The 62,996-nt window shown below is 42.9% G+C and overlaps 2 protein-coding genes across 2 annotated transcripts; one reads left to right on the forward strand and one right to left on the reverse strand.

Moving 5' to 3' along the window:
* The first annotated feature begins 21,661 nt into the window (after positions 1-21,661).
* ZNF831 (zinc finger protein 831) lies at positions 21,662-42,512 on the forward strand. Its single transcript, XM_063142262.1, has 6 exons — positions 21,662-25,879; positions 28,679-28,700; positions 30,429-30,577; positions 33,525-33,691; positions 41,118-41,203; positions 41,696-42,512. The coding sequence occupies exons 1-6, from the start codon at positions 21,666-21,668 to the stop codon at positions 42,485-42,487; spliced, it is 5,430 nt and encodes a 1,809-aa protein (XP_062998332.1). The 5' UTR covers positions 21,662-21,665; the 3' UTR covers positions 42,488-42,512.
* Positions 42,513-45,476: 2,964 nt separating this feature from the next.
* On the reverse strand, positions 45,477-51,381 carry LOC134394891 (large ribosomal subunit protein uL15-like). The gene is made up of 4 exons (XM_063120710.1): positions 51,282-51,381; positions 50,158-50,233; positions 47,751-47,925; positions 45,477-45,647 (listed from the first exon to the last, which is right to left on the reverse strand). Exons 2-4 carry the CDS (start codon positions 50,187-50,189, stop codon positions 45,519-45,521), a joined length of 336 nt encoding a protein of 111 aa, XP_062976780.1. The 5' UTR covers positions 50,190-50,233; positions 51,282-51,381; the 3' UTR covers positions 45,477-45,518.
* Positions 51,382-62,996: the final 11,615 nt, after the last annotated feature.

The raw sequence follows: 62,996 nt of genomic DNA on the forward strand, positions 1-62,996 counted from the left end.
AAGCTGTCTCCACCCACATTTGGCTCTGACTCTGCACCCACCAGCTCGCCTCTGCCCACAAGAGACTACTCTCAAGGGAAAAGAGGCTCTTGTCAGAATCAAGTTTCCCCAATCCCTGCAATGTGTGCTGGAATTAACTGTGAAGAGCTGTTGCCTCCATGCTTCCTAGTAAATTTCCCAGAAGCATCTGGATGACCAGTGTTGGAAACAGCATACTAAACTGGACGAACCTTAGTCTGATCCAATAACACAATCCACATCATCAGAGGCATAGGGCTTTATTGTCAAGCTAGATAGTAAACAACTGACAGAATTTCAGGGCTTAACTATGCACTGACTGGGTTTGGAGGACACATCACCACTTGTCATGGGTTATTTAACCAATGATGAACTGCAGTGCCTGTGGCTGCCATTTTGCATATGCACCCCCCTGCTTGAAGGTTGTTGTGTTATGCGAACCTGGCAAGCATGGGCTATGCAAGGGTTACCCGTTCCTTGCATAACCCTAAAACATACCATGGGTTATGGGAGGGTTGCATATTAAAAATGGTAGCCACACACATACTACATGTGCTGCAGCCTAACTGTGGGTTAAATAACCCATGATGGGTTGCTCTGTCATGCAAACAGCCTGATTACATTAAGTAAATAGCATGTAGCTGTTCCTCACCTTTTTCATCTTAAAGTAAGCACATGGGGCCTAATCTGGATTGGGATCACTGCCAAGCCACTTTCCCCTCAATCCCCCTCGTGCAGGGGCTAAAAAATGGAAAAGAGCCTCTTTTGGCAGTCCCTGTGAGGGTTGGAGACCCTGTGAATTTAACCCATAGTTAATAAGCCATGTTTTTAAGGCAGACCACCTGGAATAGTTGCTTGATTTAGCCAAACTTACTATCAGAATCCCTAATCTAGAGTTTTTCAGTTTCTGGCACACCCAATGTTCATTCATACACCCAACATACAGCAAGACTTACATTACCCAACTTTGCAATCCCTATATACCATTAGGGCCACACTGTAGCTCTGGGCAACCAGACCTGGACCATGTTTTCCCCAAGCCTGGGATTTGCAGGCTGGAATGCTGCAAGAAGGTGGTCCTGGTCTGTTGACAGGGCAATTTTGAGGCTTCATACTGTCTGTCATAAATCACCAGCATTAAACTCGATAAGCAGAAGAGAAAACATCAACTAACAGTCCATGGTCAAAAGCCAAAAGATCTGTCAGAAGCCAGGTTGAACAATACTGGATTCAGGGAAGTGTCAAAGAGTAGTCAAGGTCTAGTCCAAGGTCAGGATAAGTCCAAGCAAGATCAAGGCACTGGTAAGCCAGCAATGCAGACAAGGGACCAAGAACAATAGTTACTTCCACCATCACTTCTGAGTTCTGGCAAGGCTTTTATGGGGATTGTGGGGATTGGGAATTGTTGTCAGCTGCATGGGACTTCAGCTAGCCTCTGCCTGTTCAGGCTCAGCTGTTCCTCCTTTCTCTTTAATCCCTCAAACTGAAGAACCACACTGCCTTCCAGTCTCAGGGCACTGTATATCTCCATTCCATTGAGTGTCTGAACTGGGTTTTGGAGCTTGAATACCCACAGCCCTTGTAGCTCAGCAGGCTATGGCCGAGCAATAGGCTGTGAGGCTCCTGGGTTGCATTCCTGACACACAGGCCCATGGCGACGTAAGGCTCTACAGAGAGCACTCCTATTTATATAAAGCAGTGGCTGTCCAAAGCCTTCAAATATTTCCTGGCTTCAACTAAGTGAGATTTCATCATATGCCATATTACAGATTAAGCCATTTGTGAGCATTTAAAGAATTATTGATTGTAAAGCAAGGCGGAATGAAGGGCTTTTCTGATGCATATGTGTGTACTTTTTGAGAGAAGCACTGAACATGCCTTCTGTACATGAGGCATTGCCAAAAGATGAGGAATCTATCAGCTGACTTTAAGCTGCTTATATCAGTTTTTAATAACAAGCCTCCTAAACATTTTGGATTGAATCCAGATTTAAGCTGGATCAACTCTGTTGACAGAAGTGGATTTCAGCCCCTTGAAAATGCTACACAAAGAGTCAGCAGACCCTGCTGAATGGGATGAGCTGTGGTGTGGAAACTGGGCAAAGGGACCTCCCTCTCACAGAAAGCAGGTATAGCAAGTTGTGGCCACCGCCCACTGTGGCTTGAATATTGAAAATGGCCGCCAGCACTTGTCACAACTCACTGTGGCTTAAATAAGTCACAGTGAGCTGCAGCAATTGTGGAAACTGAATGTTTGCTGGTTTCACAGCTGAGTGAAAATCCACATTTGGGAATTTTAGGTGGGGTTATGATAGATAGATACATTATTGCACAGTAGCCAACCAGGCTTTTTCAATTTCATTAGACTAAAAACACAGAGAGCTGTTTTAACTATTTATCATTTGATTGATTCGGCACCATTTCTGTCTTTTGAGAGGGAGAAATAGCAATGAGAAAGCAATGAGAGTGGGCTTGGAGAAGTGTAAGTATGTTCGAGCAACTCAGCACAAGCCCGGTCATTTGAGTAACTCTGCACGCTCTCCTCTTTCATCAGCAAGACCGCCCTTCAACGCAGACATTCCCAAGAAGGGAGGTTCTGCAACATAGCATGAGGGTGGCAATACACAGGGACTGAAGGCAGTTCTATTCTGCATGGAGAAAAAACGGCACACTTACCCCACCCTAGAAAAACATGGAAAATGGAGAAGAGGCAAGATGACTGCAGGACAGGGACAATGTCGTGTGGGGGTCACACGGGGCAAAACAGTAAACAAGGCAGGACGAAAATGCGATAAAACGCTGGTGTGATGGAGCTCAGAGTAAGAGAGATCCAATTGTGGTTGCATCATAGGTTTGTTTAAAGGCATTCTGATATTGGCAGTTTTATTTTTTAAATTCCTTTCGTAATGATTCCCAGCAACTGAACACTGAGTTGACATTTTTATTGAACTATCCATCACAATCGTAATACCTCTTTCCTGGTTAGTAACCGACAGCTCAGACCACATCAGTGTATATATGAAGTTGGGGTTTTTTGCCCCAGTGTGCATCAGTTTACACTTGCTTGGAAGTAATACCATCGAACCACATTTCCCATTTTAATACCCATTTCCCCACTTTGGAGAGGTCTTTTCGGAGCTTTTTTACTGGCTCTTCTCCCCCCCCCCCCAATAATTTGGTGTCCTGGCTACCTCACCCCTAACTCCAGATGATTTATAAACAAATTAAAAAGAACTGGTCCAATACAAATCCTTGGGAAACCCCACTGTTTGCATTACTTCATTGTAAGCACTAATCATTTACTCCTACTCTTTGCTTTCTTTTCCTTTAACCAGCTACCAATCAATAAGAGAACCTTTCTTCTTAATCTATGAATGCTAAGTTTGCTGAGAAGTCTTTGTGGCAAATTGTGGGTCCCCCAAGGATCTGTACCTCCAGTATGCCTATGTAAAGTGACAGGACTCCATGCATCAGGAACCCTGCTTTTTCAGAGATCTCAATTCCAGGGAGCCCAGCCTACCCACCTACAGATGTTATATGAGGGCTTTGCATTGTGCAGCCATTAGGGCGGAGCCTACTGCCATCTGCATATACAACATTATGCATGGTGTTGAGAAAGTGGATGGGGAGACATTTTTCTCCTTCTCTCATGATAGAATCATAGAATAGCAGAGTTGGAAGGGGCCTACAAGGCCATCGAGTCCAACCCCCTGCTCAATGCAGGAATCCACCCTAAAGCATCCCTGACAGATGCTTGTCCAGCTACCTCTTGAATGCCTCTAGTGTGGGAGAGCCCACAACCTCCCTAGGTAACTGATTCCATTGTCGTACTGCTCTAACAGTCAGGAAGTTTTTCCTGATGTCCATCTGGAATCTGGCTTTCTTTAACTTGAGCCCATTATTCCATGTCCTGCACTCTGGGAGGATCGAGAAGAGATCCTGGCCCTCCTCTGTGTGACAACCTTTTAAATATTTGAAGAGTGCTATCATGTCTCCCCTCAATCTTCTCTTCTCCAGGCTAAACATGCCCAGTTCTTTCAGTCTCTCTTCATAGGGCTTTATTTCCAGACCCCTGATCATCCTGGTTGCCCACCTCTGAACACGCTCCAGCTTGTCTGCATCCTTCTTGAATTGTGGAGCCCAGAACTGGACGCAATACTCTAGATGAGGCCTAACCAGGGCTGAATAGAGAGGAACCAGTACCTCACGTGATTTGGAAGCTATACTTCTATTAATGCAGCCCAAATAACATTGGCCTTTCTTGCAGCCATATCGCACTGCTGGCTCATATTCAGCTTGCGATCTACAACCATTCCAAGATCCTTCTCGTTTGTAGTATTGCTGAGCCAAGTATCCCCCATCTTGTAACTGTGCCTTTGGTTTCTATTTCCTAAATGTAGAACTTTGCATTTATCCCTATTAAATTCCATTCTGTTGTTTTCAGCCTAGCACTCCAGCCTATCAAGATCACTTTGAAGTTTGTTTCTGTCTTCCAGGGTATTAGCTATCCTCCCCAATTTTGTATCATCTGCAAATTTGATCAGCGTTCCCTGCACCTCCTTGTCCAAATCATTAATAAAAATGTTGAAGAGCACTGGGCCCAGGACTGAGCCCTGCGGTACCCCACCCGATACTAAAATCTGTGTCATCCCATGAAGCTGAGAGAGATCCAGGACAGATAAAAGGGCATTTCTTCACACAGTGCATAATGAAACTATGGAATTTATTTCCACAAGATGTAGTGATGGCTTTAAAAGAGGATTGGACACATTCATGGGAGATAAGGCTTCCAATGGCTACGAGTCCTGATGGCTACATGCTACCTCCAGTATCAGAGACAGCATGCCTATGTACACCAGTTGCTAGGGAACGCAAGCAGGAGGATGCTGTTGCATTGATGTCATGCGCCTGAGCTCCCACAGGCAGCTGGTTGGCCACTGTGTAAACAGAATGCTGAACCAGATGGACCCTTGGTCTGATCCAGCATAGCTCTTACGTTCTTATGACTCTGCACTGGCCATTTAGTTTTTGTGAACCGCCCCGGGAGCTTCGGCTATTGGGCGGTATAAAAATGCAATTAATAATAATAATAATAATAATAATAATAATAAGAAGAAGAAGAAGAAGAAGAAGAAGAAGTGGTGAACAGAGAGAGATTTCCTCTTTGGGGAGGGACTTTGTTAAAAGCCCCTTGAAACACCTCCACACGCTTGCTAGCCCTGCTTTGCTGGTAGACCCCTTCAAACCTGGAGCTAGCAGTGGCCCTCACAATAATCCTGTGAGAACAGTTAGGCTGAGACATAGGCCTAAAGGAGCTTCATGGCTGAGTGAAATTTGAATATGGGTCTCCCCAGTCCTAGTCCTACAGGTAAAAACATACATAATGCAAGTCATGTTTGAAAAGAAGCGTTTTGTTTTCACTTTAAGTAAAATAATACACTTCTGTTATCCCTGTGCTATGGAGCCCAGATAATTGGGTGCGGTCCTTGCAAAAGCTGTTGTTTGTACCTCCAACCTAATAGAGAATACTCTCACCCTGAAACAGTATTCTGCCTTATTATGGTATAAAGGCAAATGCAAGATTGTTCTGATGTTTCCAGACAAATTAGTCTTGGTATGGAACAAAGCTGTAGATGTTGTCGCTTAAATTTGGGATGGCGGAACAAACCATGCCATGGCCGCAAGATCAGATGAAAGTGCTCTGTTGTTTAGTGGTACCATTTGTTGGGAATAAATAAACAAATAATAAATACCCTGGTGGTGGAGGGAAGGAGAAACCACAAGGAAGAACGGACCAGTGAGTGATGCTCAGTTCTCAGCAGGGAACCTTTCTGTTTCTAGGCTGTGCATCTCCCCGCTCCTCACCCCAATGCTGTAATTAAGAGTGCATGGCATGTAAATGCAACGTTCTCTGAACGGTTCCTTCCAGCAGCCTTCCCTAAACTGAGGTCTTCCAGATGGTTGTACTACAATTCGCATCATCCCCAGACAACACACACAATGGAGGCACTGGCTGGGGATGATGGAAGTTGTGGTCCAGCATGTCTGGAGGGCATCAAGTTGGGAAAAGCTGCCTTGCAGAGGTTCAGTTGGATGGATAAAAGAATGATGTACCAAGAAAGACAAAGGCATGGTAGAAATAGAGCAGTGTCGTGTTGAGCACCAAATTGTTAATTCGTTGGACGTCCTTCCTAAATGCAGTGGTCCAGTTCACATGATCACAGCGATGAAAATAAGCCATGATGGCTTATTCCCCTGTTGTTTGTGCCTGCCATATTTTTCTAATTACCCTTGCTAGTTGCAGCTGGCCATGTTGTCCATGCCTTGTTTTTAGGGTGGGTGGCCAGCAAGCCTCAAATAATCCAACATGTCATGGATTATTTGAGGGTTGCTACTCTCTCAGACAAGGAATGACACCCAAGTTTGGACGACACAGCAAACTTCACCTGCAAGTGTAATTAGGGAAATCCAACTGGCATGCGTAGTGCAGTTAACAAACCATCATGGTGTGTTAAACACACTGAAGTCGCGTGAACCAGGTTGGTGGTTTTATCTCAGCTTCATACCAGTTGATGCCTTCCAGCGTAGCCATCTGTCAGAGTAATGGTTTTTAGACTGGTTTGAGTGCCCTCAATATATTCAAACACACTTTTTATCTCCTGGGGCAATTTTTTTAAAAATGGGCGCTCCACATTTGCAGTTCATTTTGAATGAGGGAAAAGCTTCCTCAGGAGGCTACTGATTGGATTATACTCGTGACATCACCAACACATCCCCCATCTCAACCCCAGGCCACTTTTAAACTGTTTTAGAACACTCGTATTTTTAATGAGGTGACGGATGAAAGTATAGATGAATAATTACAAGTATGCTATTTTAAAAGATAAAAAGGCAGACAGGAGAGAAGGGAAGAAATTTTTAGGTTTTATTTCAAGTTGGTATGCCTGTCTGTCACGTAAATTGTGAAATTAGGTTCCTGCTATAAGAGAAAAATCAATTTAAATTTGCCTCTATTTTCTTTAAGTAAAGTGCCTAATCTGTTGGCTTTATGAGAGCATAATGGTGCTGAGACAATCACAGATGTATAGGCATGCAGCTGCTAGTGGTGGGGCTGCCTGATGAATGATTTCTCATGAAATGGTGAGACCAGGAGTAGGCAACTTGCCAGCTACTGCAACCCTGTGTGGCTCTGTGCACCTCTGGCATGCTCTGCCTCACCTTTTTCTGCCCAAGTGGGGAAGGGGATGTCCTTCCCCACCCAAGTGGGGAGAGAGGAGCATATGGGGAAAAGCATTCATTTATCTTTCCCTCTTTTCACAGTGCTGATGTAGATTCCCCCATGCTGCTAGGAATCTTAGAAAAAAGCTTACTAGCATGGGGAAAGGGAAGGGTTAAACACGTGTGTGTGTGTGTGTGTGTGTGTGTGTGTGTTTGAGTGCAGAGAAGTGTGTGTGTGACCCTTTTCAGATGACATGCTAGGCTACTGTAGTTAAGCACTTCGAACTTGGCTTAGCGTGTCATGTGAACCATTCCTAACCCTGGTAGTTACATAACCATGGTTTAAACATGCTCACTAACCATTTGCTGCAAAGGGGTTAGCGGTTTAACTGTGGCTTAGTGTGTTGTCTGAGCAGGCCCAATGTGGGTAAATGCGCAGAAAGGGACTCCATTCCTGCTCACTAATGGCCCCAGGCCCACAACTCTGACCGATCAGACAGGGGTTATGCAGCCTTCAGGGTAAAAAGGTTGCCCAGTCCTTGTGACGGGGAGGGGGGTGCTGTTGGATGGGGAGACCAAATATCTGCTCAACCACAGATACAGTGTGATACTGGATTAGTTAGTGACCCACTTCATTGTGTTATTGTGAGATTAAAAGGCAGCACTGTGTACATCATCATGAGCTCTTTGAAGTAATAAAGAAATAAATGTAACGAAGAAAGAGGGGAATTTGCAGATACAGGCAAAAACAAAGTTGTAATAATTTGGACTTAAGGAACTAGTTAATTCTACATAACTCAAATGTTTTGGAATAAGAGAAGCGGTTTTTAGAACAAGGAACATTTGACAAACCTAACTGGGCAAGTTTGAAGAGCAATGTTTCCCCCCACCCCACACGCTTTATAATGCATTTGTGAATTTCCCCTTATAGAAATGAAGAAAGTTAACCACAGAGGCCTGGTCTTTCATCTGGAAGTTGGTAACAACAAAAGTTATTACTAATCTGTTTCCTTTCTCCATGCAATTATCTAGCCCTTGTAAAAAGACATTCATAGATACTTTGGGATTAATTTTCTCATATTTGGGGACCACTGTTTTGAAATAGTTTGCCTGAACATAGAAAAAAATGACAACCATGAAATCTGAAGAGACAGATATGTTTTATGGAGTTGACTTTTCTGCTTCTTTTGAAAGCTTGCATTCTGCAAACAATGCATGTTCTTGGCTGCTACTGGAAGCATGACTCCCCTGAATCTGGCCCTGATTTAATGTATGAAGAAGCCGCAGATCTCCCACAACTTAACATGCTGTCCCAGGTGTGCCTCGTTTTGGTCTGAACTAAAATGCTGATTTATATTATAAGGTAAATTTTATGCCCCACATTTTGACTACGAGGTGTAAAACATATTACTTTTTCAGACATTTCCGTAACGTGTGTCTTGATTACACATCTATTAAATTTTAGTTGAGAGGCTTGGAAGTAGCATAAACATTAGGGTGCATTTCGTCCTTCCATTTCTAGAGAGAGATACAACATGGATCCCTTTCAGACGTTCCCAAAGCGATCAGGCTATTAGAACTATGTATGTACCAAATTCTAGCCTTTTGAGTGGTCTGAAAGTACTCTAACCATTTTATTTATTTATTTATTGCATTTTTATACCGCCCAATAGCCGAAGCTCTCTGGGCAGTTTACGTTTGAGATGTACACTTCTTGTCCATTGTTTTGAGAAAGAGATGTACAACTATTCTAACCGTGTATGAAATCTAAGTTTCTAAGCTAGAGTGAGAGTAGCACAATGATTTTATGATACACTATTGAGTCCCTTTTTTGGGGAGAGAAATGTACAAATGTCCCATTGTGTGATTTTTTCTGGTAATTAACGATCCACTCAGTTATATAGGCAACATTTTTCAAGGTTCTGGCTCATTGGGAAGTAATCTTAACAATACCTCCATGGAGGCTGAAGTGTCATTTTATATCCATTAAAAAAATCATCTGCTCCAGAATCGAGTTCCCTGCTTCCTGAAATGCTAAGATCACAATTTGGGCCAGCTTCATACACAACTAAACAACACCTGCCCAAGACAAGAACTTAATCTGAGTCTGGAGCAGCAAAATTAATACCAGAAACAAAATAAAAACTGGCATGACATTTTTTTCAATCTAGCTGGGCTCCCAAACTGACTGCAAGAACATCAGACCCCTCCCCAAGGTATTTTATGCACAAGTTTAGGGTCGTCCTGCACATCAGCTTCGATTGGTTCCTTCCAAAAAGGAATTAGGGCCAAGGAACAAATGAAAGAATGAGCTGCCTCCCAGCATGAGAAAGCCAGATAGGGCATGAGAAAGTCATCCTGTCTGGATTGTTCCAGCGGCCATCTTCCCATTATACAATCTGTAAGACTCTGAGTAGCTTGGCCGGGAAGTTTTTGTTAGGAATTTCCCAAGCAGAGAGTGTGGCCAATTGGGTAAATAATTCCTGGCCTGTAGGCTCTCCAGTGACTTGGGCTTGATGAGCAAGTTGAAAGTCCATGGTGTTTGGAAGCAAAAATTGTGTGTTAAGAATAATTTTTGTGAGTGAACCTGGGACCTTGTGCATGTAAAGCATGGGCATTATCACACTGAGCTGTGGCACAGCCCTTCTAGTGGATGTGTGTGTGAGAGAGTGAGTGAGTGGACTTTTTGCTTTGGTCCTATCCACTTTTTCATTGGCTGTGGCCTTTGCTGTCGTTTTGGCCTCCAGAAGATTAGCTGCAAGGGAATGCAGCTCTTGGGCCAAAATAGTTTTCCTACCCTTGCTCTGTGTGCCTCTATTCCAGTTCACTGTCTGCTGGGCTGCTTTAAAGCACTGTAAAAGAATGCGAAACCATGTGCATAGAATCATAGAATCATAGAATAGCAGAGCTGGAAGGGGCCTACAAGGCCATCGAGTCCAACCCCCTGCTCAATGCAGGAATCCTCCCTAAAGCATCCCTGACAGATGGTTGTCCAGCTGCCTCTTGATGGCCTCTAGTGTGGGAGAGCCCACCACCTCCCTAGGTAGCTGGTTCCATTGTCGTACTGCTCTAACAGTCAGGAAGTTTTTCCTGATGTCCAGCCGGAATCTGGCTTCCTTTAACTTGAGCCCATTATTCCGTGTCCTGCACTCTGGGAGGATCGAGAAGAGATCCTGGCCCTCCTCTGCGTGACAACCTTTTAAGTATTTGAAGAGTGCTATCATGTCTCGCCTCAATCTTCTCTTCTCCAGGCTAAACATGCCCAGTTCTTTCAGTCTCTCTTCATAGGGCTTTGTTTCCAGACCCCTTATCATCCTGGTTGCCCTCCTCCATGCTGACATTCCCCTGAGGGCAGCATCTGAAAGATTTGTGGGCGGAAGGGAAGGATACAACATCACACAAACACACACCCGGTGCTGCCATCTGCTGGCGTAGCGCTTAATTTTATTATTGTAATTGATACGTTGATTGTTTTCATTTGTGCTCACTGTAGGATCAGAGGAAGCTGCCTTTTACTGAGCAAGATCATTCGCCTGGCCCAGTATTGCTGACACAGACTGGCAGTGGCTCTCCAAGGTTTCAGGCAGTTTTTCCCCTCCAAGCCCTAGCTAGAGGAGCCAGGGATTGAACTTGGGACCTACTGCATACAAAACATGTGCTGTCCCTGGGAGCTGTGGAGAGCCATTATGATTGAAAGGCGACCTATAACTACAATTAAATTGAATTACTTTCCCATTTCGGTTTGAAAACAATAATCCCTAATATTTTGAAAACCTGTATCTTGGAAGCAAAATGAATTAAGTTACCTTTATTTTCTTTGCCATGCAATATTGGTCCATATTATCTTGGTTTTAGAGCTGGGAGCCTAAGGATGAGAGAGTGAGGTTCTTATTCAAGGCTCCACGGTGAGTATGTGGCAGAGCTAAGATCTTGAACTCAAACTCAAAGCCACACCTCTTTCTTCTGGACGATACTGGCTCCAGTTGCGTTCCAACTTCCATAGTACTTATGGGAAAGAGTACAGATTCAAAAATTATAAACACAGTTCTATTTCTTTATATATAAACATAATGCATCCAGGTTGCAAAATTTGGGTTCCAAATTTCCAAAAGAGTTTTTCTTTTTCGTTTTTGGCATAGCATAGGAGACGAGACTCACAAACGACACCATTACTAGAAAATATTTGCCCACTTTGTTTGGGCATAAAGAATAGCTTGCAATAAGGCATTGCTGTAGAAATGGAGTTCACTGTGAAATATTTTTGCACTGTGTGTACCATTTGCTTACAAGATGAATCCTTTAGAAAGTCCCCCATCCATCCATCCATCCATCCATCCATCCATCCATCCATCCATCCAAATTGGAGGGTTTCTGTCTGCCAAAGGAGTTGTAACTAGAAGCAATCTGTGAACCAGAAGTGTTTGTATGAGTCATTTCTGCCATGTAGTTTTCTTCTGGTGGTTTATTTTTAAATTGTGTGTCATTCAAACGGTTGTTAGGCATATTGCATTGTGTTGAAGAAATGCAAGAAGATTGCATTTGTTCACTCCTTTGATCAAGCTTCTTACATAAACGCCCTCTTCTCTCTTCCAGCTCATTCACCCTCTTTCTCACAGTATTTCTTCCTCCAGTGCCTGAGGCACCTGGGTCTGCAACAGTCAGAACGATGGAGCTTGTGTTGTACGTTACTTGGGCATGATCTAGTCCAAAGTTAACACTGCTTAAAATTTATGTTCTCTGTCCTGTGAGTGCAGAGTGGCCTGTAGCCAACACTTTTGTCCCCGACAGGCTCTCTGTCTGGCAGGACCTCAACACACCAAAGGAGGAAAATCCACACTCTGGCTTGCATGGGCACAGGGGTCTAGTCTTACCAGATTCAAAAGACAGAATCATAGAATCATAGAATAGCAGAGTTGGAAGGGGCCTATAAGGCCATCGAGTCCAATCCCCCGCTCGATGCAGGAATCCACCTAAAAGCATACCTGACAGATAATTGATAAATGTGTTTTATTTATTTATTTGCAATATTTATCCTGGCTCATAGATCTTACATTCCAGGTTCCTATGGTGTGTTGATCTTTAGAACATCGGATTCGTCGTTCACCACCAGCACCGTCGGCCGCTAGCCGTCCTTTCGGCTTTGAGCTAGCTGCGTCATCACATCTGGGGCTAGTTGAACTTATCCTCTGTTCCTCCCCAGTAGCATTTTGACCATCTTCCGACCTGGGGGTCCCATCTTCTGGTGGTATACCGACATATCTCTGATTGTACTGATCCATTTAGTTTTCATGGCAAGAATACTGGGGTGGTTGCCATTACTTTCCCCAGGGATCGTATTTAGTCTGACCTCTCTACCATGACCTTCCCATCTTCGGTGTCCCTTCATGGTTTAGCTCATGGCATCCTTGAGGTGAAGGCAAAAGGAAGAGGGGCCGACCAAGGGCAAGATGGATGGATGATATTCTGGAGGTGACAGACTTGACCTTGGGGGAGCTGGGGGTGGCGACAGCTGACAGAAAGCTCTGGCGTGGGCTGGTCCATGAAGTCACGAAGAGTCGGGAACGACTGAACGAAGAAACAACAACAATATTTATCCACCTCTCCATATCTAAAATAGATTCAGGAGCAGCGAAAGATTAAAATATTAAGGCAGTAAATTAAAACTGTTCAATCCAAAACAGAATGCAAATAAAAATGGTAGCTGGTCAGTTGAGGAATGCTTCCTGGAAAAGAGTTGTTTTCAGGAGGTGCCAGAAGCAGCACAGTGCTGGCACCTACCTCGCCTCCAGAGAAGAGGCTACCACACTAAGAGCTCTTCTTTATGGCCTCAGTGTGACTGGGTAGATTGAACGTAAGAACATAAGAAGGGCCCTGCTGGATCAGACCAAAGGTCCATCTAGTCCAGCACTCTGTTCACACAGTGGCCAACCAGCCATCGGCCAGGGATGAAGAAGTAGGACATGGTGCAACAGCACCCTCTCACCCATGTTCTCCAGCAACTGGTGTACACAGGCTTACTGCCTCAGATACTGGAGATAGCACACAACCGTCAGGGCTAGTAGCCATTGATAGCCTTCGCCTCTAGGAATTGATCCAACCTCCTTTTAAAGCCATCCTGATTGGTGGCCATCACTACATCTTGTGGTAGTGAGTTCCATAGAAGGTGCTCTCTCAGGTATCCTTGTCCCAAGTTCTTTAAGGCTTCGTACACTGGTACCAAAACCTTAAACCTGGGCTGGTAGCCAATAGGCAGCCAGTGCAGTTCCCTTAGCAGAGGAGTTACATGCTGAAAAGGGGCAGCTCCTGGTTACAGCTGAGCTTCAGCCTTCTGCACTAGCTCCAGCTTCCGGAGCAGCCTTAAGGGCAGCCCCACACACAGAGCACATGGCAGTAATCCAGTCTTGAGGTTACTAACACCTGTACCACTGTGGCCAAGCTATCCCAGTCCAGAAGAGGCCATAGTTTTAATGACTGTCTATTACTGTTTTAATGTTTGTTATATTTTGTAAGCTGCTTTGAGCAACTCTTTTTTGGAGGGAAAAAGTGGGGAATAAATTCTAGTATTCAATAAACAGACAAAGGATTACGCTTCTGCACCTTCAAAAAGCTGTGTTGGGGAGATTTCAGCAGCTGTACCCTTTCTCAACCATTTTGGTGTGTTTGTATGATTGTTTACACACCTGATGCTCCTTTTGATAGTGATTCCTGCACAGCTGATTTTGTGATAAAACATGGAACCAGAGGGCATAAATCCTTTAAGATTTAGGAACTACTGGTATAACTGGATGATTTGCTGTAGATTGGCAGGCAAGGGTTTCTGACTTGCAATTGTTTAACAACACCACATTTGGTTGCTGAAATTAAGAAAATCGGGAATAACTGGGAGTATATATTTGTGTGAATGGCTGTGAGCTCAGTTCAGTTCTGATGCTAAAAACAAATTCCTAGGGCTCCATCACACCATCATTTTATCGCAGTTTCCTCCTGCTTTGTTTACCATTTTGCCCACACAACGTCATCCTTGACCTGCAGTCATCTCGCCTCTTTCCCTCCATTTTCTGTGTTTTCTGGGGTGGGGAAAATGCGGTATTTTTTCTCCACGCAGGATAAAACTGCCCTTCTGTCCCTGTGTATTACCGTCCTTGTGCTATGCCGCAGAACGTCCCTTTTCCTGGGTGTGTGTGCATTGAACGGCAGTCTTGCTGATGGAAGAGGAGGGCAGGGGCAGCTCTCCTCCAGCATGCCGAGTCAATCGAACAGACTTTGGCTGCTCCAACCCCACTCTCATTGCTCTGTCATCCACTCATTTCAACTTCTCTCTTTGTTTGCCTGCTGTATGAGGTGCCCAACCGATGAAACGCTAAATCGCTAAGCTTTAGACAACAAAACCAGAGTGTGGTGGGGCTGGGTGGGGGGAGAAGGTGCCCACATCTATCAGAATGTCCAACCACAAGAACCAGCGAACTGGAAGGGGAAGGAAAAGAGGCGGGTTGGCGATATCAGGAAGCGCGAGCCGGTGTTGGTGAAAAAGTAAACAAGGTGAAATAGTGCAACAATGCAATGTGAAAGTAACCAGCGCTTGATGCACTAATGAAATGGAGGTGGAAATCGTGGATGCATACCAGGAAAAAAGGTGTGACGGAGCTCCTAGTCTCAGGATGTGCTCAGAGGCAGGTTGTTCTTTCATTGTACGTCTGCTGCCCCTGGCTCTGTTCAATGGATCTTGTGTTCTAGTAAAAATAAATCTGACAAGCCTGAAGTCTTCCCACCCCTGTCTTAAGGTTCACATTAAAATATAAAGAAAAAGAACGGGTAAGAGATCAGGGTGGCCTCCTCTAATATTTGTTTTTATCGAAACCAAAACTTTGTTTTAGCAACATTGGAAGCAGGTTTTATCTTTGCGGTTTAGCTGCGCCATTTGTTTCTTCTTCCCAGGGATTATTCATCGCTTTTGAAGTCTAGTAGAATTAGAACTCTATGTACAACTGGATTCTGTTAACTGGTTTTGTACTGGCTTTGGTTAAGAACATAGGAAGAACCCTCCTCGATTAAACCAAACGTCCATGTAATCTAGTATCCTGTGTCCTACAGTGGGAAAACATGCTTCAGGGAAGCCCACAAGCAGAGTTGGAAGACAATGTTGTCCCCCAACAACTGCCATTCATGATCAGGGCACACTGCCTCTGCACATGGATTTCCATTTAGCCATCATCATTATTTCATATCATTTATCAGCTGCACATGCCTGAGCTGCCCATGCAGCTGAATGTGATGGTAGAACGGGCTGTACCACTTCAAACTACAAGTGGGCATCATATTTTTGAATATTCCTTTATGTAAAGGAACCCCATACAAGCAGAAGATGAATATAACAAGAAGGAACCTGTCACCCTGATGAATTAACTTGATTTACTTGCAGGGGATTTTATTTATTTATTTATTTATTTATTTATTTATTTATTTATTTATTTTCAAGGAGGAACATTCAAAAACAGCCTGCCCCGTCTGTATCTGGAAATGGTACAGTTCACTCTACTGCCTCCTTCTGCTGCATGGGTAGACTAAGTTGCAGTCTGCGTGAAAAGGACAACGTGGCCAGTTTCAGATGATCACCGGGGCAAAGAAGCCACAATGACTTCTTATCTCCTGCCCTGCTTGTGCCATTTCCTTAATTACCCTCATTGTGGCCCGAATTGCCGTGTTGTCCAAATCTGGCTTGTAGGAGTTATGGTTTTTTTTGGAAGCTACCTTTCTGGGTTCGGACAACATGGCAACCTGCACCCCAGCAAAGGTAACTAGGGATATGGTGCACATGAGAGTGGCATATGGGGAGGGGAAAAGAAGCCACAGTGGCTACTTTTCCTCCACTGATCTGCTGAACTTGGCCACTGTCTGTAGAAAATCTTCAGAACATACAGAGAAACAGCATCAGACTGAAATATGTAAAACAGCGGATGCCACAAAGCATGATTGCATCAGTTTGCTTCGGAAAACACTGCACTGCTAGCATGAGCTTGAAGTATGTCTGCTTCACACCACCCCTGACATGATAGGCCTTGCTAGACCTATCAGATAATCCGTGTGGGAGGAGGGGCCAGGCCGCGGTAGAAGTAGCACGGCCTGTAGGCCCCGTCCACACGTAAGACGCGACGGGGCCGAGGGAAGCCCTGTCGCGTCCTACATTTTTTTTCCTTAAAGGGCCATGTGCGCAGGAGTGCACCAACGGAACAGTAAGTATTTTTTTTAAAAAAATAAAGGGTTCCCCGCTCCCTCTGCCCCTGATTTCCCCCTCACAATGCCTGATGCCCCCCCTGCCCGCTCACTCTCCCATCCTCCCCCCGCTCCCCATGCCCGTTCCCCGTCCCTGCTCACCATGCCCATTCCCCGTCCCCGTTCGCCATGCCCGTCCCCCGTCCGCCATGCCTGTCCCTGTTCTTCTTCCACCCGTCCGCCATGCCTGTCCCCGTTCTTCCCCGTCTGCCATGCCCTGTCCCCGTCCGCCATGCCCTGTCCCTGTCCGCCATGCCTGTCCCCGTTCTTCTTCCCCGTCTGCCATGCCCTGTCCCCGTCCGCCATGCCCTGTCCCCGTCCGCCATGCCCTGTCCGCCATGCCTGTCCCCGTTCTTCTCCCCCCCGTCTGCCATGCCCTGTCCCCGCTCGCCATGCCTGTCCCCGTACGCCATGCCTGTCCCCGTTCTTCTTCCCCCCCTCTCTCCTGCCGGGTTTGCTCTTTCCCCCAGCCCCCATCTCCCCCCCCGTGATTCCCCCCCCCGGCCTGATGGGCACAGAGCTCCTATGGAATGCTGTGCCCAGTGCCTGGCTTCTCCCAGCTACTCGTGAGTAAGTGAGCAGCTGGGAAAAGCCACGGACCCTGCTAGACCTTCCGCAGCCCCGGCCTCAGCCTGGGGCTGCGGAAAAGCCGGGCCATAAGCGGATCTGCTTATCCCGGGTCAAGGGAGGACTTAGCCTGGCCTGACCCCAGGATCCCCTGTGCGTCATCTGGATGCACAGCAGGGAGACCGGCCCTCACACCGCGCTAACTCCTCGTCTAGCAACAGCCACCGTGTTTGCTAAAAAACTTGTCCTGTGTTAAGCTATGACTCCATGAATGCTGGTCTTTTGGGAGAGCAGCAGGGAGGAAGCCTCAATAAAAGCTTTTACTTTTCCTGTCCATTACATTACAGACTGCTGAGTCTGTTAATAGGAACATAATGTGCCACAGCTCACACAGTTACTCTCTGTGTGCTTTCATGTCTTCTGTTGAAATGCATGGAACGGCTGGGATGACAAGCCTTGTCAGAAACATCTGCCTGCCGCAACACATGAGGGCTCCTATCCTGAAACTATCACTCATGAACAATATTACTCATCAGTAAATGATTTTAGGATTGTAGCCATGGCATATTTTTAAACTGCTCATCCACATGCTGTTCATCTTCTTGTTTGCAACTGGTGTCTGTTTATTTGGTGGTGATGGGGAGGGGGGGTCTTTAATGATTCTAAGGTAATAAATGTACCATTTCAAAATGCTTCAAGTGCTTCAGTTCCTTTCAGTAAATTTCTGTGCAATAGCTGGTGATAATCATCCATGTTAACTGTGTGTGTTTGTGGCCTGAGGGACGTAAGAGGAGCCCTGCTGGATCAGACCAAGGGTCAATCTAGTCCAGCACTCTGTTCACACAGTGGCCAATCAGCTGTTGACCATGGAACCACAAGCAGGACATGGTGGAACAGCATCCTCCCACCCATGTTCCCCAACAACTGGTGTATTCAGGCTTAATGCCTCTGCTATTGGAGATTGCATTTAGCCATCAGGATTAGTAGCCATTGATAGCCTTCTCCTCCATGAATTAATCCACCCCCTTTTTAAAGCCATCTGAACTGGTGGCTATCACCAATTCGGATGATCCAGCATGGGTCATCCCTCTCCCATAATACTATAACCTGGTGTCATCCCATGAAGCTGATTGGGGGGAGATTCAGGACAGATAAAAATAAGGACTCCTTCACACAGTGCATAGTTATACTGAAATTCATTACCACAAGATGGCGGCTTGGCTCCAGAAGGTGGTGCTTGGGGAACATTGCTCAGCCCCATGGATTCTCCAGTATGGGTTCTGCAGGGGTCAGTTCTGTCCCCCATGCTGTCCAACATCTACATGAAACAGTTGAGTGCGGTCATCTGGAGTTTTGGAGTGCATTGTCATCAATATGCTGATGACATGCAGTTCTGCTTCTCATCTTTGTCAGGTGAGGCTGTGGATGTGCTGAAACGCTGCCTGGCTGTGACAATGGACTGGATGAGGGCTAATAAATTGAAATTCAATCTAGACAGGACTGAGATGCTGTTGGTGGTTCTAGATGGGGGTACACTCTAGGTGAAGGGGCAAGTTTGTAGCTTGGGGGTTCTCCTTGAACCATCTCTGTCACTTGAGACTCAGGTGGCCTTGGTGGCACAGAGTGTTTTCTACCAACTTTGGTTGGTGGCCCAGCTATGCCTCTATCTGGACAGGGATAATCTGGCTTTAGTTGTCTATGCTCTGATAATTTCCAAGTTAGATCACTGCAATGCATGCTATGTGGGGCTACCACTGAAGATGGTTCAGAAGCTGCAGCTTGTGCAAGACTTTTACCTAAAGCCTTGGGGCGTTTTAATCGCATTTGCAATGGTGTTTTCACATAGCCCCCCTCTTTAAATATATTTACACTCATTTTATATACAGTTATTGCATGTGTTTTGGGTATTTCCACATTATTTTAGTGATCAATAAATGTTCTTATTCATAACAGGAGATACATATCTCCACTCAATCTTATGCTTCTGTTGCAGAGATAATGCATTGTGTTGTCACTTGAACAATACTGTTAGGGTCATTTTGTTTTTGTTGTTCAGAATTGCTTATTGGTTCTTTATTTTACAAAAGGGAATATGTGTTATTACTTCTTCTAAAACGCTGGGCAGGATGAGGGCAGAGTAAAAACCGTCGAGCTCTGTTGGTCTTAATGGGAGAGTTGGGCACATAGTTAAATTTGTCCTATTACAGTCCATTCAAAGAACTTAAACTCCAATCCAATAACCCCTTGGAGTAAGTCCCATTGAATTAAATGGAATGCACTTCTGAGTTGACTTGTATAGGATTACATTGTTAGAAATTGCCTGGATTGTGCCTGTTATTATATTGCATGCCACTTTTATAGTTGTGTTAGTCTTTCTTATGAGAAGACCCATTGCAATAAAGGAGACTTAAGTTAGGCTAACTGGATACAACTTCTCGTTCTTACTGCTCACAATGAAACATCTGCACCTTTTAAATATCCAGCTTAATTGTGACTTGCCTCTTTCATTTTGAGTTGACCCCGAATGGTGCATTGAGTCTTAGTCCATGAAAACTTGATCCTCTCTACTTTGTTTGTATCCATGCTTAACTGATTATTAGTGAAATCTTACCCTTGAATGACTGTTGGCTCAAGTTTCCTAATAATTGTGGCCTGTCTCCATCCAGATGAAGTTAAAGTACTGGGTGCTGATTAAACAGCAATTAATCCCTCAGTTTGGTTCGCCTCCCATTGGCTTTGGGAATTCGGCTTCCTTTTTAGGACTGTTTACATCAGTGTTTCTCTCCCAAAGCTGTGATAGCTATGGGCCAAATCCAATATGTTATTATACAATAGGATATAAAGTTCCAGTCCCTCTTTTGACTTCAGTGTAGAATGCCACATGCACTTAAGAGTGTGTTGGGAACTCTGGATTGCAAAGTTACAACCAAGACAACCATGTGCCATACAGAGTTTATAGACAATATTTATATAAATTTCCAGATGACCCAATTGCAAAGGCTTCTAGCAGATAACAGTGAATTAAAACGTGTGTAAAATAGCCCATGCTAACAACTTACATAAATGAGAAAAATAATTACTTAGGGAGGGTAATATTCCTCAATTTTCATGACAAAAAAGTCAAGATGAGATGGCTACAAAGTTGCCCTTGAATTTTTGATGTGTAAAACTATCCACATACAGCATGATGATAGTAACTAGGGTGACCATATGAAAAGGAGGACAGGGCTCCTGTATCTTTAACAGTTGTATTGAAAAGGAAAGGTCAGCGGGTGTCATTTGTATATATGGAGAACCTGGTGAAATTTCCTCTTCATCACAACAGTTAAAGCTGCAGGAGCTGTACTAGAGTGACCAGATTTAAAAGAGGGAAAGGCACCTGCAGCTTTAACTGGTGTGATGAAGAGGAAATTTCACCAGGTTCTCCACATATGCAAATGGCACCTGCTGAACTTCCCTTTTCAATACAACTGTTAAAGATACAGGAGCCCTATCCTCCTTTTCATATGGTCACCCTAAGTAACCTCATATTGAATGGTGTCTAAATTCACATTGCAATATCACCTCTAGATGCCTATGTTTTGGACTGATGTGTGTGATGTGGAAGAGAAAGTCAGGTTCCCAAGGTCCTGTTTATCAGTGAAAAGGCTATTCTGAAGGACATATAGCTAGCTTTACATTATTTATTATTTATTTCTGAAATTCCCTGCCCATTTTTCTTCCACTAGGGGGACCCCAGTATGGCTAACAGCATAGAGATGTAAACAACAAATACAATATCTTATAGTATAGTTCAAGATATTGTGTAGACATTTGTAGTCCAGGTTAGCTATTACAATGTTTTACTTACGACCATACCAGCATGATAGTAATAATATATAATAATAATCATAGAATAGTAGAGTTGGAAGGGGCCTATAAGGCCATTGAGTCCAAAAATAATATATTAATTTCTTATCCATCTCTCCCTTTGGATTGAGGTGGGGAACAACATTAGTACAATAATACAGTATAAATCAGATACGTAAAATTAATTAAAGAACATATAAAACCAATACAACATCAAAATAACAATCAACAGATCTTAAAAATTCTTGGTTTAACATTCATCTGGGTAGGCCTGCCGGAATAGATTTAATCTTTATGGCTGTCTTAAACTTGGAGAGAGTGTTAAGTTGACGAATCTCCTCCGGCAGGTTATTCCACAGTCTGGGAGTGACAGAAGAAAAAGTCCTCTGGGTAACAGTTGTCAGCCTAGTTTTGGCTGACTGGAGTAAGTTCTCCCCATGGGGACCTGAGTGTGCTGGGCGGATTGTAAGGGAGAAGGCGATCCCGCAGGTAACCTGGATCCAAACCATGTAGGGCTTTAAAGGTAATGACCAACATGACTTGTCTGCTTTTAGTACCCTCTAAAAAAATATTTTAGAAACTGACAACATAATTGGATTAGTTATTTTCTAATGCTTATATAATTTGCAATTATGTAAAAAAAAAAAAGGTAGGGAAGAAAGGGTGTTGATTTCAAATATAATTGCTTCTCTTTTATTTCTCCCACAGATAATTGCATATGAATGGTTGGAGAACATAAAAGGCATGGAGGCACAGAGACTTCCTTGTCCCCTGGTCTCACTTGATGATCAACCACTTCAGCTGTCTTGCCTTCAGGCTGTACCAGCGGCATCACATCTCTCAGTAAACCCGGTGGTTCTCCAGCCAGAACAAGCACCCTCTCAGACTATATACCTGAAAACTTTTACCCTGCCACTTTATCAATCCAATGTGTCAGAATGCCGTCAGCCAAATCACAAGCTACCCACAGGCCAAACCAATATCAGCTTGGATAGCACTCGTATACCTTTAATCGTAAACCCTCATTTACATTCAGAGCGAACGGATCAACTTCAGGCAATCATTCAGAAGCAGCCTGGGACAATAAACATAGTTAGTGGCTTACCAGTTTTGCCACAAAATTCTTCTCTATATACACCACTTGGAAGCCCAGGGAAATCCAAAAGTGCTGGGAAGTACCTCTGTAAACACTGTGGGCGTGATTGCTTGAAGCCAAGTGTTCTTGAGAAACACATGCGTTCACATACAGGTGAGAGGCCTTTCCCGTGTACAACATGTGGCACTGCATTTAAAACCCAAAGCAATCTGTATAAACACAGGAGAACCCAAACTCATGTCAACAATGCCAGGCTGCCCTCAGAGCCTGACAGTAGTAGCCCATTAGAAGAAAATGAGAAGGTGACTGAGAGTGTTGAATCCCCCCAGAGAACAAAAGCCAATGATGGAAGCTGTGACCACCCAAGGACAATGATTAAACAAGCTAATTCAGAGTCTACTTCTGTAGTAACCAATGAGAAGCATCCTCTTGACGCTTCACTGCCAGCAATGAATGCTTCACTCCTTATATCTGAAAGCCAGTGGGTGACAACAGACAACTCCTATCATGGAGGAGCAAATCAGAGTTTACTAGAGACAGAGACCACAAAGGATTCAGCAAATCTGCTCCAGAGAAGGAAGATCCAGGAGCAAATTTCCCCAACAGTAAGTAAGCACAGTCAGCTACAGAGGCAGCAAGCCACGTATTCGGAGAAGCTATGGGACAGCAGATCTCCAGATTACAAGCTGAAGAAGTGTGAGAGCACAGACTCAGGTTATCTGTCACGCTCTGATAGCGTGGAGCAGCAGATGCTGTCTCCCGGCCCCCTGCATAGTCTTTGTGAACACAGCACAGAATCAGAAAGTGATACAGGCATTAGCAATCTCAGGTGCTCTGCAGGAAATAGTTCAAAAGTAGATTCAGCTGGGAAAGCAACAGGAGCCTTAACTTTAGAGAAAAAGAAGTTGGAAGAACATATCTCAAAACTGATCTCTCATAATAAAGCTGTGGTGGACGACACACAATTGGACAATGTAAGACCCAGGAAAACAATCCTGTCTAAGCAGGGCAGCATTGATTTGCCAATGCCTTATACATATAAAGATTCGTTCCATTTTGACATACGGCCTCCTGACCTAAACAGGAAAAAGAATCTTTCGCTGTTCTCAGCCAAGTCCATCTTCACACCCATGGAAAAACCCAAACCACTGTTTTTTCACTCAGTTCCCACTCAGTTCTCAACAACAATAGACTGTATTCCTGTAACCAGAAGTAACTCTCTGCCGTTTATTGAGGGTACAAAGAGGATACAGGACCGAGTGGATAGCTCAAAATATCCTTCTTTCAGTAGAATCTCGCCGAATACAAGTTTTTCTGGTTTGTTGCATAGCAACAACTTTGCTGCAAGTATGACAGATATCCCGAACAGTCATCCCCGAGCACTTGTCAGACAGGTGGCGGTAGATGACTTGCCGTTGAGTCACGTGACTGAATCTTCACCTTCTTTGGAAGAGATGAAAGGCACCAAAAAGCTTGGAACTGGAGGGGAAGGAGCAAACACAAAATATAAGAAACCCAACCAAAGAAAATTAAAAATGTTTTCTCAGGAAAAATGGCAGGTCTATGGGGATGAGACGTTTAAGAAAATCTACCAGAAAATGAAAAGTAATCAAACGGCCAAGAAACAAAAGGGAAATAAGGGAACAGACATTTCAGACTTTCATTCGGATACCAAGGAAACAGCTAGTCATGAGGGACTTAGCCTGCCAAGAGATGGCAAAAGCCCAACAATTAGAAATCTGGTTTCATCGCCAGTAGCCATTTCAGCCAAACAAAATACTAAAGAGCCAGAAAGCTGTTCCATTGGTAGTCCTATATTGCAGCGTGCTTCTTCACAAGAGAATTCAAGTAGCTATGCAGAATCAATGGAAACGTCATTTTCAGTCGGTGGCCGTGAACACAGCGGAGCGACTGAAACATTTCTTGTACATGGATGCAGAGAGTTGTGCGTTTCAAAGCAAGACCCGACTGGCAGCGACCAGGTCCTGTCTTTCAGTACTGATTCTGAATTGAGATTAAAACTTCAGCAGGCTACAGACCAGGATAGTGCCACAGTAAACATCACTAGCCACAGTGATAATGGCTCAGAAGAGACATGTGTACAAGGGGAGTTTATTAAGTGTTTACCACTAAATGAGGTTGTTTCAAGCAACAAAGGAGAAGATACCAGTGGGAAGGAAAGTTTCCAACTTGCACTGGTGGCTTTACCGCCACACCATTGCAACAGCAGTGAGCCCGTGCAGACACCCCAAAAGTTACCCTCCGAAAGAAAAAAGCTAAAAGTGGATAAAGTGAAGAGCAAAGAAAATGCAACCTTAAAAACCAGTCTTGGTCCCAGTAGCTCAGCAGAGAGAATTGTGAAATTGCTAGACTGTTACACAGTTATTGATAAGGATGCTCCGGAATCAATAGATCACTCAGTTAAAGGTGAAAACCAGACAGCAGTGGTAGGAGCAAATGCATCAAGTACCAGCATGGAATATGAAGAAGCAGTCCAGCCTACTGTAATGACCTCTAATAATAAGAATTATGTTGCTGGTCTTACTGATACAGCAAGTGGATCAGCAGTTTCTTTTTCTGAGCACAGGACTGAGGGAACAAAGGAATACACTTGTAATTCATTTGTTTTACAAAGGCTGACCCAAAAACCATGCCCCACAATAATGGAGAAAGAAATGTCATCAAAGAGTGGAGACATGGCAACAGTACCTACCCCCACTCATCTAGCATTTGATCAAGTAACTCCTCATCTAAAGAAAAATGACTTTCTCCCAAAATATATCCTGAAATATTCACAAGAAGGGAATAGTACAATCATGCCATTGATTCTTGCCGGAGAGCCAGAGAATAAGCCCTGTGTATCACTGCCAGGCACTTTGACCGACTCACCTTGTTCTGCCAGTAACACTAGGTCCGTTGCAAGTCCTTCAGACACATGTTTGTGTCCTTTGCAACTGGAATGGAGTCATCCAACCAGAGCAGAAGAGCTAAAATGGGATGCGCGTACAACCTGGAAATCTCTGGTCGCTTGTCCACCAGCTATCCTAGAAACAACCAGCATTACAACCAGCTGTCATCTTCAAAGTGCCAGGCAACATGAGAAGATGAAAAGTATGTGGAAAGGAGCACCTAATAGAGACAGTTTAGGAGATCAAAAGTCAGCACAGGAAGGGCATGGACACACGATTGTTTGTACATCACACACTCCAGGGAAGAAACTATGTTTTACAACTATGTATACAGGCGGGTTTTTCATATCTTCAGACATGACTGGGCGGAGTTCGGCCCTACAGTTAATACACTCAGGGAACAGCTCAGTAATATCAGTTTCTTCATTGGTTGAAAGGACTGTTTTATGCAGAAATACTGAGGAGGAACTCAAGGAATGGCAGTCAGATGTTAATTCTTTTCCAGGATTTCAGGGCCTGCCCACCTGTTCGGTGGGTAATTCCAAAAGTATTTGCCATTCCTCCGACAAGCTTTATTGCCATGTCCTCTGCACTCAAGAAAAGGAAGTGCACATTCTGCCCCAATTAAGTGTAGTTTCTCATGTAGGAAACTCAAAAGTCCCAAAGATGCATATATCCTTCCCAACACTAAACGTTGAGCCTCAGTTGACTTGGTGTTGCTTAAACAGAAACCTCCCTCTTCCAGTTGAGCAGAAGGAGATAAAAGATTCTGCTTATTCTGCCTTGCATACTGCTAAGCATGAAAACGTCGTTTCCAAATGTACCCTGTCCTTTTGCAAAATGAAAAACACCAGGAAGGCTTCTAGCAAAGGCTTGACAACTAGAACTCCCGAAATACCAACCTCTTCTTTTCCACAGAGGCAGCAGATAGAGAAGGTAATGTCTTTACTCCTGTCCAATCTAAATAGAGGGTTGTGCCTTCTTACTCAGAATGAAATGTGAGAATGGGGGGGTTAAAGAGTGTGTTGATATTTCATCTTGTCAGTAGTAATAGTAGCAGCTTTTGATGAGAGTCATACTCTGCGTATTCCATGGCCCTGTGGCTATTTGTGATAATAAGATTATTGTTTGATAGAAAGTTGAACCGTCAAAGATCACCCATCCCTATTAGTCCAAGAGCCAGGAAGGTTTTATTTACCCCACCGAGTGCAAAAGCTTAATGAATATTTTTTGTTTATATGACATAAGTGTCTCAGAAAAGTGAGTCTTACAAAATTCCAGTGGTGGTGGGGCTGCGTGATGACATCATCAACATGGTTGCCATGCGTAGTTGCCACATTTGAATATGCATAACTTCTCACCCGTTTATGTTACAGAGATGATTTTTTTTTCTGAAATGTTTCAAATTTAATGACAAATATTTTTTGTAATTACACATTTTTGTTAACTCCATTAGTTTTGGAGATAATTTCATTTGAACGTATAAAATCATTGTTCACATTGGTTATGTGTGACGTTTAACCATGATTTACTCAAAAACTATACGACTTTTGAAAGAATACTCAATAACAAAAAAGTTGAATTTTTTAAGAGGATTAAGAAAATGTATAATAACATGGGGTTTACCCCAACACTTACAGAATTATGAGTGATATCTCGTTATACACCCACTTTCTCAGGATTGTATGATTTTACAGTTTACCGTACAGGGCTTTCATTTCAAAAGCATCCACCCTAAATATCTCTCGATCTGATGCACAGATCATTTTGAACATGTTCAACCATGATTTTTACAGTTGAACATGTTCAAATGTTTTTTTACAAAATTTCAAACAGGATGAGTATGATGAAATATTTAAAAAGACAATTTATTAGGTTGAATTGTTTTTAACCAATGTTTTTTAAAATCTTCAGCAAAAATTTACAATGTACAAAATAAAAACTATGTTCTGTGAGAAGGGTTAACAAATAAATTTCATCAGATGTCCTCTTCACTTTCATTGGAACGGCTATCATCACTGTCAAAATCACTTTCCTCGTCTTCTTTTTCATTGTCCTCTTCTGTGGCCGTTCCAAGATTTTCAGGGAGTGTTGGACCATCCTACCGTTTTATGTGGTACCTGCCATTTTCCAAGTACCAGACGTGTTTACCAGGATCAAGGACATTGTCAGGTTTTCTACAATCTGTTCATTTCCACAGCCATGAAACTGAAACTGAGGTCTTCCAGATGTTGTTGGACTACAACTCCCATGATTCCTGATCATTGAGCATGCTGGCTGGGGCTAATGGGAGTTTAAATCCAATAATATTCCTGCATTGAGCAGGGGGTTGGACTCGATGGCCCTATAGGCCCCTTCCAATTCTACTGATCTATGATTCTATTATTCTATATCTGGAGCATAGATTTTCCAGTCCTGTTTTATTCCTTCGACCTCAATGTGGCATATATAGGATTCCCAGTTCGTCTCCCATCCAGGCACTTAACAGGCCAAGACCTTCAGTAAGGATTCTGCAGACCACTTAATTCTTGGCATAACATTATTCTTTTTATATTCCTGTATTTGGTTAAATTGAGGGCAAGTTTACACAAACATGTTCGTTGCTTGTTGAATATTACATCAAGAAATGACTTGCATGTGTGAAATAGCTACCACAGACTGAGCTTTCGTATCACCTGACTTTGCCTCGGACACGCTATTTCTCAATGGAGGAGTGGGGTTCACGTAATAGCAAGGTGAACGGGCAGTCTGGACCTCACTCATCTACATGCAGTTAGCTTATTATTTACTGTTATGTTCTATCAAGCGTGGGAAAAAATGGGATTTCAGCCCCAAGGAAGGATTGTACTCCCATTTCTGTATGATTTTAATTATATTTCTTTATTCACAGATTGAAGCAGGTTTTTTTAATATATATATATATATATTCAGGTTTCCCCTTGTTGGAGGATGCTCAGGGTTTTTAAGTTTCTTGTAAACCATTTATGTACATACCTTGATACAGGCATCATGCTTGGGTTGATTTTCCAGGAAGCAAGAAAAGTATCTGTATACAAACCAAACCTAAATGCTTTAGTTGGGGTGGATGGGTGTGTGTGGGAGGGATGGGATTACACTTCCTGGCTTCCTGACCTCAACTGAACCTGAACATGTGCAGCGAGCCTATACATACACAGCTCCGTGCACAGGTTCAGCTAACTTCTTAGAGAGTAGGGTCCACAAGTGCGATCTCGCTCCTCCCCTCTCCATGTTCTTCGGGTCAGGGCTTATGTCAGCCATAAACACGGTACTATATTTTGGGATTGAGCTGACAGCCTTTATTCATATCTATTTGCATGAGAACTGGAAGCTTTTCTATCAGGCAGTGGTATAGGATTAGTTTTCTGAAACCACCTGATTCCCAGGACCAGGAGGATTCTGGGCCGTAGTAGCGGAGTCTGGGCTTGAGTTGCCTGCAGCTCCCTCCTCTAGCAGCTGTGATGATGCAGGGAGTAGAGACCCAGTGCCACCCTTAGGGAGAGGCATGCTCTCTTTTCACATTTAGAGCATATCTGGGGGAAGAGTGAGAGATGTCATGCAAAGCTTTCCCACTTCCTCTGTGCTCACTTGTTTAGATTATATGCAAAGTTGTTAATAGAACCACTTCCCCACAAGTACGGTTTAACACAGAGTTCCGCGTTCCCTTACCGTTGGCTCTGAAACCGCATCTCTTCCTCTTCTGTAATGAGCTTCAGTTACACAGAGGGAGAGAGCAGGAAGAGAACCGACCATTTGGCCTGTACAACTTCAGTGCAGTTTAATGGGACAGCGCCCTCTAGTGGGCGGTTTATAGCAGAACTTCTCCTGCACATGGCGGCATATATCAGAAGAGTCCGCTTTTCTGAGCCATTTTTTAAATTGGTAAAACCAGGAAATGGAGCGGGAGGTGCACAGGAAGATTGCTGTGTCATCAAAATGACCCGTGAAGAACTGTGAGCGGCCACTCATCTGAAGAAGCGCATAGGCTGACAAAAAAGCACACGCAGCCTAGATAGAAAATAAGTGGTTGGTCATGTACTCAGTACTAATGCTTTTATGTTGGACTGTCCTGGTGTTGCCCTTCAAGCAGGGGATTAAAGGCTCACTACTCCGGCGCGTTAGTAGCCAATCAAACACACGAGGCTGGAGAATACACTTAATCCATTTACTTCCGATAGTGCAGTATGGGGGCGCTCTCTGGTTCCACAAAATGGAGGCACCCAGAACAAGGGAATCTCACAGTATATATAGGCCCTGACTACAAGAAGGTGTTAGTCTCTTTCTAACCCTTCTATTGGTCAGTTCTGGATTAGCAAGTTAAGATACATTCAGTTTTCAAGTTAAGGTGCACAATCTCAATGAGTCGTAGGTTACATTCGATGTTCCATTGGTTGAAAGTTTTCCCCTTTTGTTTGCTAGGACATGATGTCCACCATTAAGGAATGCAAATCTGGCATGTAGCAACCTGTAGCCACCCTTTGGCAGAGTAGCCATCTTTTAACCCTTTTTATTTATTTATTTATTTTATTTATATAGCACCAACAATGTACTTGGCACATTACATTCTAGATCAGAGAGATGAAATCTCTCCCTGGGTCTATCACTGCTTAGATCATCAATTTATCTCTGTTTGGTATAATTTTATTTATTTTAAAAATGGATACATTGCTCTTCAGCAGTGGGCACAGCTTCCTGAGCTGTGGCGTTGAAGTGGGGAGAATCTGTGGTGATTTTTTCGCCACATCGAAAGCCTTGGCAGCTTCCTGTAGCCAAGGCAGGGTATGTGTGTGTGTGAGAGAGAGATAGTTTTATTTTTTCCCTTCTTTTTAATCTCTTTTCTCTCCTCCTATTGACTCCACTGTGAGGGAATTAACTACACCAGCTCCAGAGCTAGCATAGCTCTGGTCCCATTTTGGTGGAGTGCTGGAGGAAAAGGGAGTATGGGGTTCTGTGGGTCTCCAGCTGCCCCAGACATGGCTGCAGAACACCCATTTCTAGCACTGCCAGCGGTACAGTGACAGTGACGGAGCTTTCTACCACTGTGCTGGGGAGGCTTCTGATGTCTGATCTTCCTCTCTGCCCATGGACCTTCCTCTTCACACGTGGAGAAACAAATAAACAGACCCCTGTGGGCCCTCGGCTACCTTCCCAGGGAACATAGGATTGCTTCTTTCCAAAACAAGATAAAATACAAAAATAACTACAACAAATAAGAAGATTTTAAAAAAATTACATTAAAAGCTTGAGAGAACAAAATTGTCTTTGGCTGGCACAAGAAAGATAAACGGTTGGCCCAAGGCAGGCCTCCCTCAGGAGGTAATTACCGTAAAGGGAACGGCATCATTAACAGAATGATTCTGGAGTGATGAAATGTTCCATAATTTTCATGTTTCGTGTGACGGTGGGTGTTTTTCTTTGTTCTGTATTTTGGGTTTTATTTGTTGGTTTCGTCTTGCAATTTTATTTTTATTGTATTCACAGCAGTACTTTTCAACACCTGGAGTTGACGGGCTGTTTAAAAACGTACCAGAGCCAGAAAAAGCAAAAGAAAACCTTCTCAAAATGAGAGGACTCACAACAAATAATGCAAAGAGAAACCGTAAAAGGAAAAAGGTGAAGTTCAACTCAAAACGGTAAGAAATGTACGATTTTGCTTTACTCTAACAAAGCCTTCCTCAACCTGGGGCGTTCCAGATGTGTTGGACTACAACTCCCAGAATGCATTCTGGGAGATGCAGTCCAACACATCTGGAGCGCCCCAGGATGAGGAAGGCTGCTCTAACAAAAATAACATTTAATTTGGATATGTGTAGCATTTGGGAACTGCCGTGCCTCCCCCAGAGTCCTCATCATCAGAGGACAATGGGGAAGGGCATGCTCCAGGAAATCCTGGAGAAGGAACTAGCAGCAAAGTAGGACAAGGCCCCTTACTCTCAGGGGGCAGGCAAGACCCAGCTGATGCCCCTTTAACAGTGTCGGACACTGGTGAAGAAGAAGGCAAGGCTTCTCCAACCCCAGCTGAGCGTAGCGTCAGAAGGTATGGGGCTAATTACCAGCATTTGGTGTCAGAGACTTAAAAGTTTCCGAGCAGTCCAGGGAAGATGCTGGAAACAACGTGCCCAGCCATCCAGCTCTTTGTGTGTTTAGACTCTCTGGTGAACACTGACCCCTTGGACTGCAACCCCAACTCTGCCTGTACCTAAAGCCTTATTTTGTGACTGCGTGATTCCACTCTGTCGGCGTCCCAGGTAACCGAGAAATTCCAGCTGCAGTTTTTCTGGCTCAGCCTCCACATTGATAAGGACAGTCATAAATCCCCGCTCTTAGCTGGCAAACACTGACAGGAACCGTGTATTGTGATGTGGGATGTCGGTCTAAAGTTACCTAACTGCACTACTACCCCTAGCTCTTCCCCCTCTGCCTCCTTATGAACACAAAGAGACGGAAGTGGTAAAAGGAGAGAAAATGAAAAGGGAGAACACATCAGTGTTTTAACGTACGCTCGTTACTCCCCACTTACAGATGTTTGCAGGTCCTTTTGACGACGCCGTCCGCTTCCCATGTGTCTCCCGTTCTTCCTTGCCTTCTTTCCGTCACAAAATAGACCCCTTTAAACCTGATTTAAAAAAACACAAAACCAAAAAAAAAAACCCGGAATGTGCCAGCATTTCCTGCTGTGCGCAGGAAAAGCGCTGCGATAAAAATAGCCACTGTATGGGCCACATGGTCATTGTTTACTTCCTCTTTCTTCCCCTGTGTGAAGAAAGAGGAAGTATCGTGGGACAGAACTGGGGGGGTAGGGGTGGGAAGCTATGGTAAGGAAACGTGCCCCCCCCCCCAGTTCTGATGACGCTCAAAATGAGGAGGAAAGAGTAAAGACAGATGCCAAAGGAAGAGCAGGAAAGGCCTTTACCAATTTCTCCCTTTGTGCCTTCTCATTTTTCATTAGAATAAATCCTGGGATTTGATGAGCACCACTTCTCTCTCTTAAAAGCTCCTTTAACATTCATATAAAAGCTGCTACAAAACACAACTCAATTAGTTTGGGTTTAATTCCAAAGCCTCTGTGCATAGTAGCATCTGCATCTCACTGCCATTTGAGATCTGCTTAATACTGTTCACAAATCTCCAAGGATCAAATTGGCCCAATTGAGCTTTGGTTAAGAATTTGCTTGTTGAGCATAACTGACTGAACCCAGACAAAAGAGATTATTTCATCAAGAAGATTTGAATAGAGGAATAAAAATGGAACCACACTTTGGCTTAGAAAAAATGTATGTGGCTTCCCTTCTTTCAAGTAGAATATTAGCTAGTGTTTTTTTAAAAAAATCAGAGCAGCTAATTTGAAGTAACTGTTGGCTTGGGGAGCATTATGTAAAGTTATGCATGGTTTTAATTGCACACAAGATCTACATTTACAGTAATGAAGCAAAATGTGTGTTGGGACCAGATCTTCAGCAGGGGTAAATCACTGTAGTTCCATTTCATTGATGGTATTTACTGGATTGACCTTAAATTGCAGAGATGTCTCCTAGACTGCTTTCAGATGTGTAATCACTTATTTCATAATATTCGCAACAACCACAGAATAAACGGGGCTCTGTTACAAAATTGCATGGACAGTGTGTGTGTGTGTGTGTGTGGCTTTAATCCTGCCTGCCTGCTGCAATTCTGATCTGGATGTGTGTGTGTGGATGTGTGGGTGTCCTGTGCCTGCAATTTGCATTGCAAAAAAAGTTCAAATTAAATGAATGGGACTTTTCTTTTCTTTTTTGCGATGCAGATTGCAGATGTGCCTTCTCCCCTCCACCCCACCCCATCCCAGTGATCTGGATTGGAATTGCAGAGAGAGCAAAGGCTTAAAACAGCTTATCACCCCTTATCACAGAAGCTGAAACTGAGTAATAGCAACTTGTCTAAGGCCAAATACTTAGTTACAGCAGTGATGAGATTTGAAGAGATATTCCCCACACTTTTAGGGTGCAATCCTATTGGATCTTCCCTTGATACCTGCATGCCTCTGAACTTGAAGGCTTAGAGTATCCAAATCAGAGTATGCCTCCCGCACTGCAATTGAGATAGATGGGTGTTATTGCCCGCCTGCCCGTTTAGCTGAGGGGAGGGGAGGGGCAGAGGCTGGGAAAGGGCGGGATAGCTCATATCCTTGTTTTTTCCAGTCCCCTCCCCACTCACCTGCACACCCCCTTTCCCTCCTCTCTGAATTCGTAGAGGCAGCCAGCATGGTTCTCTCCACATTGGCTGCAAAGTGGGTCCAAGGTCGTAGTGCTGTCTCTAGCTTCGGATCCAAGAATCCAAAGTACCCTGTGGCCCTTCTGATGCTGTCTAGGGGCCATAGGATTAGCTTCTATGCTACACCAGTTTTCATAAATATAAAGAGGTCGATCAATTTTCCCTTTAGATGAACTTTGCAGGGAGAGAACATTATGGAATTGTTTCTTTCTGCAACCCTTAAATTTGGCAATATAGGCAAGTCCCCAATGTCTGCTCAATTGTGGATCTTGAAGGAGGTCAAAAGGCATTTTAAGGACATAAAGTTAAGTTGTATATTTTCCTGCATAGATGCAGTTATGGACATAGACACATCCTGTTGAAAACAAACAGGCTGAGCAAGCAACAGCGGGCAAAAACCAGGACCTCGGAGACTCCAAAAAAGCACTCCCATCCCCACACATCTGACAGCCGTGAGCATTGCATAAAATGCCTTTGTCTTCCAACAGCCTTTCAAGGTAAGGTTGTTTTTCCATTACATATTTAGAAGCACTTTGTCAATCTAACTGAATGGTTTGTTGACAAAGACAGACTATTTTGTGGCTAATGTAGTTACTCCATTGTTTCGTGGGCTTTTGCAAATCTCAGCTGCCTGACAAGCATATCTGTCTAATGTATTTATTGTTGCTTTATATTGCTGTGATGTTGTGAGAACTACACAGTGTGGGTCATGTTCACATGAGAAGTTACTTCCAACAACAACAACAACAACAACAACAATAATATCATCCTTCTTGATATGCTTTTACTTCCTGAACCAACCTTGCTAATAACTATGAAAGATCGTCCACACATTAATTTAAAACAAGAACGGAATAAGTCCCGGTGGGAATTTTGAGTAGACATGCTTCTTTCCGTTTTTGATGGCAGTCTTCAAAGCTGCTTTGCATTTTAAAAAATCCAAGGTGTCGGGGAAAAGAATTATGCCATGAAGCATCATGTGTAGTTTGAGCCAGGCTTAGTCATAGGCTTTCTAAAGGCTGATAGGCAGAGCTGTGCAGCTCCCAGGTCCGTTGCTTATTTCCATCTGGCCTGTTGTTTTTCATCAGCTGGAATTCAACTGCATCCAGGTAAACGTGTTTGTGTGAACTCTGCATGATGTGTCCAAAGCACAAATGCTCTTCAGTAAGCAACTCTAAAATTATTTCAGCATTGTACTCATGGTGGATTCTATGAATGTATCTTCAGAACATTTAAAGAACCACATTGTATCAAGAGCCCGTCTAATTTTGTAACTTGTTTCTGAGACTGGATTCACACAAATAATACAGGGAATTTAATCATTGGAGCTATGTTAGTAGTTCATGCTTTTGGATATGCCAAGTATGGATGTGAAGGCAAAGAGATCAGCAAAAATGCCTTGGAGTAAATGCATCCTATGTAGTTTTGTGGGAGCTCTTACATTCTCAGAATCTAGACATATTTCTTCCCAATTCAATTACTATTTATGTTCACAGACAGATAGAAATCAAAGACAGGACTATATATTTTATTTATTTATTTATTTATTACATTTTTATACCACCCAATAGCCGAAGCTCTCTGGGCGGTTCACAAAAATTAAAACCATAATAAATTAAAACCATAATAAATTAAAACCATAATAAAACAACCAACAGGTTAAAAGCACAAATACAAAATACAGTATAAAAAGCACAACCAGGATAAAAACCACGCAGCAAAATTGATATAAGATTAAAAAACAGAGTTAAAACAGTAAAATTTAAATTTAAGTTAAAATTCAGTGTTAAAATACTGAGAGAATAAAAAGGTCTTCAGCTTGCGACGAAAGGAGTACAGTGTAGGTGCCAGGCGGACCTCTCTGGGGAGCTCATTCCACAACCGGGGTGCCACAGCAGAGAAAGCCCTCCTCCTAGTAGCCACCTGCCTCACTTCCTTTGGCAGGGGCAAAGGATATATTGCACAATATATTGTGCACAAGAACTATATTGCACAAGAACTGCTTGTGAAAAAGGAAGGCAAAGAAGTATTTCTCTTCTTGCCAAGGAAGGTCTGTTATCGATAATTGTTTTATTTTGTCTCAATATCAAAATATACTGCAAAAAGTGGACAGCTCTACACTGCATTTATTAATCTACCGTAAGTGCTGTTTTTGACTTGATAAACAGAAACCTTCTTTGGGAAAAACTGCTGAAAACAAGTGTAGAACGGAGACTCCTTTTTCTCATAAGGGCTCTTTATACAGACACAAGTTTAAAGGTTAGAACTGGTGTAAACCATGGTGTAACAAATAAGATTCCTATAGACCAAGGGGTTTGTCAGGGCTGTATTGTTGCTCCATTCCTTTTTAACTTTTATATGAATGATCTGGTCTCGTAATCAAGATTTCCACATGCCAAAGGTCTTGGATAGATTGGTCAATATCCTTCTATATGCAGACAATATGGTTCTGTTATCTACTACACAGGTAGGCCTGCGCAGACATTTGAGAAAGTTCAGTGCCTACTGTCGGGAGAACCATCTAGAGATCATGAAATCAAAAGCGGTGGTCTTTGGCAAGAAAAAGAAACAATATAAGTGGTTTTTAGACTCCAATGAAATAGAGCAGGTGGGGGCTTTCTTTTCAGCTGTAGGAACCTGGACATTACAAGCAAAGAGAAACGAGCTGAAAGCAACGGCTTGTGCTCAAACTCTGAATAGGCTTTTAAATTATAGTCACCCAGGCTCACTCCAACCAGTTGTGAGTGTATATAAGGCAAAGGTGCTGCCAGTGTTAACATTTGGTGCAGAGATTTGGGGCTTTGCCAATGATAACAGAATTGAAAGGTCCAGAACCATTTTTTATGTTTGATTTTAGGTGTATCGAGAGTCTCTCCGGCTCACACAATTAGAACTGAACTTGGAATAGTGGCAGTTTCAGACCTGATTCACCTTAGGTGATTTAATTATTGGTTCAAGCTAGTTCAAATGAGTGAAGCCAGGCTCCCTAAGAAATGCCTGAATGAACAGACAATTGAAATCTCAGAAAAAAATTGGTCTTACAGTTTCTCAAAATTGTTATTGAACTATGGTTTTAGTGTCGAGGTTCTAAGTGCTCTCAGTTCCGATATAAAAAAGAGTACTGGATACCAGAGGACAGATGGACGTAGCTGCCCTGTCAAACACAAGGTCTATGAAATGGTTACCAAGAATCCAAGGTCACCCAGAGAGTTCACAGTCTCCCCAGCCTTAGTCTAGCATTCTAACCACTACATAGCCTAATCTCCATGATTTGTTTAATCTCCCTTTAAACCTGTCCAGGTTGGTGGCCATCACTTCATCTTGTGGTATTATTTGTGGCAGCAAATTCCATTTAATCTGTCCTGACTCTCGCACCAATCTGCTCCATGGGATGACCCTGGGTTCTAGTATTATAAGAGAGAGAGAGAGAGAAATGTCTCCCTATTCATTTTCTCTGCACTATTCACTTACACATATCTCTCTTTACTCACCTTTTTCTACTCTAAGCAGCCTCAGAAGCTATAGCCTTTCCTCAAAGGGGAGTTACTCCAGTCCTTTGATCATTTTGGTTGCCTTTTTTGACACATGGAAGTATGTTTGCAATGACTTCTTTGAAGTAATTTACTATAATTCATCTAAGATGTGAAATTGGAAGTAAATTGTGAGAGTAAATTGTGAGAGTAAATTGTGAGATGTGAGATTGCAAGTAAATATTATTGCAAGTAAATATTATGCAAACAATGCACATTGTTCAAATATTATATTTTTAATTACCATAAATATGGCTGCATGATCTGATTTAAGTCAACGGGGCTTTCAGGTGTCTGACTTTGTCAATCACACACTCTGTTTTTAATGAAATCCACATTTAACTAAACACAGTTCTCCATTTGTAATTACCAGAAAACCTAGAATAGTATTTCCATGTTATTTCAGATATAAATTCAACTAAATGAATTAGGTCCGGGCCCGATTCAAAGTGCTGGTATTAACATTTAAAGCCCTAAACGACTTGGGGCCAGGCTATCTGAAGGAGCGCCTCCTCCCATATGTACCTGCTCGGACCCTAAGGTCATCCTCAGGGGTCCTTCTCCGGGAGCCCCTGCCAAAGGAAGTGAGGCAGGTGGCTACCAGGAGGAGGGCCTTCTCTGCTGTGGCACCCCAGCTATGAGCTCCCTAAGGAGGTTCGCTTGGCACCTACATTATATGCTTTTAGACGCCAGGTGAAGACCTTTTTATTCTCCCAACATTTTAACAGTCTATAAATAAATTTTAACTTGGTGTTTTAAATTTGTAATTTTGCATTGCTGCTGTTTTTAACTGGTTGAGCTTTTATATTGTATTTTATAGTATGGTTTTATACTGTTGTTTTATACTTTGAATGTTTTTAATTTTTGTGAACCGCCCAGAGAGCTCCGGCTATTGGGCGGTATAGAAATGTAATAAATAAATAAATAAATAAATGCGATAAGTTAAAAAGCCACAAATGTTGTAATCTTTCCTTATTAAAGGAGTTGCTCTAACCCCTTGATAATTTTGGTTGCTTTTCTGCACCTTTCTACAATACCATTTTTGAGGTGTGGTGAGACCAGAACTGTCCATTGCATTCCAACTGTGATTGCACCATCAATTTGTATAAAGGCATTAAATACTGGCAATTTTATTTTCAGTTCCTTTCCTAATCACCATTCCCAGCATAGAATTTGCCTTTTTCACAGCAACTTCATGCTGGGTCAGTGTTTTCGAGTTCTCCACTGTAAGCCAAAGATCTGTAAGAGGACCTCTCGTCTTAATCCCATGACTGCTAAATTTGCTCAGGAGTCCTTTGGTGAGGGACTTCGTTGAAAGCCTTTTGAAAGTCTAAGTACACAATTCTCCCTATCCATGTGCTTATCCTCAAAGAAATCTAAAGGGTTAGTGAGACAGGACTTAAACTTTGCAAAAGAAAAGTTTCTTCTTTTTCTTCTCCAAAAAGAATTGTCCTTCTATTTGCTTGATAATTTATCTTTAATAACGCTTTCCAACAATTGACCCAAAGGAGATACTTAGCTAACAGGCCTCTAACCCCCAAACCATCCAATTGCCCTCTTGGGCTTCACCATCACCCTGCACATCATGAAAATGCACCCTAGCATGGTAGGCCGGGCCGGGCCAAACTGGTAATAGGCCTGGGCCAGATAGGAAATGTAGGCCCCATTTCAAACAGGTCTTTAAGTATTTTTTAATCAGTTCTAAATACATATGAACTAGAATGTTTTATAAAAAGATAATGGCAAGCACTTTTATTCAAGATGCATATAAGATATCACTTCTTCGCATTCAGAAATGCTTTAAATGCTTTTCTTTGGGCATATTCATCATCAACAACAGAAAAATCAAGCAACTTTGCCCAGGGGGACTCGGAGTAGGCCCCCTCAAAATCATAGGCCCATGCCAACTGGCCCCACTGGCCCATGCCAATTGGCCCCACTGAAATACTTTGATTCTCAAGACACCTTGGTGCTAGTAAGGCTGCATGTATCCTGGCCTTTCTATAAATATATGTTGTCTGTATTTGAATTAAGGTAGAGACTTGGGTTCGTTTCTTTTTCAGCACATTCTCTCTCATCTCTTCCAGAGCATCTTAATAATCTCATCTTAACTCCTTGGTACCGGTTTCCTTGGAGACACGAACTAGTAATTGGTAGACTAAAGAGTATGAGCTGTTTTTCCTGGGATGGAGTTCTCCCAGGCCCTGCGTTGATATTGCTATAGGAGAGAAGCTGGCATAGTATTTGCACAGCATCCTTTAATTCTGCCTTGATAATTTAGATAGCATTATAATTCAGTCTCTATTACATATTATGCATTTTAATTAATGTGCTTTCTGCTCCCATGGATGGATGGGAAAATAGACTATAAATCAGAAGGGTGTGTGTTTTACAGGGTCACTTTTTGTTGCCACTTCGTAGCGTACCACCACAGTATTAAGAAAAGGTTATTAACAGATGCAATACTATGTTCCCTGGTTACTTTTGTTCTGTATCTTCCACCTTCTGAATGTTTCCTTTTTTTTTCAAATTTCATCCCACTTGTCATCAAGCACCATACCAGATCTGACAGCATCTGGACTTTCTCCCCTAAAGTACAGAATATGTTTCCATCTCCATGGTGTTAATAATAGATGGTTTCCCCACTTCCATTCACCCCCTTGTCATTTTTAATGCTCTTATATCAGACATACTAGCCTCAATGTGTGGTTACTCTCGCAGTTATGTATGGCTGTGCAATGAGTGAGCTGATCTCAGAGTTCTCTAAGATTTCAGGGCTGCTCCCCTTTTAGTGCCCAGTTGCCATATTGATGGATAGTGGTTGCACAGTTATTGAGGGTGCTCCCAGATAGGCTTTTATTGAGCAATCTCCCTGCCTCCATAGAAGTTTGTGAAGGGTCCAGATGATTTCATGTTCTGTTTGTAACCCTTCTGGGTTCTCCCACCACTCCTTGAATTTTTTTTTCTTGCAACAAAAAGAATCTGTTAAGGAGAGGCAGAGTAATTGCACAGTGCTTTGATCAGTAGTGCTAGGAGGACCCTGAATCTTCAGTTTATAGAATTCATAGAACAGTAGAGTTGGAAGGGGCCTATACTGCCATCAAATCTAACCTCCTGCTGAATGAAGGAATCCACCTTAAAGCATACCTGAACGATGGCTGTCCAGATGCATCTTGAAGGCCTCTAGTGTGGGAGAGCCCACAACCTCCCTAGGGAATTGGTTCCATTGTCGTACTGCTCTAACAGTCAGGACATTTTTCCTGATGTCCAGCCAGAATCTGGCTTCCTGGGGAAGAGATCCTGGCCCTCCTCTGTGTGACAACCTTTCAAGTATTTGAAGAATGCTATCATGTCTCCCCTCAGTCTTCTCTTCTCAAGATTAAACATGATTGGTTCTGTGTTGTCATTCCTCCTCTCTGCCATCAGCTCATCTGTTGAGACAGGCTTGAAAAGAAGCCGCATTACTCAAAACATAGAAGAAATGATCCCCTCTCATTTTCTTTTGGAAAAAGAAACCATTTTGCTCAATTTATAACCATTACGCATAGAAACCAGAATCATGTTACTCATAGTTAATTAATGTTGTTGTCAGGGAGATGCAGATAATAGTGATGGATTTGAACATGAAAAATACCTTGCTCAGTCATGAAGTTCAGTGGGTACCCTTAAACAGTCATGATGTTTACCCTAGCATGCATCACGGGGCTGTTTACATATAATGATATATTTAAACATATCTTGAGCCTTGGGAATAGGATAAGATACCTAGCACAAGAAAAAAAATATCTGCCTCTAAAATATGTCTTCAAATGCATTTTGAGGAAAATTATCTATGAAATTAGATCTAAGCAGAAAATGCATCATGTTTGCCTACATGGCTTGGGACCACCATACTTGATGGAACGCCTCTCCCGACGTGAACCTACCGACTTACTGCGCTCTACAACTAAGGTCCTCTCCCGAGTGCTTACTCTGAGGGAAGCTTGGAGGATGGCAACAAGGGAGAGGGCTTTTTCAGTGGTGGCCCCCCAATTATGGAATGATCTCCCCGACGAGGCTCGCCTGGTGCCAACATTGTTATCTTTTCAGCGCCAGGTTAAGACCTTTCTCTTCTCCCAGGCATTTAACAGCATTTAACAACATGAGCTGAGTTTGTTTGTTTTAACGGACCCCAGAATAGCTGTTTTTATGTGGATACTGTTGTTTTTATGCTTTTTATGTTTTTAAACTTTGTATATTTGTTTTTAATGTTTACTCTTTTAAACTTTTGTAAACCGCTCAAAGGGCTTTGGGCGGTATATAAATGCAATAAACAAATAAATAAATCACAGAAAAGCTGGGAAAAGAATATCACTGCATGTGTAATCTATGCCATCTTTTTCTTCCCCAACAGGAAATGACCAAAATGTACAGCAGGAAACATCTCATGCCACTACTGATAAAGCAACCTCCCCTGTGAAAAAGAATCAGATGAATGAAGTAAGGAGTAACTCGGAAATAGTAATTTCATTTCTTGATAACTCGAGTAGCTTAACGATGGATGGCACAATTGGATACTACCAAGAAATAAAATAAGTTATTGTTATTTTCCAACATCTTGAAAGGCAAATACATTTTGCTTGCCGTTATGACAGCAGGAAACACAGAAAAGAAATATATGTGGTGGTTAAGATATATACAGCCCGTGACCAATAAATATTTTTTTACTGCACAATGAATTTTGGCAGGCACTTTGGCCATCCATATGGAATCTGACTGTGTGTGTGTCTCCAAAGATGCATGTCGCTCCTGTTCACAAGAACAAGATTGCAGCGAAAAAATTGCTTTGTGAATGGGCCCCTAGAGTTCTGGACGTGATAATCGGAGACGTAGTCAATACATTATTTAATTTCCACAAGGCATTCAGCTACTTTGGGTCTGAAAGTATTATAGGATTCAATTAACTGATCATTTCTTCTCCATCTTGTGTAGGATGTTTCCAGATCTACTGATGAGCACTCAAGTATCAGCATCTCTCTTCAGAGAATTGCTGCAGTTCCAGATGTACCAAGAGCAACATATTCCTGCCCGTTGGTCAGTAATGCATCGATGCAAAAAGCCAGCAACTTTGACGATTGCCCCTTAGGAATACTTCAAAAAGAGCCACAGCCAGCTATTAATTCTGATCATTGTTGGCCTTCCTCTGGGACTTGTAACTTTGAATTCAAAGATGTAAACAAGAGCCATCCACATAACCTTGTGGATTCTCAGGTCACTAGTCCTATTTTTGTAGGGTCAAAAGCAGACTGCAATAACATGGAATCAGAGAATCAACATTTTACTCTCTCAAAGTCATCTGTAGACATCTCAGAAAGAGAAGAGCAATCCACGGATAAGGATTTGTATCCGTCTTTAAAAGAACAGCTCACCTCCACCCTCCAAACTCCATATCCTGTTTTACTCACATCAAAGCTGCTTACTGAGATATCAGTTTCAAGTAATCTTTTACCTGGCTCATTGCATGTGCAGGAGATAAACAGCTCTTCTGGCTACCTTAGATGTACAGACAAGAACCACCATTCTATGAAAGCAGATAATAGCCAAGAAAAGATTTGTAAACCCGGATTTCCTACTTCTGAAAACCCCTCTGCTTTTCAGGGCCCTGGAACACTATCCAAATCATACAAAAAACAAAGCTTGGAAATGATGAACAAACAAAGTCACGTGGAATATGATGACACCAGCAGCAGTGATGATGAAGACAGGCTAATTATAGAAATATAACAGATTGTTGAAGATTTAACATCATAGGGACATGATTGGCAGAAAATGCAGTAGGACCAGCCAGTCAGTGATCTGCTTTTCTATTGCACCTGAAGAGCAGAAAAGCCATTCCTGCCTTCACCAGACAATTTATTAACCCTTCCAACTACATTGGGCTTCTTTAAACATGTTAATCCTTTAATATGAAGCACGGAAGGAGAGTCACGTTTCAATGCCCACAGTAAAGCTACAGTACCTTTGTTTCTCGCAGACAAAATTTCTTTGTGTGTTCAACCCTGTTTTATCAGTTTCTAGACACAGCTGCATCTGCAGCACATCTGGTGGGACAGCAGCAATCACTTTATTGCTCTGAAAAATTGGAAGTTGACAGAATGCACCCAGCTGTGAAGACGCAGAAGGCTGCAACTATAGAATTGTTCCCAGCTGTTCCGTGCTGCTTGTTTTCTGTAACTTTTTTTCCATCTGCAGAGTTTTGCATGAGAACAGTGCCCTTAAGACATTGTACAGCCTTCCCATATTGTACAAATATTCCATGATCCCTTGTGACAGACAACACAGGCATGTTCTGCTTTGTGTTTTGTGCCTTTTCTGCTGAAATCTATTTTGAGTATTTGATATTCCCCCACTCCTCTGATATAGGGTGACCATATGGAAAGGAGGACAGGGCTCCTGTATCTTTAACAGTTGTATTGAAAAGAGAATGTCAGCAGGTGTCATTTGTATATATGGGAAACCTGCTGAAATTTCCTCTTCCTCACAGCAGTTAAAGCTGCAGGTGCCCTGCCCTCTTCTAAATCTGGTCACTCTAGTACAGCTCCTGCACCTTTAACTGTTGTGATGAAGGAGGAATTTCACCAGGTTCTCCATATATACAAATGATACCTGCTAAAATTCCCTTTTCTATGCAACTGTTAAAGATACAGGAGCCCTGTCCTCCTTTTCATAGGGTCACCCTACTCTGATAGGATGGGTTAGCAGGTTTCTGAAACAGGAATCCTTTTCTGATTCTGTTTTTCAGGTCAAGCAGGGAAAATATTCAGTGTTATTTAACCCCAATGAAAAGGCTTAGTTTGCCCTTCAAAACTTGAATGTAGAGATAGCAAAACACTTATATGGTATCCTCCATCCTTCCTCCTGTTTTGGTACAAGTCCAAACAGCACTATGTGAGCAGTAAACCCTTTTTACTGAGAAATTCAAGAATTTACCAACTTCTGTGTCCAGTTGGCTATCTTGCATTTCCCTAAACACAACTCCATTTTGTCATAACACTAATTGAAGTGATAGTAATTTTAGAGCTCAATTGCACTGCTGTGTTGATTTGTTTTATATTTAACCTTTCCTGAGTTTTGAAATACTTCTTTTAAATTTTGTTACAAGGTAAAGAAGAAACCTTGATGTGATATTCATGATGGCCTTTTCCTTGACAGGCTATAACAGGGTTACTTTGAAGGCTGATCTAATCGCGATAGCCCAGATATGCAGAAGGAAAAACCAGTTTTATAAGCGTTGCTGAACAACCCAAATGCAAAGTAGCCATTTATCCTCCTACTGAACTCATGGTAGAATATGTAGTGCTGATAACGATCAAATTTCCAATCTTTCGTCCGATCAAATGCTTCCATGTACAGTGTGGGACCATCTCTATCCATGGAGACGCTCCATTCAATTTAGAACACTTAAATGGCAAAAGGGGGATGAGCTAGCATGTTTGTCCCCATCCACCCCCCCCCTTGATATTTATTCTACCCAAATTAAAAATACCTAAATAGGGCTATAAAGAGTTTGGTATACACTCACAACTTTCTAAATACTTTTTTTGCGGAGGAGAGATCAACCCATTGATTTCAACTCCTGTAGCAAAGAATAAGACACAGGACACAATGGCATACGACTGTACATGCTTAAGTGGAAGGAATGTAAGACAGGTAAGAAGTCTGGCCAAAGGCATCTCCCAATCATTTTTAAGGGGCTTCCCAGTAGATACCCGTGGTGAATTTTGCATAAACCCTACAAGTAACTCTTTTACCTTTCATGAAATACTGTGTACTTATTAAAATGTCGCAGGAATTGTAACAGCTCATGCCTGCGAAAGCCAAAGTACGTGTTTTTAATGTGCATATGTTGATATCCTTTTCACAATGGCGATAGAGCCAATTCAGATCCACCCTCGAAACCTCTGGGTAACGTGCCACTGTTATGATTGCGTGAAACAAACTCCCTGTTTTCAGTACATCGACTACCATGCTGATAGAAGAAGTGGGCAGTGTGGCTGCTGAGAACGGGCTAGTGGCAAGTACTTGGCAGGACACTCGCGCTCCTGGGAAGTCCTGCATGTCCCCTTTCCAGCTACTTCTAAAATTCCACAGCCGTAGCTCACACACTTGGAGCCCAGCTCTCATTTGTTAAGTTAAAGCAGGTGCTTCCTCTGAACACACCTGTGAGGCTCAACATCAGACCGTGGCCTCTAGCCAGCATAGTGAGCAGTCACAATCCGGTTCTGGCCCAAGAAGTGTGCAGATGAGGCATCCTTGCTTGCCTGGGCACCAGGAAGGCTGGTGGAGTGGAGGTTGGGTGGGTTATGACTTGCAGCTCAGTTGGTATGGCAGGGGAGATACAGCTCTCAGACAAGCATGCCCTAGCTGGCTCAGTGCAAGTGGCATAAAGTAAGAAATCCTGTGGAATCGGCCAGTGGCTACGTAAAGCCAAGCAGGCTCACCTGCACCTCTAGCAGGAAAGCACAGGGAGAAGCAGGAGTAAGAGTAGCTCAGCCTCCTTCCTTCTGAGGGGTAGGGGAAAAGCAGGTCCAGGTCATCACCGATCCCCTTGCCCCAATCCAATACCATTTCTGCACGTGCTTGCTCCACTAGTATACACAGCTGTGGTTATGTGGAATTCTAGGCCCTGGAGATATTAACCTGTTGTAAGCGAGTTAGCAACAATGGAATTGGCAATCTTCTTCACTAGTTTATTAAAATGAGACCACAGACATCTGGAATAATGTTTATTAAAACCAAGTACATAGAGATGTCCTTATGCCACCAGCACGCAGGCTCCGCCAACTTCTTTTATTTTCTCTTCTGCTTTTCTGCTGAAGAATTTTGCTTTCACAATTACAGGCTGCTTGGGCAGTTTCCCCTTGCCCAGGACTTTATAATATCCCTGAAACAACAGCAAGAATTTAGCACAGACTCAGAAGCAAGCTCAAAGAGTATAGAATATATACATGCTCAGCCTTTTGCAACCAGCACTAGTAATTCAAACAAAATCTGCAGAGAATTCTTTGCGATAATGCCGTAAGTAACTTATGCCATATGGGGAAGGTTATCTGTAGAACTAGCTACACTATTAATCTTAACCATTAACCTGTACAATCTACAAAGGAAAAAGAACTGGAAAATAAATGTGCAATGGATCACATGTGCAGATTAAAATATGTGTCTGCTACCTCACAATATTCAAAAAGCACATGAGCATTCAACCCAGTTTTCTTTAGCTTTGCATTCTGTTGTCGTTTATTCGTTCAGTCGTTTCCGACTCTTCGTGACTTCATGGACCAGCCCACGCCAGAGCTTTCTGTCGGCTGTCGCCACCCCCAGCTTCCCCAAGGTCAAGTCTGTCACCTCCAGAATATTATCCATCCATCTTGCCCTTGGTCGGCCCCTCTTCCTTTTGCCTTCCACTTTCCCTAGAATCAGCCTCTTCTCCAGGGTATCCTGTCTTCTCATTATGTGGCCAAAGTACTTCAGTTTTGCCTTTAATACCATTCCCTCAAGTGAGCAGTCTGGCTTTATTTCCTGGAGTATGGACTGGTTTGATCTTCTTGCAGTCCAAGGCACTCTCAGAATTTTCCTCCAACATCACAGTTCAAAAGCATCTATCTTCCTTCGCTCAGCTTTCCTTATGGTCCAGCTCTCGCAGCCATAGGTTACTATGGGGAATACTATTGCCTTAACTATGCGGACCTTTGTTGTCAGTGTGGTGTCTCTGCTCTTAACTATTTTATCAAGATTTGTCATTGCTCTCCTCCCAAGAAGTAAACGTCTTCTGATTTCCTGGCTGCAGTCAGCGTCTGCAGTCATCTTTGCGCCCAGAAATACAAAGTCTGTCACTGCCTCCATGTTTTCTCCCTCTGTTTGCCAGTTATCAATCAAGCTAGTTGCCATAATCTTGTTTTTTTTGAGGTTTAACTGCAACCCGGCTTAATTGGGGGAGATGGGCCTATTAGCTACCTGTGGCTGACACAAGAGCAAACTAAATTAAAAGGCTGTTCCATATCATGTCTGAGTGAAATACTGACGATATAGATATTAATATCAAGAGGCAAAAGAACAGTCTGTATGTATACACCGTTTTTGCTCTCGGTCCAGTCTCTACAGACATACAATGAAGTATGACCACGTTTTCAGTATACTCAGAGTAACGGCACATGTTTTACACATTGGCCCAGTTCACATGACATGCAAACCGCCATGTTAAACAACCCTCACACAATCCCAAGTGGAGGAGTTAGAATGACACGCCGCAACCCTAGTGGGGCTGCCTATTCACAACGATGCCCAGCACGTGCTGCAGCTCATTGTGAGCTACAAAGCCCAAGGTGAGCCTGGCAAGAACCGGGTCATTTTGTCACTGCAGTGTTGCAGTTTCTCAATTAAGGAATCCCAAAGAAACTCAATTTACACAGGATGCTGATGTTTAGGAATGGGCATCGTCTTGATCTACTGGCACCAGCAGTTTCACATATCCCAAATAATATCAAGAGCTCTCACAACTGTTCCAGAAGATGTCCTCACGAGCTAACCAATGTTGCTGATACAGTTTGACTGTGGTGCAAAACTAGAGATCACAGTCAATCATACCTGGAATTTCTCTCCGAGAAACACAGCACACCATAACAATGACACATGTTATGATATTGCGCTAGTCTCGTTTACAGTAACATTTACATCACTCCCGCTCCACCTCTTCCTCAAATGTTTAAGTGCTGCTGCTACAAAGCATCATCGTAACACACAAACAGTGAAATACTATGGAGCTTGGACTCAAAAGAAACCGCATTTGTCTTGGGCCTGCAGCTTCAGCCTCAAGTTAACAATTGGACAGTAAAATTGACCAGGTTTGGGCAACCTGTTACCCAATAAAAACTTGTGTGGACCTAAATCTCAAGACTATCAGGAAACAAAGCGTAAAAACAGTATGTGTGTGTAAACTTGCATGATCAATAGAGTTTGGTTCAGAAGACAAAAGTTAAGTCACACTTACCGAGCGTACAACATCAATAACAGGGGCTAACCCGGCTGGATGCTTGGCATACTTGAGCCTTGTCTGCTCACTAACAAGTGTCCAGAGCTTATCTAGATTCACTGTGGGGCAGAAGTGTTGGTTTTTCTTCAGATGGTAATGTCTCATACCAACCTTTCCAAAATAACCAGGATGGCTGGAAAGAAAACAGGCAATAAGAAAAATCTTCACATGATTCATTTTCACATGAGCACTATGATCTGGTTTTTCACGATTTTCAAGAGTCATAAGAATGTCCTGCTGGATCAGACCAAGGGTCCATCTAGTCCAGCACTCTGTTCACACAGTGGCCAACAAGCTGTTGATCAGGGACCCACAAGCAGGACACGGTGCTCCCTATGACTCATTCGTTGGAAATGCACAGCGCTGGTTAAGAGCAGACGGTACAAAACAGATATTCCTCATCCAAATAACTGCTCAGTCAAGAACTCATTGTGGCCTCAGACAAACCACTATCTTTCAATACAGAATAAGAACACTAACTATCAATGAGATAGTGCCTACAAAGTGCTTTGAAAACACACGAAAGCATTATACAAGACATGAAAACTCTTTTCCCCACCCTGACATCCTTCTGTTACTAATTTAGTTGTTGATTGTTCTATTAGGAAAAGTCAGTTCTTACTCTCCAAGCACTACAACACACCGTAAGAACTGCTAGTACCTAGATGAGACTTTAGCTTCAGTCATTTGAAATTCTGCATCTGTGTTCTCATGCCAAACACTCAATTAAGTTAACAGATTAAAGGCTAATACACATGGTGTATTGATGCGTTTCATGGACTACAATAGATGATTGCTGTTCTACAATTTCAGAGTATACTTGAGATAAATATAGGGTATGAAAGATTTGGTCTTATTAATATAGTTCAGTCACTTTTTAGGATATTGTTGTGCACCTTAGAATGGAGGTGGAGAATGCAGTGCTGCAAAGTCCATCTACTATCAGCTGCAGCCCCTAATTGACTTTCTAGTGGGTCTACGGCCTGTTCATAGGAAAACAGTTCCCCACGCTGGCATAAGAACAAAGTGCACTAGAACACAAATGAAATGCTATTAGAACTGTGATGGAGGTTTCCTGGAAAAAACTAAATCTACTAAATCTATTTTTTTCAGGGAAACTAGCATATTTAACTAGTATTTAATAAAAACAACAGCCCAACCCTAAGAAGTATATCATGTTAATCTTAAGCCCAGTAGAAGTATCAATGCTTTCACCAAAACTATTTGAATTGAAACAAAATATTTGATTAAAGTAATATTTGAAAAATAAAATGCACTTAGTATGATATAAATTTTATATTCAAACGATTGTAACGCTTTATTTGGATGTTATTTTTTATAAGAATACTTGAAAGGCACTATTCTTAGGGATAGTGTGACCTGAAAAAGGAGTTAATTACAACTTCAAAAGTAAGAAGTTATTGCATCCATTGATATGAAACAATGTTTTATGAAACAATCCACTTTTAGAAATATAAACCTTTTCTCCAGGAAAAAGTGCAGTGAATTTTTTTCCCCATTCCGGAAAAAAATCTGTCATTCATCATTGGTATAGTATTCAATAAAGTAATTTATTCAAAAGTATCAAAACTGAGAAAGCTGCAGTTCTCTCAGTATATAGCGGGGAAAATAGCTCCTTTATTCAAATAAACTAAATATACTTCACAGACTTGAAATCTCACTGACTTTAGTAGGGCTTTACTGCCCTGATAAATTATTTATTTTTATTTATTTATTTTATTTATTTATTACATTTCTATACTGCCCAATAGCTAGAGCTCTCTGGGCGGCTCACAAAAATTAAAATCATTCAAGGTATAAAACAACAGTATAAAAGCATAATATAAAATACAATATAAAAGCTCAACCAGATAAAAACAGCAGCAATGCAAAATTACGAATTTAAAACACCAAGTTAAAATTTTTTATAGACTGTTAAAATGCTGGGAGAATAAAAAGGTCTCTAAAAGGTCTCACTTGGCCTCTAAAAGCATATAATGTAGGTGCCAAGCAAATCTCCTTAGGGAGCTCATTCCACAGCTGGGGTGCCACAGCAGAGAAGGCCCTCCTCCTAGTAGCCACCTGCCTCACTTCCTTTGGCAGGGGCTCGCGGAGAAGGACCCCTGAGGATGACCTTAGGGTCAGGGCAGGTACATATGGGAGGAGGCATTATATGCTTACTTCCCTTAAATGCAGTTCTCTCTTTCTCTCTCTTGTTCCTATGACTGCATGCACATACGGAAATCGTTACTAAACAATGTTGATTTATATTAACCAAGTCAGTTAGTTTTTGGCAGGAGGCAGTAAGGAAATAAAGGAATGAGGAGAGCAGACAAAAAAAGAAAAGAAAAAAGAGAGGACTTACTATTTATCAAAGTTAATTCTGTGGTGGTGCATGCCCCCAGCATTACCACGTCCTCCAGGATGTTTTCTATGTTTACCTAAAACGAACAAAATATGATTAAAAAAACCTCTGCAATTTATTTTAAACCATAGATTAAAGTAATAGAGCAATCCAAATTGGGGCATGAGGAGTAAAATGCTGGGCAGGATCTACACTACTGCTTTAAAGCGCTTTGTAACAGTTATAAAGCGCTTTAAAGCAGTAGTGTAGATCCGGCTCTAGTTTATCCATCACTTCCAAAGCACCAACCAGGGCAGGAGGGATTATATAGAATCATAGAATAGTAGAGTTGGAAGGGGCCTATAAGGCCATCGAGTCCGACCCTCTGCTCAATGCAGAAATCCACCTTAAAGCATCCCTGACAGATGGTTGTCCAGCTGTCTGTGTGTCCTGTCCTTTCCTTCCCCTTCCCCCAGCTCTAATTGTCCAGGGAGTGTGAAGTACACAAGTACGATCTGGTTAACAAGGCATCACTTAAGCAGCTACTGTAAATTTGGGGGGGGGGGGGCAGCCTGCCACACCCATTTTAGCTAAGCAATCCTTTCTGTTATTCGTATCTGCTGCTTATTATTATTATTATTTATTTATAATTCTTATCTGCTGCTCCTGTACAATAATCAACAATTTTATTAAGTGTTTTGTCTCAAAGGGTGATGCTAAAACCGCTTCTTAAAATTGCCTAGTTACGTTTTCCTGAAGAGTTTAATGCCCAGGTGAACAAGACAAACGTTGACTGAAGCAAACAGTGTGGCCCTTAGAGCAGTTCTTCTACATGGCATGCACATGGCATCTACATAGAAGCCTCAACTTCTATCTCACAAGCATAGCTGGAGTAGTTATGGAAAGGTAGCCCTTGCCAGCAGCCTAAATGCTATACAAGCCTGGACTACATTAGAGGAGTTTAAAAGCAATAAGAAGGGTGGAAAAAACTGGAAGTTGTAGGCATCATTAGCAAACCTAGTTTCTCTGGTGGTTTAAGTCACCTGATAAGCAAAACAGAAGATTCCAACATTTCAAGACATCATGAAGCAGCAATAGATTAAGCAGTGCAATAATCCTACAAGCAGGCTGCCCTCTATACATACCAATACGGCCATGGCCATGGCTGACATGACCCCGCAGTTTCCTGGTCTTTCTCAGTCTTGAAGGCTTAAGAAGAAGAAAAATATGTTAAACACACACAACATAACTATCAAAGCTTGGTGAAATGGGCTCATGCATAGCATGAAGTTTCAAAAGTCAACAAGTATTTTGAATGCATAGTGCTATTCTCCCAGCTCAATTTATGTTTAGGGACAAGAGACTCTCAATGTGCAGCCTCAACATTACCTTTTATGCACATGTTGGCATTTCTTTGTTGTGTTTTTAACTGTTTTTTAAGTTCAAAAGGCTCTTCAGTATTATTACATTTTTACCCTACCTTCAGATGGTGTACACTATTCTCCAACGCCCCAATTCTCACAACAATCCTGTGAGACAGGTTAGGTTGAGAGTGTGTGACTGGCCCAATGTGGCCTCATGAGGTCCATGGCTGTGTAGCATTCCAACCCAGGTCCCCCCAAGTTTGGGCCTGTTCAGAAGATACCTTAAACCTTGCTGGTTAAGGCTTTTGGTTAAGCAGTAGGGTTTAAGGTGACTTGTGCAATGCATTTTGCTAAACCCTTCTCACTCTCTAACCACAGTCAGACTGTCTGCAGCAGGGCTAACGGCTCTAACCATGGCTTAAGATGTTATATGCGACAGCATGGCTTGCGGTTAGTGCTAACCTCAGAGAACCATAGTTTCACTAACCACAGAGCCTGAAGTGTTGTCTGAACAGGCCCATAGACACTAATTACCCACACTGAGCTGGAAGGATAAGGATGTCTCTCTCAATTTAACCTATCGTAGAATTATTATGAGGATACAATTGGGGTGGGGAAGAAACACATTCAACTAACTTGATCTCCTAGAAGGAAGAGCAGGATATAAATAAAATAAATACACAATAAATAAGCAAGTCCATACTCTGCTATCTCAGACATATTTATAGTCATTTAAGGAGTAAGTGGGAGTGGTACACATATTATAAAGGTCACTTGACGAGATGCATTTGGTTACAGCTCCTTATTAACTGACCTGTGGGCAGGTAGATATACCAGGGTACTTCCGAGAACAGCTTAGCCCAGGAAATATCGCTCAGTACCATAATCAAGCTTGCTAGTCTTTTCATGTGAAAATCCATTCCTGGTTCCCCCTGCCTCCGAAGTACTCTTTTAAAGCAATGTAATGGGGGGGGGGGGGCATCTTGCTTGTTCTTAAGACAGCTGAGAGCTGGAAACCCTTGGTGAACTTCTGCAAATCGCCCAGACATCTTAGATCTCAATCTAACTTCTACCCACTGCTGCAGTAAGCAGAGTGAGCATTATGAAAGAAGGCTAGAAGAGAGCAACCAAAACTATTACAGGGCTGGACTACCCTTCCTATGAATAAAGTAAAATATTTGACATATTTTAGTTTAGAAAGAGGTATGGGGTGACAAAATTATGACTGCAGTAGAGACATTCCTCCTGTCACCATAGGGGGACATGGGATCACCCAATGAAAGGGATCAGAAATAGGTACAGGACAAGGACAAAATGCTATTGCATACAATGCCTAACTTCTGGAACTCACTGCCACAACATAGCTTAGGCGACATTGTATGCTGACCCTGCTACTATTAAGAGTAATAGTAGTTCTAGAACAAGCAATAAGCAAATATTCCTTCCTTCTTCTTTATGCCCCACTTGAGGCTTCCTCACAAGCAAGACGTAAAGAAACGTAACAATTCCTTGCATTCTTCAGGGAAGAAAAATGTAAAAGCTGAACTGGGCCGCTCCTGTTTTATTTGGGAACATGGGAAGCTTCCTTATACAGAGTCAGGCCATCGATCCATCTAGCCCAGTATTATCGACACTGACTGGCAACAACGGCACTTGAGGGTTTTAGGCAGGATTCTTAACTCGCCCTACCTGGAGAAACCGGGGATCGAACCGGGGACCTTCTGCATGGAAGGCACGCGCTCTATCACACTGAGCTTATTAAGTGCTATTATATTTAGATTCCACCCTTCCTCCAAGGAGCTCAGTGTGGCTACATAGCTCTAAAAACCGATCTCTACCAGCAGACCTACCCAGTCGAATTTTAAGATGCCTGGCTGTTAATTTATTTATTTATTACACTTCTATACCGCCCAATAGCCGGAGCTCTCTGGGCGGTTCACAAAAACTAAAACCATTCAAAGTATAAAACCATAATATAAAATACAATATAAACGCCCAACCAGATAAAAACAGCAGCAATGCAAAATTACGAATTTAAAACACCAACTTAAAATTTATTTATAGACTGTTAAAATGCTGGGAGAATAAAAATAAAAATTAATTATTAGTTTTATATGTTTAAAGTTTTGTGTATTTTATAGTATTCTCATATTCAGTGTTGTTCCCCACCTCGATCCAGAGGGCGAAGTGGGTAAGAAATATTATTATTATTATTATTAAAGCCCTGCCAGATCATACCAAGGGTCCACGTAGTCCAGCATTCAGTTCACACAGCAGCCAACCTACTGCCTCAATGGGAAGCCCAGAAGCAGGACACAACTGCTACTGCACTCTCCTACCCATGTTCCCCAGCAACTGGTGCACACAGGCTTACCGCCTCTGATATTAATTAATTAATTAATTAAATTTCTATACCGCCCAATAGCCGGAGCTCTCTGGGCGGTTCACATGATACTGGGGGTAGCCTTTAGCCATCAGGCCTAGTAGCCAGAGATAGCCTTATTCTCCATGAATTCATCTACACCCCACCCAGTTTTTAAAGCCATTCAAGAAAAAGCAGCCGCTGCGCCGCGTAGATAACAAGCGGGGCCGGGACGGTGCGCGGACTCCCAGAGGGCCGAGATTACCACCGTCCGCCGTTGGAAACAGTGAACTGGGGGGGGGGTCCAAAGGCGCCGCATCCCTCCTTCTCCTTACCATCTTGCTGGCTTCAGAAGGAAAAGGAAGATTCCCTTCCCCCGACCCCTCGCGCGAGATTTCAGTCCGAGGAGAGCTTCTATCGCGAGATCTCGACCCCACTTTAATGCGACACGTGCGCGGAGGAAAAGTTCAAGTGGAGAAGGAATTCTCGCGATACATCCGGCGCGCGCGCGCCGCTAAGGCGGCCGGTTGGTCACGTGACCCGTCACTATAGGCCGTCCTCTCTAAGAGCTATTTAAGGAAAAGCGGGAAGTGTAGTTTTTTTGTTGTTGCAGGCGACCTGGTTTCTCTCACTGGGGGCGGTGGTAAAGTGCTACGGTGGCTCTGTGGGTGCGGAGTCGGTTGAAGTGCTGCGAGTTTCTCCGCTGAAAGAGAAGTTTCTCCGTTGGGACTTAGTGCAATCCTAGGCATGCTTACTCAGGAGTAGGACTATGGCGTTCCATGGGTCTTACTCTCAGCTCTGTGCATGTCCCCCCCCGCCCCCCGGAGTAAGTCTTTTTGAGTTCCATGGGACTTGCTCCTAGGTAAGTGTGCATATGAGTGCAGCATCAAAGTGCAACCCTGTTCATGTCTACTCATGAGTAAGTCCTATTGAGTTCTATAGGGGGTTGCTCCTAGGTAAGTGTGCATAAGATTGCAGCCTAAAAGTGCAACCCTGTTCATGTCTACTCATGAGTAAGTCCTATTGAGTTCTATAGGGGGTTGCTCCTAGGTAAGTGTGCATAAGATGGCAGCCAGCAATGGAACTAAGTGCATGCCCAACCAGGAGAAATACTTACTGAGTTCCATAGGTCTTACTCCCAGGCAAGTGTGCAAGGGATTGCAGCCTAAAAGTGCAACCATGTGCATGTCTACTCAGGAGTAAAACCAAATAAATTGAGTATGGCTTATTCTCAGGGTAAGTGGGTCCAGAATTGCAAAGTTCGTCTGTCCTGAATCTCCCACCAATCGGCTTCATGGATTGACCCCAAGTTCTAGTGTTCTGAGAGGGAGAAAAAATGTCTCCCTATACAGTTTCTCCACACATGTATCATTCAGAATGCTAATTCAGCACAGAACATCTATTATTCTTATATCCTGCTTTTCTTCTAAGATGTTCAATGTTATATTCACAACAAGTCTCTAGGATGGGTTAAATTAAGAGAAAATGAGTCTGACCTAAAACAACGCAGTGAGTTTCATGGCTGATGGAGGATTTGGATCTAGTCCTACTCCAGCACTCTAACCACTGCATCACAGCTATTTACTTTACATTTTCTTTTATGTTGGTCTGCAGAACAAGACATCTGTCCCTGAATCTTGCTGTTAGTGAACCTTGAGGCATAATGAAATCCCAGGCATAAAACCAGTGCAGTGTTCCTTAAGAGCTCTGTTGGATTAAGCCCAAAGTCTGTCTGGGTGCTTCCAGTTAAGACATTCCATGGAATATTACAGGGGGTCTAGGCGATGATTCCCCCTACTTGTAACACTCTCCCTATCCTTAGCTGAATCTTGCTTAGGAACATAGAAAGTTGCCTTATGTTGAGTCAGACCGTTGGTCCACCTAGCTCAGTATTGTCAACATGGACTGACAGTGAGAATATCTAGACATACTTAATATTAAGCCACAATCATTAATGGTTTTGATTTCATTCACAATTAGAGATGTGAAGGCCTGGGAAAAACCCCGGAAAAATTCAGGAAAAACGTTTTTTTCCAAAGCCTTTTTTGGTTTCCCCCCGAAAAATTGAAAAAAATGAAGAAAAAATGGATTACGGGAGCCCTAGGTTGTAAACTGAGACTACAACGCTCAAATGCAAGAGCAAGATGCATTTCTGCCTCTAGGGGGCACTGCCACTGAAGCAGAGACTGAAACTGATAGTGATAGCTATAGGTCAGAAAATGAGTCTGATTAAATTTTATGCATATTCATTGAATCTTGGTGCCCCCCCCTTTTTCTCGGTTCTTTTTATGGGAATGGGGGCTTTACGTCTTGACACTGGAGGACTAGTGGAGATATAAATAATTTTCTTTGTTACTAATGTTGGCGGTTTCTTCAGTTGTTTTTTTTAAATTGTTTTTTGCCTGCTCATAAACTGGCAGAACTAAAGAGGTTCCTTACAATTCAGGTGTTCTTAACCGTTCAGGAGCTTGTAGCTCCATTTGTTACCAAAAAAAAAAAAAGAAGTAAATTAAATTTGTAATAATTGTTTGAATACACTACTTTTAATAATTTTATGCCAAACCAACTTGGACATAATTACATTTTATGTTCCTAAAGTCACAAAGTGACTTTCAATCTGTAAAAAGTGCTAATATTGCATTATTTCATTTTTTCCGAAAATTTCCATTTTCCCCCAACCCCAAAATCTGGAAATTTTACATCTCTAGTCTCAACACATAGGGCAGGGCATACCCTTGACTTCGTCTTTGCCTCAGGGTGTGAGGGGGGTGGTCTGGATATTGGGGGGATGGAAATTACCCCGTTGTCATGGTCAGACCACTTCCTTGTGAAATTTGGTCTCACAGTGTCAGTCCCTCCCTGCAGACGTGGGGGACCCATTCAGGTGGTCTGCCCATGGAGACTTATGGAATCTGAGCAATTCCTGAATGCTTTGGGGAAATTTTCAGTAGCCAGAGCTGGTGATTCTGTTGAGGTCCTTGTCGCACTATGGAATGGTGAGGTGCGAAGGGCCATCGACACAATCGCTCCCAAGTGCCCTCTTTGGCATTGTGGAGCTCGGAAGGCTCCCTCCTTTACTGGGGAGTTCCGGGCAATGAAACAGATCAGAAGACGGCTGGAAGGTGACGGAACATGTATAAGAGTATACAGTCATGCCTATTGCATGGCAATGAAGGCAGCAAAGAAGACTTACTTTGCTGCCTCCATTGTGTCCTTAAGCTGTTGTCCAGCTGAGCTTTACTGAGTAGTTCGGGGATTAATTACATCTAATCCCCCCAATCTAATACTAGAACCCTCGAAGGCACACTGTGATGAATTTGCAAGACACTTTGAGGATAAAATCGCTCACCTTCATGCTGACTTGAACTCTGCTATTGACTCAGTGTCTGATGAGGTGTTCAGTGCATTGTCTTATCCTGCTTTGTGGCATCAATTTCAGTTTTTGGAGTCTGAGGATGTGGACAAGTCGTTGGCATCGGTTTGACCCACCACGTGCACTGGTAACCTCACGATTAGACTACTGTAATGCGTTCTATGTGGGGCTACCCATGTGTATGGTTCAGAAGCTGCAGCTTGTGCAGAACACAGCAGCTAGGGTGCTCATGGGGACACCTAGCTTTGCCCACATAAAACCAGTGTTAAAAGAACTGCACTGCCTGCCTGTTAGATACTGAGCCATGTACAAGGTCATGCTATTATCTTACAAAGCCCTAAACAACTTGGGATCAGGATACCTAGCAGACCGCCTTCCCTTATATACACCCAGGCGACATTTATGAACTTCAGAGGAGGCCCTGCTCGTCATTCTGAGATGAAGAGATGGTCATCATGAAGAACCTCAACAGCGGGCCTTCTCTGTACTTGATTTTGTTCTGACTTTTATACTGTTAGTTTTACTCTACCCTGTGCCTGTTTGGTGCATTCTCTTCCCCTCCTTATTGTTTTATTATGATTTTATTAGAATGTAAGCCTATGCGGCAGGGTCTTGCTATTTTATTGTTTTACTCTGTACAGCACCATGTACATTGATGGCGCTATATAAATAAATAAATAAATAATAATAATCTGTAGTTGCACCCACCCTCTGAAATACCCTCCCTCATGCGGTTCGGGAGGCGGAAAATGTAATATCTTTTAAACGTCTCCTATAAACATCTTTGTAGACAAGACTTCCCTGGACTGTAACTTATTCTTGTTGGAGTTTTAAGTGAGTTTTAAGTTGGATTGTTATGTTATGGTTTTAGTTGTAAACTGCCCAGAGAGCCTAGGCTGTTGGGCAGTCTTAAGTATGTAATAAATAAATAAATCGAGGCTATCCTAATCTGAAATGAAACCTATCCCACTTCTTCCCCTCACCCTGCACTACTGTTGGGCAGAGTGAGGTGACCGCCCCGGGCTACTAATTTTGGTTGCTATGAAAGTGCAGCAGGTTGTTAGTTATTTATCAATGTATTTTTACAGCAATGAAGGGTAGAGGAGCTTGTGGGTTTTCCTGCCTCAGGCGTCAAAATAGCCTGTCCAACACCTTGACTTGGGTGGGGACCCCATTTGCTGCTTGGTCTCAGCAAAATATCACGGCCAGTCCTGGGGGCAGAGGGGTCCTTGCAAAGACCTCTTCTACTAGGCTTTATTCCTCTTTTCAGAAGAGGTTACACATATACACCTTACCACTATTTATAAAACAATAAGCTGATGTGGGCAGCCCAGGCTTGTTATTCTGACCATTGGCACGTTCAAGCTTATGAAAGAGTTTGCATAAGCGTGTTGATTGAGGAGTTGTGTAAACTTGTTGGCTCAGGGACTGAATGAGCAGTTCAAACTGGAAGCATCAGACAAAATAAACATAGTTAACAAAAAAAGCATCGGAAGGGGAAAAAAACAACAAGATATTTGATCCAGAGAAACAGATTGAAGTTTAAGGGAACAGAGTTTGCCAGATTCAGCCTGATTGAAGAAACATGGGTCAAAGTGAAAGAATTATTACCTTTGCATGTCTGATATGAAGAGGATATACAGAAATGAAAGCATTTGTTTGATTCAGGCCAGATGTGAACTTTTGAGCCATGGTCAGAAAAAGTGAATTTGAGGGGAAACTCACCCTAATTAGCACCATGCCTGAGGGAACTTGTTCTGTGCTTCAGAAAAAGTCCAACTGGTGTTGGAACTGGGTATACTGTATTGGCCCTGAAAAGTTGACAAATGGAACGAAAATAAAAGGCAAACCAGTAAATGATGAAGGGGAAAACTTATTTATGAATAAAGACGGAAAGAACGCACATTCTGCACTCAGTTGCATGTGGGTGGGTGCATAGTTGCTTGAAATTCAATGAAACAGCCCTAGCATAAATTGTATTTTACATATTTATTTATTGTTGTTGTTGTTTAAAATATTATCTCTCTCCTGTGCCAAAAAGGCTTCTGGCACAGCTTACGCACAAGCAATAAAACGGAACAGCCCTTGCCTACAGACTTAGAAGACACAACACACAAAGAAATGGAATAAGGAAAGGTTAAGTTGACTTTTTGCTAATAGTCTTTGTCCCAAGAGAGAAAATACTGTTCCATGCTTCCTTCTGGTCTCCCCACACCCTATTTATTTATTGTGAATTACTTTAGTGAAGTTCCAGGGCAGTGCGGCCAAGTTTACTTTCCTTTTGATGAGAGTACACAGGACAAATGCAGTACAAACCTGATTAGGCTGGCTCAGAAGTAGAATGGCCATGTATACAGTTCTGGTCACCACACCTGGAAAAAAAATATTGTAGAGCTGGGAAAAGTGCAGAAAAGGGTAACTAAAACCATTAAGGGGTTGGAGCATCTCCCCTATGAAGGAAGGTTAAAACAGCAAGGATTGTTTAGCTTGGGGAAAAAAGAAGGTGACGGGAGGCATGATAGTGGTGAACAAAATTAGGCATGGTGCGGAGAATGTGGATAGTGAGACATTTTTCTCCCCGTCTCATAATACTTCTCATCCCATGTAGCTGATTTGTGGGAGATTCAGGACAGATTTTATTTATTTAAAACATTTATATCCCGCCCTATATCATTAAGATCTCAGAGTGGCATACAGATAAAAACATACAGTACAAAACAATAAATATACACAGTTAAAAACAAATTAAACAATGAACCAAGTTAAAACAATATATAATTTAAAAGCAATAAAAGCAGTTAAAACAATGTGCCAGTGAGTTTAACCATCAAAGGCTTTGTTAAAAAGCCATGTTTTTATTCGGCGTCGAAATGAAATCAATGTTGGCCCCAATCGGGCCTCCAAGGGGAGGGCATTCCACAGTCAGGTTGCCACAACAGAGAAAGCCCTCTCCCTTGTCCCAGCATAATGTATATGTTGCATTGGTGGGATTTGGAGAAGGGCTCCTCCAACAGATCTGAGGTCTCGGGCAGGCATATATAAGGAGAGATATAGGAAGTACTTCACACAGAAGATAGTTAAGCTATGGCATTCACTACCACAAGATGTAGTGATGGCCACCAATTTGAATGGCTTTAAAAGGCAGCTGGATACATTCCGGGAGGAGAAGGCTATCAATGGCTACTAGCCTTGATGGCTACATTTTACCTCCAGTATCAGAGGCAATACACCAGTTGCTGGGGAACATGTGCAAGAGGGTGTTGTTGCACTGTGTCCTGCTTGTGGGTACCTGGTTGACAGCTGCTTGGCCATTATGTGAACAGAGTGATGGACTAGATGCACCCTTGGTCTGATCCAGCATGGCTCTTCTTGTGTTCTTTTATAGAGGATAGTCCTTTATTTGAAGGGCTGCTGGAAGACTGTCCTCTATTCTGAAGTCATCCTCTGTTTGAAAGGCCATCCTGTCCAAGTCTGATTAAAAAGAACCATCAGAAGGCAGGGCTGGAATTTGAGACTGCTCAACAACAGCACCTGGACAGCAGACCAAGCAGGCACACAGGTCATCTGGGCACGTCCTTACACATGGTATTTCTGTTAAAGTTATAATAATTATTTCTAAGTTTGCATCTGTACACATAAATAAGCATATGTACATTTGTATCCTCTTTGTCTTCTTCTAGGGCGGCCATATGAAAAGGAGCACAGTTATATAAAAAAGGGAATTTCAGCAGGTGTCCTTTGTGTGCATGCAGCAACTGGTGAAAATCCCTCTTCAACACAATTGTTAAAGCTGCAGGAGCCCTACCTTCTTTTGTATCTGGTCACTAGGGCCCTCCTCACGAGGAATCGAAGTGAGCAACTAGGCCTGGGGTGAGGCTCTGGCTAGGGTGATCAGATACAAAAGAGGGCAGGGCTCCTGCAGCTTTAACTGTTGTGATGAAGAGGGAATTTCCCCAGGTGGTGCATGCATACCAATGACACTGACTGAAATTCTCTTTTCTATACAAATGTTAAACGTACAGGAGCCCTGTCCTCCTTTCCATATGGTCACTCTTTCTTCTTTGTGAGGCATTTCCTCTTTTTTGGCAATTCATTATTGGCCACCCTACTCAGAAGTAAATCCTATTGATTTCAATGGGGCCTACTCCAACCAAGCATGTATGAATAGGGCTGTGTTTGGACAACACATTAGTCAATGGTGGGTGGAGTAGTCACCTCACAGTTGGTTTTTTTGTGGGTACTCCCCACACAACGAATGAGTTCAAACGACATGCTAATCAATGGGGTGTGTGTGTAATAGGAACAGAATGGGAAACAACCATTGATTAGTGTGTCATCTGAACTCCGCCAACGTGTTCCTACACAACTGTGGGTGGTTGAGGTTCACGTTGAGTGGATTCATAGTCAACCCGGCATTTGATTGACACAGCCCCTGCCCCTCTCCCTGCCCTCCCTTCTCCTTCAGTCCTCCTGGTGCTATCCCAGCAGCCTCTGTGAGTTCTGCCAGCTGTAGCAGAGCAGCCAGTGTGGTTTTGGCCACTCTTGCCTGGGAACTCTGTAGCTAGGTGAAAATGTCCACTCAGTGGATCGCAAGTTCCACTGGCTCTGTTCAGACAATACAATAACCACCAGTTGTGCGACTTGTCAACTCTGCAGCCGGTTGTGTTTCTCCAGTGGTTTTTTTTGTTAAAAATAAGTCCACCGTGGGGTGGTTGTTGCCTGACAGATGACACAAATACCAACCGTTGACCATTCAATTGACAGTTGACTACTAAAACCACCAGTGGTTATTGTGTTGTCCGAACTGAGCCTAGGACTCACAGCCTTAAGAAGTCTCTGTAATATTTGCATTATGTAAAAATAACTGAGCAGAGTGGCAAATCGGTAGTCTTACAAAAGTATAACCTCTTTTCTGTCCCACATTGTATCCCAGAGAACATTCTTGAACCCCAAGATATGTAATTTTCAGCCAACTTACACTCTCACTGCCTCTCAGTCTCCAGATTCAAAGCTGCTGTCTCTCCCCTCTGCCAAGCACTGGTCTCCAAGATCCTACCCTTGCAGGAAAAATGCCGGTTCAGGGAATATCCATAGCCGTGAAAGAAACATGGAGGGTCTTTTGTATCAAACCTCTCGCTCCCATCTTTAGGCAAATCCTTTGTGCTAGATCATCCTTCCCCAACCTGTGCCCTCCAGATATACTGGAGTGCAAATCCCATCACTCCCAGACACCATGGCTTGTAGTCCAACACCTCTGGGGGCCTGCCAGGTTGTGGAAGGCTGTGCTAGATCCATTCACAGTCCTCAGGCAGCAAATTCACAATATGATAAACGGATGCTGTCAAGCTTCCTTCCCCTTAGGGAAATCTTAATCTTTTCCAGCCCCGCTTATCCCCAACTTCTGCCAGGCAAGCTGCAACAACTCAATCCGCTGCAACGTGTTTGTTCAACCTTTCGAGGGATTTTGCTTTCCCAAATCGCATTGAACGGATGCAGTTTTATTTGCTGGTTGCCCCATGTCATCGTCACATAAAACAACACAACAGGAGCAGCAGGGGGCTCCTTAGCAGAGAGGATGCAGATATCTGACGTTGCCTTAAAATAAATCAGACCACAGGGTCCACTCTCGCCAGCGGTGACTTTATAACACGGATGTGGAATCTCAGGCCCAAGGATGAAATCCAGCCCACCTGGGGTTCCCAGATGGCCCCACCCCTTCCCTTGGTCCCGCCCCTTCCCTCCAACAGCTGATCTGGGTGGA

Source organism: Elgaria multicarinata, chromosome 1 (genome assembly GCF_023053635.1).
Source record: "Elgaria multicarinata webbii isolate HBS135686 ecotype San Diego chromosome 1, rElgMul1.1.pri, whole genome shotgun sequence".
Taxonomy (NCBI): domain Eukaryota; kingdom Metazoa; phylum Chordata; class Lepidosauria; order Squamata; family Anguidae; genus Elgaria; species Elgaria multicarinata.

Coding starts and splice junctions, on each gene's coding strand:
- ZNF831 (XM_063142262.1), top strand. CDS start 21,666: ATGGAGGCACAGAGACTTCCTTGTCCCCTGGTCTCACTTGATGATCAA. Junction 30,578..33,524: donor GTGAAGTTCAACTCAAAACG/GTAAGAAATGTA, acceptor TTTCCTGCATAG/ATGCAGTTATGGACATAGAC. Junction 33,692..41,117: donor TCTTCCAACAGCCTTTCAAG/GTAAGGTTGTTT, acceptor CTTCCCCAACAG/GAAATGACCAAAATGTACAG.
- LOC134394891 (XM_063120710.1), bottom strand. CDS start 50,189: ATGCACCACCACAGAATTAACTTTGATAAATA. Junction 47,926..50,157: donor AGAATTAACTTTGATAAATA/GTAAGTCCTCTC, acceptor TTTTCTTTCCAG/CCATCCTGGTTATTTTGGAA. Junction 45,648..47,750: donor TTATTGATGTTGTACGCTCG/GTAAGTGTGACT, acceptor CTGTTGTTTCAG/GGATATTATAAAGTCCTGGG.